Source organism: Pinus tabuliformis, chromosome 3_2 (assembly GCF_031772625.1).
Source record: "Pinus tabuliformis cultivar Carrire ecotype Pingquan chromosome 3_2, CPIR1, whole genome shotgun sequence".
Classification (NCBI taxonomy): Eukaryota; Viridiplantae; Streptophyta; class Pinopsida; order Pinales; family Pinaceae; genus Pinus; species Pinus tabuliformis.
The window spans coordinates 701,682,765-701,754,853 of NC_142302.1; the positions used below are offsets into that span (position 1 = coordinate 701,682,765).

Consider the following 72,089-nt stretch of genomic DNA (forward strand, 5'->3'; position numbering starts at 1 on the left):
TCTTGGTCCACTTGATCCTTGTTTTTTTTTTGCTTCTGCCTGAGTCAAAGGTAAATCCTTCACAAGATAGCGATGTTCATGGCATTGACGGAATTTGAATGGAACATGCTCATAATCCAGCATTTGAAGCCAAATTGAATCATGGTACTCTGACTCTATGGACTCCAGAAGAGGTTGGGATATGTTTATATAGACACAGATGTGAGCATAGGAGGCATGTCATCATTTCTTGGTGATTTATGAAACCTTCACAAATGTTTTGATAGTGTTTTCAATATCTCTCTAGCAAATTTAGCTTCGAAACTTATTCTCGTAAGCAGAAGAGCCTAATCCAGACTGTTACAGCCAAAAATTATTCTTTTTCAGGTTATAACACTCCTCCCAAAACCTCATAAAATTCTTGTGTTATTCATAAAGTACAACCCATTCTCAAAAACCCTTTTGCGGCCCTCTAGATCTACAAATATGTCCGTAAAAAAATCCTTTCTCTCTCAGCATCAATTCCATCGATCTCTTCTAATTCCATTTGAGTTGGATCCGCCTCACAATGTCTTGCTCTTTCGGCCAAATGCCCAAAAACTTGTTGTAGATTTTTACTGTAGATTCAAACTGCTTATGTGATATGCTAAAACAAAAAACATGGATCTACTCTACTCATTAGCGAAAATAAAAATTGATCGATGAAATCACGAAGAAGAAAATGAAAATTTTCAATTGCAGGTAACACAATATTTTTCTCGGGAAAGCAACTGCTAAAAACCTCAACTATCTATATTGCATTAACGAGAAGATTTGAGAATAAAATACAATTCGTGTTCAACTCGAACAAGCTCTGTACAGGTACAAACTATCTCACTGCTTCACAAACCAACTCAAGCCAATACTTAACCAAATTTTCTACCTTCCAAGGCCCTACTTCCTTGCACAATCCCTAAGGGAATTAGCCCATATTTGATTGGGAAAATCCCTCACCATAATTGCGCGATCCATCTTTGGCCTTCTATTGATTGCATGCGCCATCTTTACAACTCGGAAAATTATACAACTAATAGTACATTGTCCCTGAACTCTAATCTCAACTGGGTCTTCCTCTGAACTGACATGCATGAGTCATTTTTGAGTGAATTATCAGTTATATGATTGATCATTGCATGTGAATTAAATCCAATTTAATTCACTTGACCTCTCACTAGTTCCTCCAACAATTAGAACTAGTTTAACTGAATTTAACTAAGTTAAATGAATTAGATAACTACAACTCAATCTGGACCCCTAAAATTTAGGGATCTCTCTACATGACTCTAGATAGACTTCCAAATCGAATTTACTGAGCCAACTAAGTCAACTTAACTTAGTTAACCGCTGCAAGCTTCTATGAGAATAGAATTACAATTTAATTCCTAATTTAATTGAAGGACAAATTAAATTAGGATTTTCTTATTGTTATTTTTAACACTCCCTCTCTACAACAAAGGGATTATTTCCTACCCCGATCCTGCCTTTGTGAAACTCAAATTTTCATATTGACAATTTCTTTGTCAAAGTATCTGAATTCTGCTCCTTTGTAGGAATGTACTCCAGCAACATGATTCTCCTCTACACACAATCCTTAGATGGCGATAACGAATGTCAATATGCTTGGACCGATCATGCAAAATTGGATTCTCAGAGAGTTTGATACAACTCTAATTGTCACAGTAAATCACTGTTGGATCCATCTTCTGACAAAACAAACCAACAAGAATCTTCCTCATCCAGATAGCCTCTAAAGCTTCTTGACTAGCAGCCATGTCCTCTGCCTCTGCTGAACTGAGTGCAATTGATCTCTACTTCCTCTTGTACCAAGAAATTGTTGCTGACCCATTACTGAAGATTCCCCCTAATGTGCTCTTCATGTCGAATGGAGTCCTTGCCCAATCTGCATCTGCGAAGCCTTGAAACTTCACTCCTTATGTCCGTGTGTACCAAAGACCAAACTGAGTGGTACCTTTGAGGTATCTCAACACATGTTTGGATGCCTTCCAATACAGTTCGGTTGGATTAACCATAGTTTGACTAAGATGGTGAATTTCATAACACATGTTAGGTTGTGTGTTCACCAAATACATAAGTGAATCCACAAGACGTCCATAAATAGTAGCATTCACGTGAAGTAGCATCCTCCTTCCTCCAGTTACCAGCTAAAGGAGTCTCCATGGGCTTACTGCTCTTCATGTGGAACTTCTTTAGTATCTCGTTAGCATACTTTCCCTGGAAAACAAACAGTTCCTCATCTCTTTACCATACTTCCATACCAAAAAAGTAATGCATGAGCCCCAATTCCTTCATTTCAAACTCTCTTGCAAGATCCTCTTTGCAGTAATTGATCAACTTCTCATCACTTATCAGAATCAAATCGTCGACATATAAAACAATAATCAACAATTTACCTTCAACCACAATATGGTAAAGGTTCGCATCTGCTTCACTTTTGGTGAAGCTCAACTCGGTGAAATAACTGTCAATCATGGTGTACCAAGAACGAGGTGCTTGTTTCAGTCCATAAAATGCTCGCTTGAGTCTGAACACATGTGACTCTTTGTTGAAGGTATAAAATCCTTTAGGCTGCTCAATATACACCTCTTCCTCAACATTTCTTTGAGGAATGTTGTCTTTACATCCATCTGATGTATCTTCCATCCCATTTATGCTGACAATGCTAGAATAGATCTCATTGATGAGTACCTTTCTACAGGAGAAAAAATATCATCGCAATCAATTCCTTCCACCTGAAAGAACCCTTTGGCCACATATCTGGCCCTATGTTTCTCCACACTCCCATATGTTGCTTTCTTTACCTTGTAAATCCATTTGGAACTTACCATTGACTTGTTTTTTGGTCTTGGGACCACCTCCCAAACATTATTTCTGAAAATGGAGTCGTACTTCTCAACCATGGCATCAACCCACAATGGTTGTTGCACTGCTTCCTTGAATGAGGATGGCTTATTCTCTACAGTCTCGCTCATCAGAGCCATGTAGCCAGTGTACCTCTTTGGTGATCTCGTATTCCCGTGCTGTGATGTGGGTGCTCCCACATTCTCTTTAGCATCATGTAATAACTTGTCAGCCTATTTGGTGCATTTTCTCCCATCTCTGGAAGTCTTTGCATGATTGGGTGTTTCCACTCCCTGCTCCTCTGCATGTGGCTGCTCCATATCATCTTGAGGTTCTTCTTTTGGAGCTAAAATATCCTCGACTGCATGTAGTTGAAGCTCCCTCTCAAGGGAACATCTCATGACCTTCTCTTTATTGAACTTCACATCTCTGTGAACCATTCTCATCCTGTTGGTTGGCAGGTACACCCGATAGTTGTGAGGTGTATCAGTGTAGCCCACAAATATGCCCAACTCAGTTGTTGGCTCTAGCTTTTTCCGTGAATCTTTGGTAAAATGGAAGTAGATTGATGAACCAAATATCCTGAAGTGCACCACATCTATTTTCTTCCCTAAAAAAGTCTCTTCTAGTGTATTAATCTCGAGGATTCGATGAGGAATTATGTTATGCAAATAAAAAACTAGGTTGCATGCTTCATCCCACAAGTGTAATGGTAGGCCCTAATCATGCAACATCACCCATGCCACTCCCACAATACTTATCTTCTTCCTTTCATCCACCCCATTTTGCTATGGGTTATGAGGTGCTATGAACTCCCGTCGAATGCCCCTTGTTGCACAGAAGTTCTTGAATTCATTCGACACATAATCTCCACCATTATCATTTCTGAGAGATTTAACTTTTATTCCAGTATATTTCTCGACAAGTGTTTTAAATTCAAAAAACTTAGCGAACGTATGATCTTTCTTCTGCATGAAGAAAATCCAACACTTACAAGAAAAATCATCAAAAAATATTACACAATACCTGTGCTTGGTCGTGGATGTTATCAAGAACAGTCCACACACATCTGAGTGAAATCGATCAAGGATCACTTGTGCTCGATTGTCTTTGTCATGAAAGGAAGCTTTGGTGTACTTCCCCAATGTACACCCTTTGCATGTGTCTCTATGCTCTAGTGTACCCTTGGGAAGTCCTGTAGAAATTTGTTGCATGATCTTCAAATCTCCATGGTGCAAGTGACCAAATATTCTATGCCATAACTCACTGATGTCTCAACTATGCACCCTCTCTGCTTTAGTGCCTAAAGCAACATAGTCTTCTACCTCCAATTTGTAGAGGTTCTTCACTCGAACCGCTATCTGCTTCACTTGTCCTATGGCTATGTGACGAAGGAAAGCCTTTCCTTTACTAAATATCACATAGCCTCTATCCTCCAACATGGCAACAAAAATCAAGTTCTTCTTCAAACCCGAAACATAGATGACATCTCTCAAAGTGAGGGGAGAACCAGACTCCCTCTGAAAGGTAATAGTATCGATGCTAGTTGCATTATACCTCCCATCATCACCCATCTCGATATGCATCTGGAGATTTGTCTCCTCCAAGTTACTAAAGAGCTCTTTGTTACCAGTCATGTGGAATGAAGCTCCACTATCCAGGTACCACAACTACCCATCACCGATGACACCATGCAAGCGATGAGGGTAAAATCTAGTTCAAATTGTGAAGCAAGAGCTTTACCTGTCGCTCCTCCTGAGGACTTCTTACCGGCTTTCTTATGCGGACACTTTGTGGCATAGTGTCCTAGCACGTGACAATGAAAACACTTGATTTTCAACATATTCTTGCTGCCTTGACTGGAATCTGATTTGGAACGGGATGACTTACCCTTCCCTTTCTTTGACTTCCAGCTAAAGCACAATTCTCCTCATCATCATGATTTGTTGAGGATCCGTCTCTGGTGTTCCGTTGAATATCTTCCTGTACTAAGTCGAACCACAATCACTCCCACTATGGTAGCTTCTCCCTTCCATTAACTGAGTCCTGGTAGCTATGCCAACTCTTGGGAAGTCCTAGAAGTGTTAGGCTCACCAGATTGTCTTCTACAACAGTAACCCCGACACTTCCAAGCTCATCCTGACAACGGGTGAACTTGGTCAAGTACTTCGGAATTGAGTCGTCGTTCTCCATCTTGATATTTCTGAGCTTGTCCTTCAGTGCCAACTTCCTGTGGTCACTGCTATTTTGAAATAGGTATGTCAATGCCTTCCACATTGCAAATGGAGTTTCCTTACTATGGAGATTAGAGACAATATGATCTTGAACTCCTTCTAGGAAAATTCTTCTCCCCTTTGCCAAACACTTTCTCCATTCAGCCAGATCTTTAGCATAAGATGTTGGAGGCTTCGGGATATCATGATCTATAAATTCCTTCAACCCGTTTTTTCTAACATTGTCTCCATCCTTTCCTTCCAAGCTATGTAATTCGAGCTTCCCTCTAGGGAATACTCAAGTCTCAAACCGTAGAATGAAATCATGCTAACTCTAAAGTATGACACTGCAAATTCGATTTCACCTACACAACAAACTTGTATTCTCTTCTTCTATAGTGACTTCAGCTTTGATACCATGTAGATTTTTACTGTAGATTCAAATTGCTTATGTGACATGCTAAAAAAAATGACATGAATCTACTCTACTCATCAGCGAAAAAAAATTGATCGATGAAATCACGAAGCAGAAAAAGAATAATTTCAATCGTACATAACACAATATTTTTCTTGGGAAAACAACTGCTCAAAACCCCGACTATATATAGTGCATTAAACAGAAGATCTGAGAAGAAAATACAATGTTTTTTCAACCCGAACAATCTCTGCACAAGTACAAACTATCTCATTGCTGCACAAACCAACTCAAGCCGATACTTAGCCAAATTTATTGCCTGCCAAGCCCCTACTTCCTTGCGCAATCCCTAAGGGAATTAGCCCATATCTAATTTGAAAAATCCCTCACCACAATTGTGTAATCCCTAAGGGAATTGGCCCATATTTAATTGGGAAAATCCCTCACCACAACTGCGCAATCCATCATAGGCCTTCTACTGATTGCATGCACCATCTGTATAACTAGGAAAAGTATACAACTCATAGTACACTGTCCCTAAACTCTAATCTCAACTAGGCATTCCTCTAAACTGACATGCATGAGTTATTTTTGAGTGAATTATTAGTTATCAGGTTGATCATTGCATGTAAATTAAATCCAATTCAATTCACTTGACCTCTCACTAGTTCCTCCAACAATTAGAACTAGTTTAACTGAATTTAACTCAGTTAAACTTAATTAAATAATTACAATTCCATAAAAACTCAACCTGTGCCCCTAAAATTTTGGGATCACTCTACATGACTCTAGATATACTTCCAACTCGAATTTACTGAGCCAACTAAGTCAACTTAACTTAGTTAAATGCTACAAGCTACTATGCAAATATAATTACAATTTAATTCCTAATTTAATTCAAGCACAAATTAAATTAGGATTTTCTTGTTGCTATTTTTAACACTTCCAAATTAGGGCACGATCCTTCATAAACTCACGTGTTTTTTCTAATAAGTTATTTGGGATCACAAATATTGGATTGGACATAGCTTTAGGGAGGAAACCCCCCTTCAATTTTGCATGCCAATGTGCTCCTAAGACTGGGGTTTCGTCTCCATTGCCTGTTGAAGACCCCACGTGACCGGTCGTCTATTTTAGTGATCCTTGTCTTGTTGTGGGTTTCTATGAACCCTTCAACACATTATTGTAGGAGGGGGCCTCCCTCCACCCCCTCCTTGCGGGGCCACTCATAAGGTCGCTCAGAATGTCAAGCCTGCAATACTCTGTCTGTCCTCATTAGTAGTGACTATGTCAACTCTTGATTGTTGTGCATAATAGGGTTTGCAGGTGTTGGGTGTGGAGTTTGATTATCTTCTTGATTTTTGAAGGGTATCATCGCGTTGGAGCTGCAATGTCACATGTTTAATTCCCATTAGGGGGTCCAGGGGGGCGACGGTGATTTTATGAGCCCCCCCTTGCGGGGGTTCGGGGGCAGCACCCCGGAAACTAAAATAGATGAAAATTTTCCTCGTAAAATATTGTAATTTCGTAGTCAATCTGGGTCGTTAATTAATAGACCAACTATTTTACAATAGAAGTTATGTTAATTTAGGGTTTTGTTTCCCTGGAGAACAAGCCTCGGTTTATGTGCGGGAATTGTATGTGTATTATCATTCTGTGCAAGAAAGAGAGAGGGCACTCAGCGAGAGTGAAGAGGAAATCACAATGGATCTTTTGTAGGTTGTATCTCTTCATTTCATCAGATAATATAAAAAGAAAGATTAGTTGTTTCTCCGTGGACATAGCCCAAATTGGGTAAACCACGTATATTTATGTCTCTCTTGTTTTATGCATTTTTTGTGTTTGTTCTTCCACAATATTTTATATATTACATTGCTCTTTAATATATAATTTAGATGTTACATTACTCTATAATATATAATTTTCTAACAATAGATAACACCCAAACCCATTTCTGCATGATGACTACTTGTTACTAAAAGTTATTATTCAATATATATCTTTAAAATATTATACAAAATAAAATAATATTTTTTTGATAAATTTATTTTATTCAAATAACATAAGAAAATAAAATTTTAAACATTTAGAAATTGAATTCGGGGAAAATTTTGTGGTTGTAAACATTTTTAAATTTGTAGAAGAATTTCAATAAATTCATTCAACAGAAAATCCTTGCGGTGATCAAACTCAAGTCAGTTTTTCACTCACATTGGACAATGGTTCTTCAAATTTGAACCACTCTTCGATCTGAGGAATATTCTTTGAATTTGAATAATCTTTTAGAATTTCAGAATGATTGGTGTAGCGGTGGTAAACCCTGAACGTGATCACATTCGAGTCAGTTATTCACTCACATTTGAGGATGTATTTTTTTACATAACTCTTAAATTTAGGGAACAATTTGAATATTTTTTATTTATTTATTGTGAAAATAGTTTATTTATATATATATTTTAAATTAATTTTTTTGGTTGGTGAAATTATATCATGATTATGTTTAAGAATAATATTAAATATAGTTGACAATTGAATTCGTGATTTAAGAATAATATTAAATATAGTTGACAATTGAATTCGTGATTTAATATTTAAGAGTATTTTAACAGCGTATCTAATCATTGTTTATCTAAAACTTTTTAGACAAATACATTGAAATTTTTATTAAATTTAAAAATATTAAATTATTTTTAACCTATTTCAGTACATAATAAAAATTAAATTTTATAAAAAGTTTCTGTCGGTGCAATTCCGAAGAAAGATGCTTCGGCTGATTAAATTTTGAAAGTTATTTTCTCAAGTCCGTGGAGGTTAGTTGAATTTCAAAGAGGTTTCTTAAATTTTAGTGATTTTGTGTCTATTATTCCAAAGAAAGATGTCGAGGGTGATTAAATTTAAGTTATATTTGAGGAAGGTTATTGACTTAGATTTTTTTAAAATAAAAATAAGTATTAATATTATAAATTAATTAATTTTAAAGTATTGTTTAGAAAATCTTCGGGCTCCCTCAGTACTATTCGTGGCTCCCTCAGGTCTGTGAAAGACCCAATTGACCCTAAGAACATGAAGGGCGTCTATGTCATTCCCTGTTCCTGTGGGACCCCTTATATTGGTGAGACTGGTCGTTCTATCAATCAGCGGATTAGTGAGCATTCGGCTGACTTAAGACATGGTAGGACCAAGTCCTCGGCCCTGGCTGAGCATGCAGGGAAGACTATGCATCATATATGTATAGAGGAGGCTCAAGTCATTGCCAAAATTGCACAGTTTCACCATCGCAAATTTAGAGAGGCCCTGGAGATTGAGAAAAGGCCGAACAATCTTAATAGGGATGATGGCTGGAAGATTAGCCGTTGCTGGGTCCCAGCCTTGTCTTCCTAGCCTCCTCATTCCCCTCTGGGTTAGGTCTTAGGGTTTCTGTCTTCCCCCTCCTTGTATTTTTCTTTTGGCAGATTTGTCCTATTATTATGGAGTGTTTTATGTTTATGATTCTATTGGGCTTTTTATTAGATTTGATTTTTCCATAAGTTCATCCTTAGAATTGGGTTTCCCTTTAACTATTAAAACCTTTTTAAACCTTATGGATAATTATATATTTACCTATTGACATAGGTAACCTTAATGATTTTATTGGAATAAATAAATTTTGAATAAATATGGATTACTATTAAATATAAAATATTTGACCATTATGGATAAATTATGATATACCCTAAATTATACCTTATAAGTAAATATTTACCTATTGACTTAGTTAAACTTTAAAAATCTTGAATTAATATTGATTATTTGACCATTAGGTTTAAAGGATTTATTATGATGGACTTTAACAACCCTAAATTTACCTAATGTAATTAGATTCTAGGGGTTATTATGTTTGTTTATTTATTTATTTAATTGATTTTATTATTATTATTAGTACGATTATTCTTATCATTTATTTATTTAATAACTTTTATTTGTTTATAAACTATTACTAAATACTATTGTTTAGTAATTTAATAAACAATTTCAGAAAATTTTTTATTATTTGGTAATCGTTTTTACTTTATTATTTTATTTTCTATAACTTAATTCTATTATTATTACTATTATTATGATTATTATTAACAACTTAATTCTATTATTACTTTTATTCTTTTCCTTCTTATTTGTTTATTATAAGGAATGGTCGCTTATTACCTTTAAAAATATTCTTTAATTCTTCATTTATATATTTATATTTTTATAAATAAATAATTTATTATTCTTCTTTATTTAGATATTTATATATTTATTTATCTTAAAAAAAAAAAAAAAAAAAAAAAATTTACCTACTAATGATACCATTTATTTTTATTTTTCATTAAATAAATAATTTATACTATTATATTTATTAATTTATATTTTTTCATTTAATCATTTATTTATTTAGTAGATAAATAATTTATTTATTATTAATTTATATTTTCATTTATATATTTATATATTTATTTAATAAATAAATAATTTATTATTATTATTCTTCATATATTTATTTTTTATCTTACACCCAATATAACTAATTTTTTATATCTATATGTAAATTTATTTATTTATTATTATATTATAATTTATTTATTATTTATAATTTTATAATTAAATAATTTATTATTAATCTATAATTCTTTATCTATCTTACACCTAATATAACTAAATTTATATAAATAAATTTTACCTACTAATGATACCATTTATTTTTATTAAATAAATAATTTATACTTTTATATTCATTAATTTATTATATTTTTTCATTTAGTTATTTAATAGATAAATAAATAATTTATTATTATTTTATATTTCTTCATTTATTTATTTATATAATAAATAAATAATTTATTATTATTTTATAATTCTTCATATATTTATTTTTTATCTCACACCTAATATAACTAATTTTATACATTTATATATAAATTTATATATGTTTATTTATTTATTATTATATTTAATTTATTTTTTATCTATTTTATACCTAATATAACTGAATTTGACCTTGCTCCCTTAGTCAGGTAACCGTTGGTGTCTCTGCTCTACCTATTTAAACAGGCTAAGCTGGATCTGTTTTTCAACTTGTCCTGACGATGAACCACACTAGTTGGTTCGAAACGCGTCGACAAAAGATTGATTATGTGATTTTGCCGAAGATTTTCTAAACAATATTATGGATCAGGATCACAGAAGTCTAAATTCCTTAATAATTTTAAAGTAATAAAAATATATATTAAATTTAAAAATATTGAAATATTAAAATATTTATTTGTTTAAATATTAAATTGAATATATATATAAAAGAATAAAATGTTTTGAAATTTTTTTAATATTATAAAAATAGTAATTTTTTGTAAAATAAGATTTGGAGTTTGGTGTAATACCCTCGGAAAATGTAAATATTTGACTTTACTGTGGTAAAAGACAAACTGAATATGACATTATTAGCTGTTTGAAATTTAATAATATTTTTATTATTTTTTTAAATTAAAAGATAAGAAATGTTTTCTTTGAAGTCTTGGCAACTTCTTGAGAAGGAAGTTGGGAAAAGACAGTTGTTGTGACTGCAACACTAACTACCTCCCCTAATTGGAGAGGCTTCCAGAGAAAAGGAAGACAGAGGAGGCAAAATTTGCGCTGTAAGGACAGGCAGAAGAAAAAGAAAAAGAAATGGCTAAGTCTGGTGATGACCAGATAGCCAAGCACTAGGTGCAAGTATCTTGCCGAGGACAGTGGTCTTGCAAGAGAGCAAGGGGGGAGATTCTGGTCCCGAAAGACGAATCTCAAGGTTGGGTGGCAGATTGGAAGCGAGAGATAAAGAGAAAGCTCAGCGTCTGGAGAACTTCGCGAGTCACAGTAGTACAGGGAAACAGAGGTGAACAGTTATGTTGAAGTAATACTTTGAACATAGAAAAACAGGTACTGAAAGTATAACTGCTGTGTATAATTAAGTTTTGTGTCATTCATAGAAAATGAACGTTGTAGCAGTAACCTCTGCGCAAAAATGACTCTTTAAAAAAAAATATATAGATTGATTAATGATATTTTGCTTTTAGAGGAACAGGAAAAGTGATGGGCACATAGGACCCTCTTAAGTTCTGGAAAACTTGTAAGTAAACGTTAACTATAGTGAATCTGTAGGGTTCCGAAAAGATTCTGGATCATGCAAAATCCTGGCATGAGGACAGAGAACCTTAGGGGTGTGGTAAGTATATAGTATAGCAAAGACATTTCCAACCTATTAACCAAAACCCTAGCTAGGCATGTCAAAACTAAAACTGCAATTATAGATTTTACACCAAGGGAAAACTGAATAAGGTTATACATGTTAATAAAAGTAAATTACCAAAAATGCTGGAAAACTGGAAAGTTGCAGACAACCATGGCACACAGTGTACGGAGGAGCTTCTTCCTCAGTTCGCAAGCCGAGGATGGGCTCCAAGGAATCATAATAGGTGAATACCCTGAATCGTGCGAGTGAGCACGTCAAAGAAAATATTGAAGAACAAACTTTCCAAAACCCTACGAGTAGGAATCCCGCAGCGTTCAAATAACTAAGAAATTTACAAGCAAGATTTAGCTAACCAGACATCAAAACGTAAACAACAAGGAACCAGTACTAAACATTATCATATAGTACAAATGTAGGAATTATTGACAGTTAGTGTTGTTTTTTTAATTCCTGATAAACTATAAAAAGACGAATGGAAAATCCTGACAGAGGCTGTCAAATCATCTGAATAGAAAGCGAGATTTGGGAAAAATCTCATTATATCATACAATAGAATGTAGCATGGAAACGATAACCATCCAACAGTAGACTATAAATCTTAAAAGTTCATGTGAATGGAATATTTGAAAGAATTAATAACCTTAAACAAGACAATGTGAACAGCTTCACTTAGGTTATCCCCTGAAGAATGCTTTCCAGCACATTTCCAATCCACATAGAACAACCAAATAAGCCACGGGAAAAACCATGGCGTAGTTAAAACACATAATTACATCGGAGTAACCACTGTTCAAACCAGATGCTGAAAAGACAAAACCCTTTACACGAGTACAGAACATAGGTCTTACCCACTACAGCTCTCCGTTGTTAAAATATACAACACTTTTAACTTAGAAGGACTTCAAACTAACTGTGTAACAGAAGCAGTAAAACATTTGGAAGTAGAAAACCCCCAGTTCCAGATAACTAGAGGAACCAAGCTCAGCTGAAAAGCAAACAACCGGAGATAAATCCCTTACCCGGGAATCTTGGGCGATGAAGTCTGGCAAGGTGCCTACCACGCAGCTACAACGGATAGCCCCAGACTCTTGAGGAGGACCCTACAAGCAGAGAGCACTGCATCAAACATTAGCCAACAGAGTTTGTGGAAAACGAATAACAAAAACAGAATTTCAGTGGCGAAGAATTCCAAAAATTACATTATAGAGCACTTACCTGGTTTCCACCAAACGATGAGGACGCCATAACCCCACATTTGTAGGCCTTCCAACTCATTCGAGGCCCTGGAACAATACACAGAGCAGGCCCGCGAAAAACAAAGGGGAGAAACGGAGCTGGCACCCAGGAGTGGAAGTGAAAATGCAAGAAGGCAACTGAGAACTAGAAAGACCTAACCTCGGAAAGATCTGGACCGTAGGATCACAACCCAGTCTATCCTTCGTTGATGTGGCCATAAGCTCGAGGAAGGTGACTGCAGAGGGATGGGCCTACTCGTGCCACGTATAGGGAAAAGTAGGAAAATTAACAATGTAAACCAAAAAGAATTAACCAAATGGTACAGCTTATCCAGTTGCATATTTAATGAGGTTGCCAGATGTAACATAAAATAGCCGAGTTTACAGATTGCGAGGAGGTGGGAGTTTCCCAAAGTGCAAGTATAGTTAATGAAAATGGTACTGGTAGTACCAAGCCTTTAACCATCACCGTAAAACAATATTCAGATTGCCAAAACTTTATAATCGACTGGAGTAGTTGGGTACTGTATTAAGATTGTAAAGTTAAGTTGATAGGAAGTCCGTCTTTATATTTTTCATTAGTAAAACCATTAAAAAATAAAAAATAAAAAAATTACTATTGTATTCACCTTACGTGTTAAGTTATGGAGACATGACAAGTGGTATCAGAGCTTAGTAACAAAAACTGTGGCCTCTGGGAAGTCCGTCTTTATATTTTTCATTAGTAATACCTTATATATTTATATATATATATATATATATATATATATATATATATTGTATTCACCTTACATGTTAAGTTATGGAGACATGACAAGTGGTATCAGAGCCAAGTAACAAAAACTATGGCCTCTGGGAATTGAAAACTGATAGACAGATAAAGTACATACAATTTATTTTCGTCTCTATTGAGCAGTTCAAGAAAAACAGTTAATGCGTTGACCCTTTTTTTGTCACTTTTCTTATGTTAAGTATAGGAAAGCAGAAGACTGACAATATGAGAAGAGCAAACAGTGCGTCACACAGGTTTGTGGTGGGTCAGGGACCTGCAACTGGTCCTGAGAATAACCCCGAATTATGGGTACAGCTTGGAGAGGAGGCTTGCAATACAAATATGGCAATTTTGGAGATAGTACAAGAGTTGAAAAATGAAATGGCCCGATTACGGGAGGATAGCGCAAGGTTAACTATGGAACAAGAGAGGATTATAAAAACCCTGTGCGATAAACAGAATCAACATCCAGCGAATCCTAGTGCTGAGCAGCAAAGAATGTCAGAAGAGTAAAATCACCACACAGAACCTAAAGAGTCAGAAGGAAGGGAGGAGGAATGATCTGATAATGCTTCCGAACAATAGACATCAAAAAGGCAACAGATGGAGTTGCAAGGGGAATTCCGTAAGATCAAACCACCACACTTTTATGGAGAACAAGAGGAAGCAGCTAAGGCGTGGTTGATTAATATGAACAAATATTTCCAGCTATATGAATACGATCACAACCTCAAGGCACGGCTAGCCATCTTCCAATTACAGGAAAAAGCCACCCTGTGGTGGGAAGAAGTTAAGATTATAAGAGGAGTAAGCGAACAGAACATAACTTGGGAGAAATTTCAAAGATACTTTAAGGAAAGATACTTGACTGAGCGTTTTTATGATGAAAAGGCAAGAGAATTTGATGACTTGTGGTTGGGACAGCAAACCATGGACAAATTTATCACTCGTTTTACTTCATTACTTCGTTATGTGCCTTATATTAGAGAGGAAAAAGCTAAAGTACAAAGGTTCGTTAGTAGTTTACCTCTGAATATGCGGGAAAGGATTGAGTTTGACAATCCAAAGACAATGGATGAAGTAATACGTAAAGCCAAGATTTGTTACCAACAAGGTAAACAGAAGGGAGAAATTCCAGGTAAAAGATGGAATGATAAGAGAAGTAATAAGTTGGCTGGAAACAATAAAGGGAATCGTGGTAGTGGTAACAAGGGTTTTGGCAAGGGGCAAAACAACAGAAATGTACAGAAAAATTCGCTCAGGTCAAAGCCAACCAATGAGTCCAGAATCGGCAAACAACCTATAAAGTTAGACAGCGAAGGGACAGCAAGGCCTCCAGTGCAGTGTTGGGGTTGCGGTGGGCCTCACTACGTTAAAAACTGTCCTCAACGAAAGGGAACCGAACAGGTTTCCCAGATCCATGAAGCATCGACAGTTGGCGATATAGGACGTAGTCTACCAAGGATTAATGCTACCCTGGACGATCGTCAGGTGGAGTACCAGCCGACCATGGTGGAATTCGAAGGTAAAATTTCAGACCTTACTGTAACTGTTTTAATTGATCCTGGAGCCACATTAAGTTATATTAGCCCTAAGGTTGTAGAGCATTGTAAATTGCAACCTGTTAAATTCAAGAACCCTTGGCTAGTACAACTGGCTATAGGGGCAAAGAGACGAGTGCTTGCAAAATTCAATAACTGCCCTTTAAAGATAGCAGGACAGCCAGTGATGGTAGATTTAAATGTGCTTCCCCTTGGTTCATATGATGTTCTAATTGGTATGGACTGGTTAGAAAAACACTGGTCCATAGTCAACTGTAAAACAAAGACTATTTATTACAAAGATGAGCTTGGAGCAAGGCAAGAGATGCAAGGGATTAAGCGGCCAGTGCAGGTTCGGCCAATAACCGCCTCTCAGTTAGCAAAATGCATTAGGAAGGGATGTCAGATTTATGCCATCCAAGTGGGCTATGCTAACTCAAAAAACAAAACAACCACATTGGAAAACATTCCAGTGATACAAGAATTTGCTGATGTGTTTCCGAAAGAGATTCCCAGGCTACCACCTAAAAGAGATATAGACTTTACTATTGAATTGGTGCTAGGGGCGGCCTCGGTATCCTGAGCACCTTACAAAATGAGCACACTAGAATTGACAGAGCTAAAAATGCAGTTACAGGAGCTGTTAGACAAAAACAACATTTGCCCCAGTGTGTCTCCCTAGGGAGCCCCGGTATTGTTCGTTAAGAAAAAGGACGGGACCCTTCGTATGTGTGTGGATTATCATTAGTTGAATAAATTGACAATCAAGAATAAGTATCCTTTACCCCGGATTGATGAGCTTTTTGATCAAGTAAAAGGAGCAACGGTATTCTCCAAGATTGATTTGCGCTCAGGGTATCACCAAATCATAATTAAGGAGGAAGACATAGCTAAGACTGTTTTTAGAACAAGATATGGACATTATGAGTTTGTGGTGCTACCCTTCGGGTTAACCAATGCACCCGCAAATTTTATGTGTTTAATTAACATCATATTTCATCAGTATTTGGATAGATTTGTGCTGATTTTTATTGATGATATACTAATATATTCCCGAGCTATGGAAGAGCACAGGGAACACCTCAGATTGGTACTGCAAACCCTCCAAGAACATCAGTTATATGCCAAGTTCAGCAAGTGCAATTTCTTTAAGGAACAAATACAATATTTGGGACATATAATCACTAAAGAAGGGATCACGGTGGACCCTGAAAAGATAAGGACCATAATGGAATGGCCGGTACCAAAGGATGTGGCAGACATCAGATCCTTCATGGGTTTAGCGGGCTATTACAGACGGTTTGTAGAGGGATTCTCGAGAGTAGCTTATCCTATCACTTCCTTATAGAAAAAGGGAAGAACTTTTAGGTGGACCCTCGAATGCCAAAAAAGTTTTGAGCAACTTAAGCATCTGCTCACCACCGCACCCATTCTAAGCATAGCTGATCCTAGTAAGGACTATGTGGTGTGCACTGACGCAAGCAAAGAAGGTGTAGGAGGCGTGTTGATGCAAGAAGGGAGGGTAATTGCTTACGAGTCAAGGAAACTAAAAGAACATGAGCAGAAATATTCCGCTTATGATCTAGAGTTGGCAGCCGTCATTCACGCTTTGAAAATGTGGCGACATTATCTTATGGGAAGGAAATTTTTATTATTGACAGACCACCATAGTCTGACCAATTATTTTAGCCAGCCCACTTTAAATGCTAGGCAAGCACGGTGGGTGGATTTCCTAAGTGGTTTTGATTTCGAAATCAAGCATTTGAAGGGGAAAGAGAATCGCGTGGCGGACGCTTTAAGTCAAAAATTACAATGTCTTTATGAGATTTCTTGCAGTGAAGGGAGAAGCACCTTCGAAGGAATGATTAAGAAGGCAGCAGAACAAGATATCGCATATCAGCAAATAAAACAGCAAGTACAGCAGTCAACCAGCAAAGAAAATCAGCAAGGTTATGCTGTGGATGTTGCTGGAATGCTGTATTACAAGAAAAGGTTGTATGTGCCCAATCAAAACAGCATTAAGAACCTGATTCTGGATGAATTTCATAAAAGTCATTATGCTGGACACCCGAGGTATCAGAAAATGATCACTGCACTCCGAAAAGAATATTATTGGCTGGGTATGAAGAGAGATGTGGCTGAGTACTTGGCACGTTGTTTAGAGTGCCAACAAATTAAAGCAGAACACCAACACCCTGCGGGGTTATTACAACCATTACCCATTCCGGAATGGAAGTGGGAAACCATTTCTATGGACTTCATAACAGGTTTGCCCAAGACAAAGAAAAATAATGACTCCATCATGGTGGTGGTGGACAAATTAAGTAAATCAACACATTTTATACTTGTGCAATCTACTTACAGAGCTGTACAAATCGCCCATATTTTTATGCAGAACATATTTAGGTTGCATGGGTTACCAAAACAATAATTTCAGACCGTGATGTAAAATTTACATTGGTCTTTTGGAAAACATTATTTGCAGAATTGGGGACTCAGTTGAATTTCAGTACAACATATCACCCTCAGACTGACGGACAAACAGAACGGGTGAACCAAGTGGTGGAAGACATGTTAAGGGCATATGTAATGCAGCAACCAACCAAGTGGGAATATTACCTGCACTTGGTCGAGTTCGCGTACAATAATGGCTATCATACATCACTACAAATGAGCCCATTTGAAGTACTGTATGGGCGGAAGTGTCGCACACCCTCAAGCTGGGGTGGACCGGAAGACAAATTGATGCTAGGTCCCGAAATGCTTAAGGAAATGGAGGAAATGGTTAAGAAGGTACGGTCCAATTTAAAAGCAGCTCAGGACAGGCAAAAGAACTTTGCTAACCAGAAAAGAAATTTTAAGGAGTACCAAGTCGGTGATCATGTGTATGTAAGAATTCGAGCAAAAAAGAGCACACTACAATGGAGCGGTTGCACTAAGTTGGCACCTCGATTTTGTGGACCATTCCAAGTCTTAGCAAGAATTGGGCTGGTGGCTTACTAGCTCGCTTTGCCAAGTCACATACGAGTCCACAATGTCTTCCATGTTTCTGTGTTGAAAAAATATGTTTATGATCCTAAACATGTAATCAGATGGCAGGATATACAGGTGAGAATTATCTCCGGTAAATCAGTCTAAGTGTTTTTCCTTTAAAATAAAACTGATTTAGGATGTTGCATGTTGCAGGTCGAACCGGAAGGAGAAATCTTGGTCGAACCATTGAACATCCTCGACCAGAGAGAAGTAATGCTGTGGAAGCGAGCTATTACCCAAGTTAAAGTGCAGTGGCAGCACTTTGGGCCTGATGAGGCCACCTGGGAAGATGAAGAGCTCATGAAAAAAGCTTACCCAGGGCTGTTCATGGTCAAAAGACATCGGGACAATGTCCAATTTCAGGAGGGGGAGATGTAATGCCCCGAGAAAATGTAAATATTTGACTTTACTGTGGTAAAAGACAAACTGAATATGACATTATTAGTTGTTTGAAATTTAATAATTTTTTTTTATTAAAAGATAAGAAATGTTTTCTTTGAAGTGCTGGCAACTTCTTGAGGAGGAAGTTGGGAAAAGACGGTTGTTGTGACTGCAACCCTAACTACCTCCCCTAACTGGAGGGGCTTCCAGAGAAAAGGAAGACAGGGGAGGCAAAATCTGCGCTGTAAGGACAGGCAGAAGAAAAAGAAAAAAAATGGCTAAGTCTGGTGATGACCAGATAGCCAAGCACTAGGTGCAAGTATCTTGCTGAGGATAGTGGTCCTGCAAGAGAGCAAGGGGGGAGATTTTGGTCCTGAAAGACGAATCTCAAGGTTGGGTGGCAAATTGGAAGCGGGAGATAAAGAGAAAGCTCAGCTTCTGGAGAACTTCGTGAGTCACAGCAGTACAGGGAAACAGAGGTGAACAGTTCTGTTGAAGTAATACTTTGAACATCGAAAAACAGGTACTGAAATTATAACTGCTGTGTATAATTAAGTTTTGTGTCATTCATAGAAAATGAAAGCTGTAGCGGTAACCTCTGTGCAGAAATGACTCTTTAAAAAAAAAAAAAAAAAAAAAAATATATATATATATATATATATATATATATATATTGATTAATGATACTTTTGCTTTTAGAAGAACAGGAAAAGTGATGGGCACATAGGACCCTCTTAAGTTCTGGAAAACTTGTAAGTAAACGTTAACTATAGTGAATCTGTAGGGTTCCGGAAAGATTTTGGATCATGCAAAATCCTGGCATGAGGACAGAGAAATCCTTTGGGGTGCGATAAGTATATAGTATAGCAGAGACGTTTCCAACCTATTAACCAAAACCCTAGCTGGGCATGTGAAAATTAAAACTGCAATTATAGATTTTACGCCAAGGGAAAAATGAATAAGGTTATACATGTTAATAAAAGCAAATTACCAAAAATGCTGGAAAACTGGAAAGTTGCAGTCAACCATGGCACACAGTGTACAGAGGAACTTCTTCCTTAGTTCGCAAGTCGAGGATGGGCTCCAAGGAGTCATAATAGGTGAATACCCTGAATCGTGCGAGTGAGCACGTCAAAGAAAATATTGAAGAACAAACTTTCCAAAACCCTGCGGGTAGGATTCCCACAGCGTTCGAATAACTAAGAAATTTACAAGAAAGATTTAGCTAACCAGACATCAAAACGTAAACAACAAGGAACCAATACTAAACATTATCATATAGTACAAATGTAGGAATTATTGACAGTCAGTGTTGTTTTTTTTAATCCCCGATAAACTAAAAAGACGAATGGAAAATCTTGATAGAGGCTGTCATGGCCATATGCTCAAATCATTCGAACAGAAAGCAAGATTTGGGAAAAATCTCATTATATCATACAACAGAATGTAGCATGGAAACGATAACCATCCACAGTAGACTATAAATCTTAAAAGATCATGCGAATGGAGTATTTGAAAGAATTAATAAGCTTAAACAAGACAATGTGAACGACTTCACTCAGGTTATCCCCTGAATAATGCTTTCCAGCACATTTCCAATCCACATAGAACAACCAAATAAGCCACAGGAAAAATCATGGCGTAGTTAAAACACATAATTACATCGGAGTAACCATTGTTCAAACCAGATGCTGGAAAGACAAAACCATTTACACGAGTACAGAACATAGGTCTTAACCACTACAACTCTCAGCTGTTAAAATATTACAACACTTCTAACTCAGGAGGACTTCGAACTAACTGTGTAACAGAAGTAGTTAAACATTTGGAAGTCGAAAAACCCCAGCTCCAGATAACCAAAGGAGCCAAGCTCACCCGAAAAGCAAACAACCGAAGATAAATCCCTTACCCGGGAATCACAGGCGATGAAGTCTGGCAAAGTGCCTACCATGCAGCAACGACGGATAGCCCCAGACTCTTAAGGAGGACCATACAAGCAGAGAGCACTGCATCAAACATTAGCCAACAAAGTTTGTGGAAAACGAATAACAAAAACAGAATTTCAGTGGCGAAGAATTCCAAAAATTACATTATAGAGCACTTACATGGTTTCCACCAAATGATGAGGACGCCATAACCCTGCATCTGTAGGCCTTCCAACTCGTTCGAGGCCCTGGAACGACAGACAGAGCAGGCCCGCGAAAAACAAAGGGGAGAAACGAAGCTGGCGCCCAGGAGTGGAAGTGAAAATGCAACAAGGCAACCGAGATCTGGAAAGACCTAACCTCAGAAAGATCTGGACCGTAGGATCACAACCCAGTCTATCCTCCGTTGATGCGGCGATAAGCTCGAGGAAGGTGACTGCGGAGGGATGGGCCTGCTCGTGCCACGTAGAGGGCAGAGCAGGAAAATTAACAATGTAAACCAAAAAGAATTAACCAAACAGTATAGCTTATCCAGTTGCATATTTAATGAGGTTGCTAGATGTAACATAAAATTGTCGAGTTTACAGATTGTGAGGAGGTGGGAGTTTCCCAAAGTGCAAGTATAGTTAATGAAAACGGTACTAGTAGTACCAAGCCTTTAACCATCACCGTAAAACAATATTCAGATTGCCAAAACTTTATAATTGACCGGAGTAGTTAGGTACTGTATTAAGATTGTAAAGTTAAGTTGACAGGAAGTCCGTCTTTATATTTTTCATTAGTAATACCATATAAAAATAATAATAATAATAATAATAAAATAAAATAAATTTACTTTTATATTCACCTTACGTGTTAAGTTATGGAGACATGACATTTGGTTAAGAGTTTGTCTTCCTTAGATGTAAGGAAATAGACTAAAGGTCCAAAACCTAGAGGCATCTTGCATGAATGAAGCCTGACTAGATGACAATTTAAGGTGCCATGGTTTTTCTTGAAAAAAATGATGACCCAGTGAGATAACTATCCTCAGTGCTGGTTTGATAAACAAGTTGTGATCATTTTCCCATTATTTAAAAAATAAATAATGTAAAATAGATAATATAAATTTAGAACTCCCTTGAAAATAAAAAAATAAAGATGCACAAGCAAAAAAAAGTTATATGGTGTTACAAATTTATTTAAGAAATTCCCTCAATTCCATAATTTAAATAATAAAATGTTGTTTTAAAATGCATATATTAAAAAATTTGATTTTACAAATTTATTTAAGAAATTCTCTCAATTCCATAATTTAAATAATAAAATGTTGTTTTAAAATGCATATATTAAAAATTTTGATTTTTCTATAACGAGTAGAAATTCATTTTAGCTTTCAATTTACCAAGGGTGGAGAGGGATCAAATATCTCAAGACACATACCATTTTTTTGAGTGTAGAACTTAAGGAGATGTTTGAGCTTTGAGAAATTTGATTCCCTTCAATACATAGTAGATTTTAGTTAAGATAAATCTACACTAGTTAGTACTAATATTATTTATATTTATATAATTTTCAAATTTCTATATATAAAAATATTCTTATTTTAATTTTATTAGAAGTATAGTAATACATATATTTAGTTATATATGCAACATTTTTCTTTAACATGTTTTTTATATCTATTTTTAATTTGATATCCATAGCATTAATGAAATATAAATATATATATATAGTTGTCACATGTATACTAATGATATGTTTTGTCAAAGGATCTTAGTTTAAATGGTTTGGTGAATAATTTGTTTCCACATTTATGTGGTTCAAGTTTTCAGAGACATGTTGAAACTGGTACATTTGTGACATCTATGAAATAGTTACACCTAATGTTTATTTTTCTTTTTTTTTGTAAGTTTGGCAGGACTACATCTTCATCATGTCCAATATGTCACCACTATCTGGGGGGAATTGAACTGGTGACTTCACACCATGGAGTGCCTTAACAGAGCACCCGGTCATCGTCTATCCAAGACCCCGTGGACTGCACCTGATGTTTACTTATATATATATATATATATATATATATATGTATGTATGTATGTATGTATGTATGTATGTATGTATGTATGTATCATATATATATATATATATATATATATATATATATATATTAAGTTGTCACGCTAACGATATGTTCTGTCAAAGGATCTTAGCTTAAATCGTTTGGTGAATAATTTGTTTCCACATTTATGTGGTTCAAGTTTTCAAAGACATGTTGAGAGACATGTTGAAACTTGTCCATTTGTGACATTTATGAAATAGTTACACCTAATGTTTACTTTTCCTTTTTTTTTGTAAGTTTGGCAGGACTACATCTTCATCATGTCCAATATGTCACCACTATCCGGGGGGAATTGAACTGGTGACTTCACATCATGGAGTGCCTTAATAGAGCACTCGGTCATCGTCTATCCAAGACCCCGTGGACTACACCTGATGTTTACTTATATATGTGTGTGTGTATGTGTTCAGAAATATTGTGGTTACAAATATGAATCATTAATATTTAAATGTATTTTGATGTGATATACATGATATAACTATTTCCTACAAAAAAAGTGTTTGTAATTATTTTAATAAGAACAAAATTACACTATAACAAATTGAATTGAACATACTTATTTTTTTTTTTTATTACATTTTTTAATTGAGCCAAAACTATTATTATTATTATTATTAGTTTATCTCATGCATATGAACACTACATCTCTCCGGTATTGACATGGCATTTAAATATTTACACTCATTTATGAACAATATGACATAACATCTCCCTCAATTAGAATGTCTCTCACATTTATATAATTTTTTAAATAAAAGATATTTTGAAGTGAATTTAATTTTAAAAATTTTATACTTTCATGTTAAATTTAAGAAACCAATTTTCAAATCATAATCTTAATTAATTATATATTTTATTTTAATTTTTTATTTAATTATTATAATAAATAAAAATATTAACAAAATTAAGATAAATAAGATGATGAGAAGATCTCTCCAAAATTTCTTCCAACTCTAATCATAACTATCAAAGACTCAAGTAGGTGATGATGAGAATATCTCTCCAAAATTGCTTCCAACTCTAATGATAACTATGAAAGATTGAAGCAGGTCTTGGTAGCTTGCAAGAATTGCATCAAGATGCCATCCCAAGTAGCTAAATCAATGGATAATATAGGAAGATGTCATCCTCCATGATAAAAAACAATGTTAAAAATATTATTTTATCTAAATATAAAGAGAATTTGTGGTGCAATAAAAAAAAAGAAAATAAAAGGAAGCTAAGATCCTACAAGGAGATGGTCATCCCTATTCTAGAATATCAAAATGATTCTTCAATTTTGATTAGCACAAAGAAAAAAATGGTTGTTGCAATATGAACCAATTCTAATGAGCTAAATAGTGAATTAAGTGACATTGGATAATTCCCAAAACACCATAGGATACTAGAATTTGTCATCTTAGTAACACTCAAAAGAGCACTTGCTCACACTAAAAAAAGGGTTGAACACTAAAGACAACAAATTAAAACTCAATTTCAAAATATTTATTACAATATTATAATTTATAATCTTTTAGGTAATCGTGAAACACTGATTCTAATAGTTTTAAAGAATAAAAAAAACATTTTAAAAAATTGAATTAATATTTAAAGTTTACCTTTTTTCTGAAGCTCTATAGACCAATTGTGATCTTAATAACTATTCATCGTCATCATCATCATAAATTCAATTAATTTGATTTAAAAATTTATGAAAACTATATTATGAAGTATCTCAAAAATATTTAATAATATATCGTATAAATTCATCTTAAATCAACGCTTAAAGTGAGTACAAAACTACAATTTTTTTAGGAGAGCTTCCTTTCTTAGCTCTTGCTCTAGTTTTTTTTGGATGTGGTTCCTACTTTTTAAAGTTCTCCTACTCCTTTGATTTTAGTCATCTTTGTTCAAAAGATCACGTTACTCTTCTCTCTTTGCATTTAATGCTCTTTTGTGTTTTTTTTTTTCCATGTTGGGTTTTCACCTGAAGAAATTTGATCCCTCTTGGTTCTTGATAAATATCGTTTCTCTTCTCTTTAGGGATCTTATTCCTTAATTTATTTTATTTGTGAAAAAGATTTGGTTGATTTGAGTCTCTAGCATGCTTTGAGGATTTCAGATCTGCATGCTCCATGCTTTGATGGCCAGTTTAGGTAGGTCTCTGCTGCTGCCTCTGCCACCTTCTCCTGACATTGCAACTTTCAATTCATTGGTAGAAAATCAGCCAAGATATTAGAAGGCCAAGTCTTCTCACTCCGTAAAGAAGTTGGAAGAGATTCCAAAGATCAAGGTTTTCACACCCTAATCTAAATCTCGAGCCCTGAAACTATAAAAACACAATTTGTTTGGCCAATTCATCGGCCTTTGGCCTTATCCCTGATATGTTATTTTGTGAGTTGAAAAAAAATGGAAACCCGTGATGAAGGGTTCAGTCACCTCAGCCTTCTACGGAAAAGGGTTTTTTTATTTCCTTTTCTTCGAATTCAAGGAAGATCAAGATTTTGTCTTTCGAAGCAGACCTTATTTCATGGGAGCCCAAGGGTTATATACAGATCATTGGAATCTAGATTTTAACCTTGAGAGTGGTGTCCCATCTGCAGTTCCTATTTGGGTGAAACTTCTATTTTTTCTCTTGCACTGTTGGAATGATACTATAGTCAGAAATATTAGCAATGCACTGAGGAAATATATTGATTATCGAACCACACGAAGCAATTTTCTCTTGTGCAAGGATATGTTTAGAGGTTGATCTAGATAAGGGTCTCCCAGCTGTAATAGCCCTTAACCAAGATAGTTGGTCTTCATATCTAGGAGGTTGATTATGATCAACTTCCCTTTAAAGGCAGTGCACCATGAATATGGCCACTTTACAAGAAGTTGCAAAATGTGGCAAGAGGAGCAACATAAAAAGAAAGCAAATGATGGAAAATAATTGAAACAACAAAAAGGAGGAGATATCTAGAAAGGGAGCAAGGTAATCTGCCAAAATAGCTAGATTAAGACAATCACATGGGGAATGCCCCAACCTCTCGCAAGAAACTCACTTTGAGATGAGGAGAAGGAACTAAGAAAGGTTAGATAGAAAAAAAGATAACAACTTTGAGGCCTAAACTCTGTGACAGAAGAAGGGGAAATCCTAGAAACTAATGATGAAATGTAAAATATAGGATCAAGGAATGATCCAAAGAAGCATGATGAAACTATGCCACCTTTAGAAGAAGACCCAATCCAAAAAAATCAATATGTAGATTCCTCTTTTGATAAGGAGAAGTTCCTCTCCCATAAGAGCTCTAAATTGGGGTCTTCCATTACAAGCTTTGTGGATGAGAAGTTGGAGATTGATAAGGAGAAAGATCTAGAAAGGCTTGATTAGAAGGTTGTTTGATGACAAAATCGTGAAGTTAGGCACAAAAAAAAAAAGAGAAAAAATACAAGGAAATGGGAAACCATAAGATCCTGGATCCAAAACTCAAAGTATTTCGAAATACTAGAAAATGAGGTAACTTAGCCCCTTAACAAGGGGAAACCCACACAACAAGTAAGTATTGTGCGTCCTCTCTTGGAATTGCAAGGGATTGGGGCTGACTAAAATAATGGGGGAAGTGAAATTGTTGATTACGAAACAAAGGCCCATAATTCTCTTGCTCTAGTAGACAAAGATGGGAGAGAAAGAGATCCTCCAAAATTAGTACAAGATTTGGAATGGAAGAAAATTTCTTTTTGTTAGCGCAATCACTGCCTCCAATGAGATTTCCACATTATGGTCAAAATCTATAATCTTCACCCCATTGGTTGAACACTCATTTTCTACATGTCTTGTTAAATCATGTATGTTCCTTAGTTAATATTTACGTGCTTGTTTAGTATAAAGAAAAAATAGAGTGTTGGAATTCCTTAGAGGCCCTTGGAAACATGATTTATAGATCAAAATGTATATGGGGGGGTGATTTCAACACAATCTTGTACCAATGGGAAAAAAAAGGAGGGTTCCATGTCATAAATCAATTTCAAGAACACCTAGAAGATATTATTCACAAATTAAATATGTTAGACATAAAGCCTTAGCTAATCACTTGGAGCAACAAGAGATCAATACCATTCCACATTGTGGATAGGTTAGATTGATTTTTAATTTTAGATTGTTTCCTCTCCCAAAAAATATTGTTTAGTTCCATAATCCTCCCATGGAACAACTTGGATCATAGGACAATTGCCTTGAACATATAAGAAGAATTTTCCTTTGGTCCCTTTCCCTTTCGCCACTGCTCGATTTGGGAAAATTTACCAAGTTTCAAATATCTGGTAAAGAATGTTTGGATAATTTGGGTGTTGGGAAGCCCTATTACAATTTTGGAAACAAAGATCGAGTGTTTGAAGCGGGCCATAAATCAATGGGCTAAGGATTTGCATTCAGAAAAACAAGGGAAGCTACAATAACATGATAAACAAGTGATGATTATGAACGAGAAAATAGAAAATGGGCCAGTAACACTTGAAATGTTATAAGAAGAAAGGGAAGAATTTGTAGCCTATCACAAATCTCTTAAAGAAGAAAAAGAGATATGGAATTTGACATATTAAAGGACTTGGTTAAAGGCAAGAGATATAAAGACACATTTTTTTTCACAAGCAAGGTAAAAATTATGTTTGGAAAAACAATATCAAAGAGATAACTATAAGAGGGACCAAAGTCGCGGATTTCACATACTTTAAAGAAGAGGTGGTCCACTATATCAAGGATTTGTATAGTGATATTGTCTTGGTAGTCGTGAAGCAGAATATTCACTATTAGATTTTTTCCCAATCGAAATTATGGTAGAAGATAATGAGGTCCTGACAAAAGCACCCACTGAGGAGGAAATCTACCATGATGTATTCTCCTTTAATCATGATAAAGCTCCAGGGCCAAATGAATTCTTTGCCCATTTTTACTAGCAGTTTTGGGAGGTTATAAAATTTGATTTTTGGAGAATGGTTGGACATACTTTTAAAAATAATTCTATTGGGGGGGGGGAATCAATTCCTCTTTTTTGTCACTTATCGCAAAATATCTCAACCCAACCTCATTCACAAGATTTCAACCGATTTCATTCTGTAATGTCTCTTATAAGGTATTTCAAATATTTTGGCTAAAAGGCTTAATCCTATTCTACCAAGAACCATTTCATAAAATCAGGGAGGCTTTTTACACTAGAGACAAATATTAGATAATATAAATTTTGTGCAAGAAGGAATCAACTCTAGCCAAATTTGGGAGGATAAATGCATGATCATAATACTAGATATGGAAAACAACTTTGATAGGGTAAGCCATGATTTCCTCCTCAAAGTGATGGCTAAATTTGGATTTGACCCTAAATTCCTATACTGGGTTTCTTTGTGTATAAAAGCACCATGGCTTGCTCCTTTAGTAAATGAAAGAGTGGTTGGTCTTTTCAAGCCTCTCGAGGTCTTCATCAAGTTTTCTCACTTCCCCCTTCATGTATATTATCATGGAAGACTCTCTTAGTTGTAAGCTAGAGCATGTAATCAGAACTAGGAACCTTCATGGACTCAAATTTTCTAGAGGTATCAAAAGCACCAACCATTGTTAATTTGAAAATGATATGCTTTTGTTGGGAGGAGCGTCCACCATAATAGCCCGTTGATTCAAAAATGTATTGAATCTCTTTGTGGAGGCCTCTACAGGCCAAACAAATTTAGGAAAATCACAGATGCATGGAACGTATTAATAAGAAAGAAAAGATATTTCGAAGAATATTTAGTTTTCAAATAGCAAAAACATGGGAGGAATTCAATTATCTTGGAATTCCTATATGTCTAAAGTCACATTCTCCTCATGTATGGGAAGGAGTCCTAGAAAAATTTAAAGGGAAATTTTCCTTTGGGGCTTCAATGGCTCAATCTCGTTGGGTGCATTGTCCTTATTAAAGAATTTATGTCTCCTCTTCCTATATATCAATTTTTAGCTCTCTTGGATCCCCAAACCATAATCAATGTTATATCAAAATAAATCCGCAAATTATTGTGGGAAGGTGCCAAAAAAAACTCTAAAAATCCAATTTTATTAATTGGAAGTTGGTGAAGGCCCCTAAAAATCATAGGGGGTGGGAATACAAGATCCACTGCTAATGAACAAGGCGATATAAGAAAAACTCATTTGGATATGTGTTACATAAGAAGAGGATTAATGAACATTTGTCCTGAATGCAAAATACGTTTAGGGAGACAAAGCTAGGTATTTGAATGCCATCCAGATGGTTAAAGGATGATCCCCAATATGGAAACTCTTTGTTTCAGCTTCTCCCCTCATCCACTCAGAGTTGTATTTGAAGCTTGATAATGGCACCAAAATCAACTTGTGGTTCAATAAAATCATGGATCAACAACCACTTGAGTGATTCCATGAGTTTCTTGGGCTCTACATGAATATCTCTGTGCACAAATAAAATTCACATTGGTCAATATCTCCATATGGGATGAGGATGGAAACTATATGGATTGGAATTTGAGGTATGTCCCCCCAAACCTCAACCACACCTCAACCACATGGCTACCAAGTTTCATGAAAGGTTCATTGGATGTGCGCCTTGGGGAAAGGACGTGGAAGATCATCTCAGGTGGAAAGCCTCACAATACACTATAATGGATGGCTACACTAATTTCCTCTTCCAATCCAACATGCCTCCAAAACTCAATATTTGGAAAAAAAAAATATGGAAGCTAAATGAAAATCCAAAGATTAGCTCATTTTATTGGCTTCTTGTACATAGGAAAATCTTAACATATGAGAATCTCAGGAAGAGAGGAATCCATGGTCCCTCAGGATGCTCACTTTGCAAGAATCAAACATAGGACATCTCTCATATTTCATTGAAATGTGAGTATATAAGAGAGGTATGGATTGAATCAATCTCCCTTATGCAAAGCAAGCTCAAATGACCCTGAGATATGGAAGGAATATTCTCCTTTTGGGAAAAATTTACAAAGGCATCCTTACTCGAAAATCTCTTCTTAAAATGTGTTGGGAAGCCTTCCCTAAATTTTTATGTTGGAAGTTATGACTTGCCAGAAATAATAGAATTTTCAATAACAAACTTACTCCTCCCCAAAGCCTGCAAGTAAAGCAACAAAATTGTGTGTAGAGTTTGTAGCTGAAAAGTAAGATCGAATCTCTCCACCGAAATAATTAGACCAACTAGAGAAAGAATGGCATGAAAAATTGACCATGGTGAAGTTCAACCAATCACTCACTGATTAGAATTAAGAAAATTTAGGAGCATGCTAGAAACTTAGAAGGACATAGGTAGAATTCAAAGCCTCGAAGAACAATCAGCAAGGTTGGATCTTCTTCTCTGATGGAGCATCTAAACAAAATCGAGGGGTGGCAGGAGAGAGAGGGGCTCTTTATAGCTCCGAGTATGAAAAAGTATTCAAATATGCATAGAGACTTGATCACATGACAAACAAATAGGTAGAGATTCATGTCCTTTATCAAGGTCTTTTGATGGCCAAAGAAAAGAAGGAGCATCTAAACAAAATCGAGGGGTGGTAGGAGAGAGGGGGGCTATTTATAGCTCCGAGTATGAAAAAGTATTCAATTATGCATAGAGACTTGATCACATGACAAACAAATAGGTGGAGGTTCATGTCCTTTATCAAGGTCTTTTGATGGCCAAAGAAAAGAAGGTGCAAGGGCTCACTATGCTGGGAGATTCAATCCTCATTTTGCAACATCTAATCAGAGACACACTACCTAAGGAAAAATCTCTCAAGCATATTATGAAAAGAGTTTAGGAATCAATAAAAACCATCCCATCAAAAGCCTTCTTCCATGTCCTATGGACCACAACCATAAGAAGATGACAATATTGCCAATGCGGGATGTCAATTGAAGGTGGGATACTTATATATTAATGGCCAAATTAGGCCATAAATTCTTCCCTGATGATGGTTAATAACTACAATGTTTGTATATATTATCGTATTAAAAAATATTGGAAAATGGGGTGATTTAGGAGCATCGTGGCAATCAACAGTGACCTTGGTCCTACAAGTTAATCACAAACATTTACATTAACTCAACATTCCATCTGAGTCAAGAGGGTGGTAAATAAAAACAGAAAGCAATCAATTCAATTCCTTTAGCCACCGTATGTGGTACTGAGAATACGAGTGATGATAATGATGAATGTATTTAGCCTTCTGCATTGGCGAGGATGTGGGATTAATTTATGGTGGAAACAGAAGTTGTCATCCTCATGTTGCTACTGATTATAAATTGGAGGGAGAGATTATAAACAAAACGAGGTCTAGGAAACTTGCCAAAGCCTTTTGGAATAAGCAACAAGCCTTCCCAATATTCTAGGGCAACCATTAGCCAATAATTTCATCCTCCCTCTTATCCATCCTTGCATGGATTTGGTTCTTAGATTAGTCTCGAATGGCTCAAGCCAAATAATCAAAGAGTTTGGTTTCAAGTTATAGTGTTGGTGAATTATCATAATTATTGGTGTGAACTTTGTGATGGAAAGGTTTTGGTTTACACGATTTCAGTGCAAGTTGATTGTGAGTCGAGCCATACCAGAGCCTTGTTAGATAACTATAGGGTGGGAGTGTTTTATGGCATTTTCTTGCGTCTTAATCATTCTAAAAAATCAGTGGGGTTGGTGGTCTTCTTTGGGTTTGTTTCCTCTCCTATTAATTCCCCCGGGTCCTTGTTTTCTTCCATAGAATCTGTGTGTTGTCTTTTGACTCTGTAAAAGTGTTATGTTCACATTCAATCCTATGCTTTTCATCAAGCTAATTGAGCTAGGCCAATGAACTACGTAGTGCTAAGGAATTTTAAAAAAGGTTGGGGTAATAACCGTCTTTGAAAGAGTTGGGTTCAATTTAATTATATGCAAGTTAATTTGGGTTCAAAAGACTACTTTGGGCATGTGTTCCCTCTTTCACATGCCTCTAGTCCCGACATTAAATGTTGTATGAACATTGGATGGGATTTGGTTGGTGTGGATATAGCTCTAGACATCCCTCCTTCGCATGCCTTTGAACTCATTGTGTCTGGACAGGTTTGTCCATCATCATAATTCTCAGAAATATAATTCCAAGTTTTTTCTTTGCAAAAGAGATAGACCTTGTAATTGGTGCATTTTTCAACTCTTGAAATAGTGGAACTTAGAAGGGGCATACAATTCTAGAGTTCGGTCTTGTTGCTCGGTGGTATAGTTATAATGATAGATCTCCGGTGGTATAGTTCTGCGTATAAAATCGCATTTTTAGAGATTTTTAGAGACTCTCCGCGGCTCTCCGCGGCTCTACAGCCTCCGCGACTCTCCGCGGCTCTCCTCAACTAAACTATTACGGCCTCCGCGGCTCTCCTCAACTAAACTATTACGACTCTCCGCGGCTTTAACAACAGGAGCGAAGAAGTCTCGGTTTTCAGAGCCGGCATCCACAAATCGAACTTGACGGTGATAGCAACGTGGATTGATGCTGTGCCGGCTCCTGATTCATATTAAGATCTCCAAAGGAACGGATAACTCGTAGATGCTCTGCAGGTTTGACTCGAATGTGATTCGGTAACATCTTGCGCTGTGCTTCGATACTCTCAGTCGATATCTCTCTTCTCCGGATCTCAGAATCTCCTCTTCCGCGGAGATAAAAAAGATTTACGTGATTCATCTTGCAGTCATCTTGAAGTCAGATCTCAGATCTCAGATCTGCGGATCAGATCTCAGAAGTCTCAAAAGTCTCGGTTCTCCTCTTCTGCGGATCAGATCTCAGAAGTCTTCGGTGGCTCAGATCTCAGAAGTCTCGGTGGTGGATCTATCTTCTGCGGATCTCAGAAGTCCCGGTTCTCCTCTTCTGCGGATCTCAGAAGTCTCGGTGGCTCAGATCTCGGCATTTTGAGACAGGTATATATTCCTGACTCCTCTCCAGCAGCGCTCCTCTTCTCCTCTCTTGAGAAGTCTCGGTTCTCCTGAGCAAGTAAAATATGGCTCCGAGCTTCGCAAAAATAACTGGTGGCTCATCCGCCTCTGAAGGGCAATCTCCTGCCCATATCGTGAGTGAAGCCCCAGCTCCCACTATCCAAGTGGTCCAGGACTCACTCGATGAAGCTTTGAAGTTCTCCGAAAGTGCCCTAATTTGTCGGTTCAATGGTTTTTGGCCGCGGCTGATAGCACTCCACAATTGGATCTCGGAGGTATGGAAGCCTATCATTTCTGATGAAATTAATATCTACCCCTGTGCTAGAGGTTTCTTTATAGTAGATTTTGAAAATCCTGAAAGCAGACAATGTATTCTAGACTCCGGCCCTTGGTTTTGGGAAAAATCAGGCCTATTCATGAAGCCATGGAATCCATCATTCGATCCCTCTACAGCAGTGATAACCTCAGCACCAGTTTGGGTGAGATTGCCAAGCCTACCCTTGCATCTCTGGAATCTCTCCTCGCTAAAAGCCATCGGAAATGCAATTGGGAAATTTTACTGCAGGTGCCCAGAAACAGAGGAATATGCCAGAACCACCTATGCACGCATCTGTGTGGAAATGGATTTCAGCGCTGGATTCCCAGCTGAAATAAACCTAACAAGTAAAGACTATGTGTGGAACCAGAAGCTTGATTATGAAAGTGTCCTCTTCAGATGTCGATCGTGCTTTGAGACGGGGCATCTAGCCAAAAATTGCCCAAAAGCCTCTGAGAAAAATTTTGCTAGAAAAAACCACCACAGATCTACATGGTGGGAAGGAGCTCAAAAAGAACACTACACTGTCATCAAAGAAGAAGAATATTCTAGAGAAAATGAGTCACAAGAAATCAAGGAAGAAGGAAGCAACTCTCAAAACAAGCAAGGAGAAAGCCCGCCCCAACAAATCAACAGTTATGAGGATTTGAATACCGCAGAAAATAAATCTTCATTTAACAGCAAAGCAGATCTCCTAAACCAAACTTCTTCTCCGACTATTTTCAAAAGAACGAACACAATAGATCGCGAAGCTAAGACACCAATGTCCCAAGAACCAGAAGAGAAGAAGGAGATGCAAGACAAAGGAAGTTGGAAGACCGTAGAGAAAAGAAAGAAAGCTACAACACCAATCTCGCCAAGAAAGACGAGGAGCCAGACAAGTAAAAATTAAGAAAATTGTAGGTCCGATAGACCAATTTGGTCTGAGTGGACGTTAACCATCATCATCATCATCATCATATATATATATATATATATATACACAAATTTCCAAATTTTCCATATATATACAAATTTTTCTTCACCAGAAAATAAATAAATAAATTGAAAAAATGAAAACAATTATATATATATACCAAATAAATTTGAAAGCTTAAAAATCCACGATATAAGATAATTCATAAATTCATTTTTATTTATATTTTATTTTAATGGTATAAAAATATAATTTTTATTTTATAATAAAATGAAAAAATATTAAAGTTTATTGGATTTTAAAAGAAAGATAATTGAATATCCTGTTAATCACATTTATATTAAAATTACTATTCAAAATCAACGGATAGTTTCATTCATTTACTTAAAAATATGGAAAACAAAAAATATCGTATAAACAATTAATACTAATACCAATGACATATATACGAACACAGAAAATGCATATATACAAATAAGGCTAACGCTAACGGCATATATCTTAACCCTAATGCTAATGACATCCGTACCATAGTTACGAAGCTCGCAAATTCACCAATACGATTTGATTCGAAAAATAATACGTCGATAATTTTTGGTTTGCGAAAATTTTTATATTACAATTATTCAAAAAAAAGAGAAAATTAACGGTTTTTTTAAATGTAATTTTTTCCCGTACTAGATTTGTCTTAATATGTGCAATGTAATTTTTTTAATCTAAAAAACAATATATTTTTTTTATATTGAAAATAGAAGTTTTTTATTAACAGAGAAGGGTAAGTTTTATCTTTTAAACAAAATAAAAATTTTAAAATATATATTTTTTTCATTTTTATAATTTTTTTGAATGATAGTAGGTTGGATTATGGTTACTAAGGTTTACAGAAAACAAAATATCATTATTGTGGAATTTAATTAGAAGGATTTATTTTTTGTGTTTATTATAAAGAATAATCTGTAAAGGTACTTAATAAATTTGGATGATTGAAGTATAAATTCGGATGATTGAAGCATAAATTCCTTCGTATCTAGAAATTATTCTAAACCTAGTTTTAATATCTAATATCTTATTCTTTACATTGAATTTCAATTTAAAGTTTTTTTATTCATGTTATTAGATTTTACTTACATGTTTTCTCACACTACAAAATTAATAAATTTGATACATTTTGTCTCATTAATTTTGGATTATCTTATATAAATTTGATAAATTAATATTAGAGATAATTAAGCAAAAATATCCTTGTGATTTAATGAATTTTGTTGGTAGTTTTGAAAATAATCATCATTTATTTAAAATTTTTGAATAAATAAGTAAGTAATAGCATAATCTTTTAAGATGTATATTCTGGAATTGTGATTAATGAATTTTGTTTGTAGTTTTGAAAATAATGATTATTTATTTAAAAATTTTAAATAAATAAATAAGTAATAACTTAATCTTTTAATATATATATTTTGGAATTGTGATTTAATGAATTTTATTGGTAGTTTTGCAATAATGATTATTCATTTAAATTTTTTAAATAAATAATAATGTAATCTTTCAAAATGTATATTCTAGACTGGAAATTTTCAGTATTAAATTTTACAATGTCTAATTTTTTTGGTATAAAATCAAATCCCAATAAAAATTTGGTAACTATGATCTATACTAAAAAGATATATACACAAATAATGAAAATTTGGTAACTATGATCTATACTAAAAAGACATATACACAAATAACAATAATGACATTATATATATACTCACAAAGAAAAAAACATATACATAGATAACACCAAATACAAGGTTTCTGAGTAACTCAGAGTCCAGACAGCAAAAAGCTTGCACATTTGAATCCCTGAAATACATTTCGATCAGATTATTAGATTTATTAATCATTTCAGATTTAAGATTTCTGAGATAATTGACTTGTTAAGTAATAATTTTTCCAGATTCATCCCATCCATATTAATCATAATATATTTAGAAGTAAGAATATGGAATTCAAGACATGTATTTATCGTACTCATCCTCGTACATCTTGATGGGACTATATTTACCCTTCCCAATAGAAGTCTGGAAGTAAATCATCCCACTTGCAGGATTATCAATTCTCATCTCACTCAGCGTCAACCAGATGCGCATCACCCTCACCTTCACTCCACTTATTCTCTTCATCTTCCCCTTCTCAAAGTAACCGCTTATCTCTGGCCCATATGAACACAGGTTTCCAGTTGCTTTGAAAAGATACTCGTATTTCTTCGGCCGTTTCAACCACACGAACCCACTCTCCTTCACGTACCCGTACTCCTCTATTCCCTCCGGAGGCAGTAATCCTCTGGGAAGACCCATTTCGCCAAAGAGCTCCAACACCTTCTGCTTGCACATCTCGCTGCCATGATAGACCTCTGCATTAGCTTTTGCATCCGCCTTGGCTCCTTCGGTAGCCATGATTTCTGCAGCCCCAGCAACTCTCAGAGGCGGCCCACTTATTTCATGAGTGTCTCGAGCAAAGCATGTGGGACTATTTATTGGATTGGATTGAGTATTAAAGAGGGAAGATGGTCCATGTTACCTACTTTTTGAAACTTGGCGATTCAATTAGTTGGACTTTTAATTGAAATTAAATTTAGGGATTTTATTTTTTTAAAGAGTGAGATAGGAGGTGCAGTGTCACTTTTACTAGTTTTAGTTTTTGTTAAAAAAAATAAAAAATTATAAGTGATTTTTTTTGGTTTAATATGTATTTTAAAATGCATAAATTATTTTAATATTCATAAAAACATATCAAAATTATTTTTTGGTTTCTTTAAGTTTTTAAATAATATTATATAGTTGAAAAATATTTAACATATTTAAATATTATTGTAGTTATTTAAATTAATTGGTTGGGTATGTCTTAAAATTGTTGTTTAATAGTTTTACAATTTAAGAAGCATATGTTTTTAGTGAAAGCATGTTTCCTTACTGACCATCAACGGGTTATTCTAAGTGGGGCGAGAGATGGATGTCTTCACTGTTGGTTTGACCATTGAATTATGATAGATTTTTCCACCTAGTGAAAATGATTAAATAACTAGTAAATATAAATTATAAACATCAATTTATAGGACAGACCAAAATACATACTTCATAATACAACTCACACTATTAAATTAAAAAATTCATAAAAATTAACAAAATTAAAACTTATTAATAATTAATATTAAACCTATATAAATATGAAAATTCACCTATATTTTATCATAAATATTCTTAATTTCATACTTTTAAATTTTGGGTTCGATGAAGTCACTCTGATTTGTTATTGCAAGCGTTAAATACGAAAACTTAGTCTCCACTTCTGCAGTTGTGCAGCCATTTCATTTTTAATTGCAGTTATATTAAAGACAAGCTTTTCTTCTCAATTTATTGGAACAGTTTGGTAAATTAAGTAAATTCAAATATGAAGTTTTGATTGAAAAGTCGGTATTCCCATTAAATTCGATTCGGTCATTAATTGAAGTTGTAGAGCTTTTGGATTGGTATGTACGTGGCATTGTCCGTGACACTTATTTATCACATTCCAGGATGGGGCATTCAGATCGCCTTGTTTTCATCACATCATAATTGTTAAAAAATAAAATTAAAAATATTTATTTATTTATGGTTAATGGAAAATGGAAAATATTGATATATCAAAAAAAAATCTTGAACAGCCCGCTCAAATGAGTTCAAGCTATATTCACTATTTAGAATATACCAAAAATCTTGAACAAGCAGCTCAAATGAATTCAAGCTATCAGTAATTGCTTGGATAAATTTTTAGTAAGATGGATGAGGTGTTTAAAATTTTAATTATCACAATTATTACAAAGATTTTGATAACCCACATATTATCATAATGATAAAATAATATTACATATATATGAAGTGTTGTTTTAAGATAGGGAAATTTTTTTGGATACACAATCACTTGATTGAGAGAATATCTCAACCACACACCAATTTAGGAAACAACTAGATCTAAACAACTAGAGAATAGGAACACACTTCGTTACATAGAAAAAAATCACAACAAAGACAAGTAGGAATTATATTTTCAAGTCACCCCCTTAATGATTACTTGCATTCATCTCAATCAACAAGATCTACATCTTGTCCAACTTGGCAATTACACCTTGTACCTTGTTCGCGCGGACACCATCAAATTGTCGACGTCCATATAAAGGACCAACCATCTACCGAAATTCATGAGTACCAACCACTAAAACCGTGAGTCTACTAGCATGTCCTTTGTGTACATGGTTCAGTGAACCATTATCTGCATACCTGTACTTGTACCAATGAATCCCACTCCATCATCGTCATCATGGGTTTTCTCAGATTACCCATAACCATGCTCTGGGTTTTATCAGTTTAACCTAAACCATGCCTAGGGGTTTGTCAGCTAACCCTAAGCCATGCCTACAAGAATCCCTATCCACTTCGCTCTCACACGTGGATTTTGGCTTACCATAAACCTACACTGCAAAGTGGTTTCTAGCTTACCACAAACCCACACTTCCAAAGTGATTTTAAGATTACCCCAAACTTTATGGGGGTACACATGCCTCATAAGGGTTACATTACACACTCCAACTCATGGAGTTACCAGGTACATACTTTCCAAAGACCGTTACAAAACATCATACTTGCTTACTAATACATGTGTGATTCACATTACAACATAATATTGAGTCTACTTTATTTCAACATACAATCATTTACCTCATGTGTCCATCTATTGCTGCTTCAACCAATTAATATCCATTGCCACCATCGCATTTCACCAGCTTCTTCTAAAATCATATACAAACTTAATGTATTGAATCTTTCTAACTCCAATTTGTAGTTGTTAGAATGATCAATTCTAACAAATTACATTTACATGTTAAGTTGATTAGGATCAACTTGTTTTAGTTAAAAAACCCAAAAGAATTCAAGAAGATAATTCATTTCATCAAAGCATATACTAATTTGCGGCATAGTGGAAGTTTTGGTTTCATCTTCACCCATGTGGGATGATTGTTCCTCGTGTTTCTTTACCTCTCATAAAACAAAAAAAATTGCTAATGTTGTAGCTTGTCTTATGGGCTTTGATGTGGCACATTGTTGCTCCTCAACGCAGCTCCTTAACAGGTCCACAAGTTTCTCCTCAATGCAACTCCTTAACTCTGATCCTTCCTCAATCAGCTCTTCAACACTTCGACCCTCCATCTCGATCATCGCCAATTTCTCAGTGAGACGTGAACCTCGACCATTTGCTAGATGCTGCTCCACACCCACAACACGACTCCATAGTGTTTACTTGTTAGGCTCGGGTTCTGTAACACTCCCTCCCAGGTCTATGCAAATATCACATACCTCCTTGATATAATACTAACAACCACATACTATGCTTCAATCACTCATATTACCTTCAAATAAATTTATGTTTAGCAGTTGTCACATGCAATTATATTCATATGCTTAAATAATCAATGACATGAAGTGTAAGGAGACAAAAACATCCAAAACATCATATGCAATTGAATCAAACCAGATTAGCTAGAAGAGAGTCATTTGGAAAATCGAGCACCGCCACCCAACCTAGCACTGACTTCCTTCAATGGGTATTTAATTCCCTCTTTCATGATATGGTTTCCTTTAGCGGTGTCCCACTTTTGTGAATATTTTTATTCATTTGCCTAGGCTTTTCCCATAAAAGCTAATCTTTCTCTCCTGCGAGGCTTTTATGTTTTTCCTAAACTTAACATCTTTCTCTAGCTAAGAAAATTAATGGATATTTATCTCCCATCCATTAAGCTTATCTAGAATTTGATCTAGAATTCTTATCATGAAAGAATTATCCATTCCCATTCACCAATGGGATTTCATTTGGCAAGAATCTCATCTCTAGGTGTCTCGTTTTCCAAGAATTTAAATTATCTTTATTTATTTGGTAATAAAGTATTTACTCCCATTTTTACCCCTTAGACCTAGATTTTATGTTATAAATCAGTCTAGCTTTGGTCCGACATAATAGCAACGAAGGGGTATTACATACTCCCCCCCTTAAATTCACATCATCCTCGGTGTATTTCTGCATCTTACAATTTATTTCCTCATTCTCATGTAGCCGTCTTTAAAATTACGGGTTCCCATGGCCTTGCCACCTGAATCAGATCTCCTGAGATATAGGTTACCAAAGAGTTATTCCCGCAACTCTCCTTCAATTGCTACATAATAGGAAGAATTTCATGTTCTTCCAATGCATTTGTATTCTTGTCAAATACTTGCTTCCTGTAGTCTCCCTGCATTAGTCACATTATCCACATGTTTTCAAACGATGTTAGTATTATTAACATAACATCAAGTCAATGCCAAAAGTTCCTTTAATTATTTATTCACAACTACATTTAGGCAAGTCCAATCAAACCAAGCTCGGTTTGTCAATTGGAGAATAGAGAATTAATGGACTTGTTCAACTTCTGAAACTAGAGCCTAACTGAAGAAATTCATGTCAAAGTATTTAAGTGCTTCTATTGAGCTAATCCTGTTCATATATCTTGTGTTTGCAGGAAAATTCAACACAATGAGAGAAAATGATAACATAGAGGTAATCATGCATAATACAACTTTACAATACCAATTAATTTGGGTTTTGAGATTGAATCTGTCACCAGACAAGGTCTTAATGACACCAGAAATATGACCTCTGCCCAATCATAGAGTAGGCTATTGACCATGACAATTAATCTAGTATGGATTTCAATGTTATATTTGAAGTTTAATAACAACCTTAACCTTGTCCTTAACCGAGAAAATAATTGATTGGTACTCAAAAGTACCTCACCCATAGTTGAGTTATGCCAGATGATTTCATCCCCTTGCAATGGTTTCTTTTCATGAATTCATGTTTTCTCTTTCTAATCCTACTCCAACACCTGGTTGGGCCATGAACAAATCAAACAATCAGTATGCATGTACATACACCTATACATGAATCATAAGTGAAGGTTACAATGTTCTCAACTCCACACCCACTTAATTTTCAGGCACTATGTGTACCAGGGTGTGAACGTAGGTCATTAACATGCTAACACCCCACCTTAAACACTAGATCACGACGTGGTAGACTATAATTCATTTCTTGGAGACAAAATAAATTATCAAATTCATTAAAATAAATTCCAGGGTAGTTTATGCAACAATTGTTATGTTTCCATATTCAAAACCAAATAGCACTATCAATGCAATCTGGCAAGAAAACTTCTCAAATATTGCTTGGTAGGAATATGCATCCCACATTGTATGATTGTGAATTAATTTGAATAGATTGCTAGATATCATTTTATCGAAACCACTTATCCTTGTGCACAACAATCTCGATTACAAGTACCACTTAGCCATCCAATATGGTTGAAGCATCCTATCGATTTAACAACTAGCTGTTGAATGGTTTGTTATCCTCTCTCTACATTGCCTAAAAACATTTTATATGTCACATACCCTTTATACTATCCATCAGTACTGTACTCCAATTTGACACCCATTTTTTTTCCATCTCCATACATGAAATTGCAACTATACCATCCCTTATGGCATTCTTTTACAAAAATTCAATGAGATATATTCTTCTTACATATGTACTACACGTTATCTAATTGGATAAAACATTATCACTGTGGATATAACATCCTGCTTAATGACATGTAATTCCTAACCTTCGATATATGCTTATGTAAAGTAAATCTTGTACCTTATAACAATGTCACACATTTTACCTAACTTTAAAAATCACTCATTCTACCACAATATTATTTATTCATAACTTCCATTGTATAATATATTTAGTTCTCAATGACAATTATTCTTCCTAAAGCTGGTTATACGTTTTCTAACATTTACTGCTCTTATATCCAGACATTTAGTATTTGATCCTTCTCTTACCTTTATCACGGATTTCTCAAGCCACATGGTCATACCTTACTTGATGCATGCATTATTTTACTAGCAGTATAAGATCCTTAGACTATCATGAGTTCATTCTTTTAACTTCTTGGGTTTTTCTCATGGTCAATCCATTCACTTATAACATTAATCTCATTCACGTATTATGTTTTAATCATAGGATTTTTTATTTTTATTTTTTTAATTTCTGCAATTCTAATTGCTTGTAGGGAATTTTCTACAAGTTTCTCTTATATATTCATTTTCCTTTAGTTTAGGCACTATGGTGGCTTGGAAATATCACATAGAACATAAATTGAAATAGAAGACTGACATTTAGACTACATTTGATCATTAAGGGAGACACCGTAATGTATAAATATCACTTGGTTATAAGATTCCATACGTCTGACTTTTTATATAGATGGGTACATTCACTTTAATTTGAATTAAATCAAAAGGATAAGAAAACAAAAATCCCTGAAGTATCGATAGATTTTCAGTTGTGAGTTGTTCAAAATGCAATCTGTATTCTATCCCCATTGCTAATCATTATAATTCTCTTTAATCAGTTTACCAAAAAGCTATTAATTTCATCAAAGATTTGGTAACAAACTTGCGGCCTTGGAACGGATTTCCAGTCGCTTCATTGCACATTTGAATGTGTGAGATGACGAGGTGGTCTCCTTTAGTTCATGCTTCTTTCTTGGTATAAGCCTTCTTTTACCAGGAAGATCTCCCATCTTCACAGGGAAAATGAAAAATGCTCAGGATTTAGGTTAGGGACAAGAATCATATGTGATTAACTTTTCTAATGTTTTCAGAACAAACACAATATGTGATTCAGCCCTTTCTTTCATTCTAATTTCAAAAAAAAAATGTTACGATTTTTTTTTAGAATTCCAGCGTTGATACCACACTAAGGGCCTATGTTCCAACAACGTTAGGGAGATGTCAACGGAGGAACCATTGTACCTCTGCCTTGCCACACCTCGACAGGAGCCTAGAGGAAATTAAGCACTCGGTATAGACCTGTGAGGTAAATCAGTGAGGCAGCCATGGATTGTTGAATCTTAATCCTACCCCTGCCCCTAGATCAATATTATTCGTAGATACTATATTTTCCATGGCTTTTTTTGCCACTATTCTATCTAACAAACAATACATTGCAATAGTTATAGTCAATGAGGTATATTACAAGAGTTATTGTGAATGAAAATACAAGTTACAGAGAGCAAGAAACACTCTGATAAAAATAATACACCATGAAGGTGGCTCACCAAACGCATTCCATCGAACTAGTCATTATGTTATTTTATACAGAGAAAATCGATCTTAATACACCAAATGAAAGGAGAACCTAGCCAAGCTCGAAGATGAAAGATGCATTTGCAGATCATTCAAAAACTACTTCACAAATGTTAAAACAAATATTCAAGGCTTTATTTTCAGCTTTATCACATGGTATGAGGAGTAGAAACAATTTAGAAAAAATAAAATGATTCAACCACCATATATTAGAAGTTGACACCATAATTTAAGCAACATTACTGATAATCCCCTTCACTACCCAAAGAAACTTCCTACGCTTGCCCTCGTCATGCATTAATAAGTTCCTTTCGACGTGGCGCAACGTGTTTGACATCTAAAGAATGGAAGAAGAGACTTAACTTTGACATCTAAATACTGTTGTTGAACCTTAGCATTACAGGTCCTCCAAAAAGAATTTATAATTGTTCGCAGACCATAAAGGTTGCATGCACAAAGCAGAGTAAATACCATACTTAATTGAAGAGATTAATGGAATAAAAGCTTATACCAATGACTAAAATTGTGTCACGGGCTACCAAGGAAAGATAACCAAAAAAATCTCGAAAGATAATCTAGAATTACTAATTTCCACAAAGAGACAGCGCACGAGTTTCAATCAAGGAGCATTGGCATTCACAATCCACATCAACTCATACCTAAGCTGCCATATAGGACAATAGCCTTCATTCCACTGCTTCATGGACTTAAAATTTCTTGGGCTAGAAAGTCACTTGATTCTAATTATTTTCTATAAATACCAACCATGACGATTGAGACGATGATAATACTGGAAAACTCCAGACTCGAACTCCAACAATTATTGGGTTTAGGGCCTGATAAAACTGGACATCGACAACTTGATTACGTTTTGATAGTTCACAACTATGGGCAGGGAATATTTTTGGACGGTGGATAATTCCTATGGAATACGACATCTAACTAATCATAATTTGTCAAATATTGATAGAATTTCTTGATTGGTCATTGTTATGTATAAAGTCATATAACATTATTTTTTATCGGTTACTTTTTGAGGGGTTCACTCATTAAATCCAAGAACACACAACTGATCCACCCACAAACCACGACCACGACTATCATAGGCATGTCTTATGGTGTGATTGATACAGACATATCGAGAGTTTGTTTACAGAAAAATCTGCCTTTGGTGACATGACTGATCATCACAATTTGTGGGAGAAATTCAAGTCTGAAATAGTTGGCATACCCACCTAAGTGTGGATGCATGTGATGGGACGCTATCAAGCCACAATTAAAAAATATACTAGAGTCGTTTTGCTATTGATAGAGCTTATAATTTTACCCAAAACCACCTTGACCAAAAACAAAGAAGGGTTTTCAGTGATAAAAAGATGCAACAACAGAGAGAAAAAGTCACAGATGGTTTGGAGAGAAAAAGTCACAGATGGTTTGGAGATGGGTTGGTCAAGAATCTCAACGTACGGACCTCCCACAGCATGCCCAGGTTGATCATTGCATATATCTCATACCAATTTTGGCAACGTCTTTACAATTGGGAAACTTTAAATTAATTTAATCTCTTATTTTATTAGGATTCTAATTCCTTGAATTGACTCAAAAGCTTGATTTTTTTATTATAAAATACCATTTTCCTTAATCGAGATTGATTTTGTGAATCTGATAATTTTGGGAATGAATATTTTTTTATTATAAAATACCATTTTCCTTAATCGAGATTGATTTTGTGAATCTGATAATTTTGGGAATGAATATTTTATTTTATAAAAGAAATATAAATTGCCCCATTCAATAAATGTGGCAGTTTATAAATTTTATGATTTTGGAAAATATTTTTTCTCAAATCCTTATCTTTTTAGATTTAGCATCCTCAACGATTTTTAAATCCACCATTAACATAACTTTCCAAAATTTCATATATGTTTCCGTTAACAAAAAAATATTATATATAATTTTTCAACGAAAGATCCAAAGCCTTTTTAGTTACTCTATTATCAACCAAAAGAAAAATAATTACTTTTGTTGCCCATCCCATTTTCGAATCCAATATCCGTGTGGAGTATGAGAGACACCCTCATTCCATTTACCAACATATGAAATTTACTATATTGTAACATATACATGGAAAAAAAATAGATTAGTATGGACCTTTCATATTTATTTTGTATTTTAACTGCAATTAAATCTTTGTTTAATTGAGTTTGCTTGAAAATAATTCAGTATAGGTATGTAAACTAATAAATAATAACTTATAAAACTGATTCTACCCTTCTATTTTCAATATTGACTAGTCCACATCATGACTATTCCTATATATATATATATATATATATAGGGTAGAACCACTTACGCCTTCATAGGTTTGGAGTTGCTTTTCTCAAGCTCATCATCAAGATCATGGTTGGGGTCAAGAGACTTCTTAAAGGAGTGCTTGCTTTTGTTTATGCTTGGTTTGAAATCAAGTTACATGGTCAACCAGCCCAAGGCTATTTCCGCCATAATGAATACGAAAGAAGGAACTGCACAACCAACCTCGATCTATTGTCATAATTCATCACGAAACAACATCGTACTCATTTAGGGTTTAATTATATGGTTGTGCAACAATGCACTTATAACCATCGCTTCAATCTGCTCAACATAATAAAACTCTTGTTATGAATTTATAATTGATGGTTGGGTTTCATATCTGAATTAATACTTTGATGATTGGGTCACTTGTGTGCTTATTCTATAACATATTGGCGTTAATTTCTTCCCTAATAACTAGTTGAGGGAATTTTTTCCCTTTTGAATTAAGTCGTGGAATTTCTTGGTCCAAACTTGGAAAATTAACCACCACCACCCAACCTAGAACTAACTTCTTCCAGTTCACCCCTGAACCAAGAGTTATCTCCCATTGATCAATTGCTCCTTGTTGATATCTTCAATTGGCATTTAATTCCCTCTTTCATGATATGGTTTCCTTTAGCGACATCTTGCTTTTGTTGATCTTTTTATCCACTTCCCTAGGCTTTTCCCATAAAATCTCACCTTTCTCTCCCGCAAGGCTTTTATGTTTTTCCTAAACTTAACATATTTCTCCAGCTAGGCAACTTAATGGATATTTATCTCTCATCCATTAAGCTTATCTAGAATTTTATCTAGAATTCTTATGATGAAAGAATTATCCATTCCCATTCAGTAATAAGATTTCATTTAGAAAGAATCTCATCTCTAGGAGTCTCATTTTCCAAGCATTTAAATTATCTTTACTTATTTGGTAATAAAGTATTTACTCCCATTTTTACCCCTTAGACCTAACTTTTCTGTTATAACTTAGTCTAGCTTTGGTCCGGCATGATAGCAACGGAGGGGTATTACACCAAAGTAACCATGAAAACCGGGGTAAACATGAGGAGAGATGCTACTACAAGCATATTTGACCTCCTATGTCACCTTAAGGAAGTGGAATCGATGGGAGGATGTTAGAGAATTACGAGGACGCACTGCGGCTAGGGTTCTGACAGAAATCTGAGCCATAGAAGCCGAGCTCGGCTCTGCAGACTAAGAAGGTCTGACAACCAGCACCAGCAAAAAACTTCTGAACGTAGCAGACGCTCATGGAAATACCCCAGGGGGGGGGCCCAACGCCCTCCCCTCAGGCAACAGACGCACCGCCACAACATCCTGGATCCATCGTATTTGGATCGATAAGCGCGGATAAGGAAGCAGAATCGGCAATGCAACAGAACAGGAAAAAAGACAAAACTGTACCCAATGACAAGAAGGCTGAAAACCCAGAAGGAGGAGACAAGACAGAGAATCAAACCAAGGTTACTTCAAAAACCTGCAGGCCAATAGCAGAGGAAAGACCCAAGATAGAACTGCCCAGTCAGAAGATCAATGAGAGAATACAGTACATGACAGATCATGCTCTCATAGGAAAGTTCATAGGAATGTGGCCAACCGAAAAAGCGCTGCATGGATGGATCTCGGCAAAGTGGAAACCCAAGGGAGACATCACGCTGCAGCTAGGACCGAAGGGCTTTTTTACTGTTATCTTCTATTGCTTAGAAGATAAGTTCAGAATTCTAACCCAAGGCCCTTATTTCTTTAACTCAGCGGGCTTGTACCTGAGAGAATGGATTGCAAGATTCAATCCGGACAAGGAAGACCTCACCTGGGCCCCTGTCTGGATCAGAATGTACTCACTACCAGAAGAATACTGGGATGAAGGAATACTCAAGGATATTGGAAGCGGATTGGGGGAATACATCAAAGTGGCCGAAGAAACCAAGCAACGAAGATACACTTCTTACGCCCGAATATGCGTCTTCATGCGCCTAGACAAAGCGCTCCCTGATTCGGTAAGTCTTTCTCATGACGATTATGAATGGATTCAACCATTAGATTATGAACATGTACCATTTAGATGCCGCAAATGCCATGCTCACGGGCATCTTTTCAGGGATTGCCCGCTAAATATATCTGCCCCTGCATCCAAACCCTTAGATCCTTCTGATAAATCAGCGCAGGATGGATTTACCAAAGTCACTGCCCGAAAACGAGCCTACAAAAAACCTGCTCCTGGGAAAAAACCGCAGCAAAACCCTGGATCCGCTCCTTCCACGAGTAACAGCTATCAAATACTGGCCAATATTCCTGAGGAAATCCCCTCAAGCTCAAAGCCAGATGCGACTCAGCATTCCATCCCCATCAACTCCAATCCATCTAGCTCATCCCAGGCTTTACTAAACCCACCGGACAAAATGGCTCACCCTTTCGGGAATCAAAAAGACAGCTCCGGAACAGAGAATGAAATGGAAGTAGACAGAACTTTGAATCAGATCATCCTCCTAGCAGAAACATCTGCAGAGAAAAGTCATCCGCAAATTATGGATGAAGATACTGAAAATTTTGACATGGAAGGATTGGACCTGCTGGAGCTCGAGCAAGCATGCAAAAAGAAAAACTACGATCAAATTCCAGAGATGCAACTCAAAAAACTGGAAATAGTACTATCGAAGGTATATCAACAGAAACAATTAGGAATCCAACCAAGTAGCACTTGGGATGGGAGCCTCCCTCCAAGAGACTTCAAAAAGAGAGGGAGAAGAACGGATCTCCAGAGAACAATAGAAGTAGGAAAAATCCTGGTGGACTCGGGCAGGTATGCAAAACTGACGAAGTACTACAAACCCTTTAGTACCAGTGAATCATGAAGCTCACCTCATGGAATTTAAGGGGGCTCAATAGCCCAGGGAAACTCAGAACTCTAAAAAACATGATAAAGATGGAGAAACCGCAAATGTGCTTTCTTCAAGAAACTAAATGTAACAACATCACTCTAAGAAGCATCCTCAATAGAGCTTGGCCAGGATGCCAATCAGCAGCAGTCGACGCAGAAGGAGCTTCAGGGGGACTAGCTATAGTCTGGAATCCACAGCTGATTACTCTCCAGAATATTCACGCCTCCCACAACTTTATTCAAGCTACCTTCCACTTCATAGGAACTAACATTCACGGCAACCTCACCAATGTTTATTTCCCTCAGGAGGCTGGAAACAAAATAGCACTGCTCAATACAATAGAGACGCTTAGCTTAAGCAGAACGCATCCGCTATGGATCATCGGAGGGGATTTTAATATGATCACCAAGCTGGAGGAAAAACAGGGAGGACGAATCAGGTTGGACCAGGAAAATGTCCTCTTCAAAAATTTCATTCAAAACAACGCTCTCATCGACTTACAATACTGCAATGGCACACATACATGGAGCAATCGCAGAGCCGGAAAGTATCAAATTGCCTCCAAGTTAGATAGATTCCTCATAACCGAAAATTCGATTCATATGGGAGGAGATATTGCAACTGCGATACTCCCTTACTCTGGATCGGACCACTGGCCTATATCCCTCCAATGGCAACGGCCTGGCAACACAAACAAGCGACCATTCCGTTTTGAGGAGTGTTGGCTCACACATCCTGCTTTCAAGGACTTCGTCAAATCAGTATGGAGAAACTACCACCCTCCGGTCGGATCTAAAATGTTCCAATTTCAACAGAAACTCAAACATCTAAAAATTCAAATCAAGAAATGGAACCAAGAGATATTTGGCAACATCCAAAAGGAGCAACAATCACTCAATAAGGAAATGGCAGAGCTTCAGCAACACATCATAGATAAGGGACACACCAATTGGACCTTAGAACAGGAACAACGAATAAATACTCAACTGGAGGAGCGAAGAAAGCAAGAGGAAATTCAATGGAGACAAAAATCCAGAATAAGATGGTTAAAAGAGGGGGAAAGAAATACCAAATTCTTCCATCGAACTACTGTCCAAAGACGAATGCATAACAATATAACCTTCATTCAGAAACAAGAAGGGACTAGAGTGGAAAAGCATGAAGAAATTGAGGAGGAACTTCTTCAACATTTCAAACAGGTGCTGAGTGAGCCTAAGATAAACAGAAATCCTGCCATTGAAAAAATTACACAACAGATTCCAAAAATAATCACTGAGGAACATAATAAGCTCCTCCTTCGCCCCATTCTTTTTCAGGAGGTCGACACAGCTATGCACCAGCTCAAAGAAGGAAAGGCACCAGGGCCAGACGGATTCTCAACTACCTTCTATCACAAATTCTGGGAGATAATAAAAGATGAGGTATGGCAAGTGGTGGAGGAATCCCGAGCAATGCATTGGATTCTTCCGGCCCTCAACGCAACATTCATAGCGCTAATCCCAAAGGAAGAGATATCTAATACTCCGAACAAATTCCGTCCGATAGCGCTATGTAATGTTATATACAAAATTATCTCCAAAGTTGTTGCAAACAGGCTAAAACCGCTCCTGCCTCTACTAATATCACCGGAACAGTCAGGCTACGTAGAAGGAAGGCAGATCCTCGATGGAATCATCCTCACGCATGAAGTAATACACACCCTCAAGAATCACAAACAGGCAGGTATGCTACTGAAGCTTGATCTCTCAAAAGCATTTGATAAACTAAGTTGGACTTACATGGGAAAAATGTTAACTGCTTTTGGGTTCTCCTCCATGTGGGTGAGGTGGATAATGAGTCTTATTTCCTCCTCCTTTTTCTCCATTCTTGTCAATGGCTTTCCCTCCAAACCCTTCAGTCCTACTAGAGGAATTAGGCAGGGCGATCCTCTGTCCCCTTTCTTATTTGTCCTAATGGCTGAAGGGCTAGGAAGGCTTATCAAATCTGCTCTTGATACTCATCAGCTTAAAGGTCTATCCATCCATGGTACACCAGCTATATCCCACCAGCAATTTGTAGATGACAATATGCTGTTTGGATATCCGTCAGTTCAGGAAGCCTCCCGTTTCAAATCTCTTCTCAATGACTTTTCTGAAGCCTCTGGCACAAGTGTTAACAACGCAAAATCTCAAATCTTTTTCTTTCACACAGCTCCGGTGGTGCAGCGAGCAATAGCACGCATTCTTGGATTCCCCATAGATTCTCTTCCCTCAAAATATCTCGGAGCCCCTCTTATAGCCTCTGCCTTAAAACACTCCTCCTGGCGCTCCTTAATTGAGAGGCTGGACTCACGTCTAAATTTGTGGACGCATCGATCTCTCAACACTGCTAGCAGGGTGGTGCTTATAACAGCTGTGCTTCAGGCAATGCCGCTATACTTGTTCTCAATTCTTGCAGCGCCAAAATGGGTAATAAAAATAATAAAGGATCTACAACGCAACTTCTTATGGGGAAGCACAGCCACCAATCGTAAATGGGCACTGATAAACTGGACAACGGTTTGCACGCCTAAAGATAAAGGGGGCATCGGACTAAGGGATCCAACTCAAAGTAATGCAATAATGGGGGCCAAACTCTGGTGGCAATGGCTCTCCAACAGTGACAAGCCGTGGGCCAAAATCTGGACAGCTAAATACGCAAATCACAGACCTCAACAGGAGCTTATAAGACTTATTCCCAACGCAAAAGGTTCCCTCATCTGGACTGCAGCCAAACAACATTACAAGTTGATACAAGACCACAGTTTTTGGGAAATAAGAAACGGTGAAACAGCTCGCTTTTGGACTGATGCCTGGAATCAAATGCCAAAGCTCAGTAACTCTCTTCACCCCCTACCATCCAACATAAGGGAGGAACACCTGCAGCAAACAGTTCGACAGCACTGGAATCAGGAGAGTCAGCAAGGATACAGGCAATGGATTCAAAGCGAAAGGATACTAAGAAACACAGATTGCCTTCTCAAAGAGAATCTGGAAAGGGAGCTCCAAAAAAGAAGCATAAGACGTTCAGAAGACAAAGATATTCTAAGATGGGGTTATAGGCCAAAAGGTACCTTTACAACTTCAGAAGCTTACAATATAATTAACTCCAATCCATCTCCCAAGGATGAACTTTGGGGAAAAATCTGGGATCCAGGCTTATGGCCAAAAGTTTCTCTCTTTCTCTGGATTACTGGACATAAAAAAATCCTAACATGGGATAGGCTAAGAAAAAGAAACTATCACGGTCCATCAATATGTGTCAATTGTAAGGCCCAGGAGGAAACCCTGCAGCACTTGTTTGACTCCTGTACTCTAGCCAATCAACTATGGGAGAAGATAAGCTTCAGATGTCAGAGAAGAGGTCGAGTACCTGAGGATATCATAAACACTCTTCGCCTATGGAATAAGAACCCTTACAAAAGCGGTATTCTCAATCATATCTGGAAAATAATACCAGGTTTGGTAGTTTGGGGAATCTGGAAAGAAAGGAACAAACGAATCTTCAAAGATCAAAGCTCTCCCTTAGAGCACATATGGAGCAGATTTTGTTCAAACATAAAAGAAACTTTACTGCTACAAACCTGGACAAAGGAGGACCTTCCTACACTCGACAACGAGAGAGCCATCCTGGAAAACTGGAACATTCAATTCCCTAGCGCAGCACTCAGCAATGCCCCACGAAACGTCAATTCAAACAAAGTTTCTTGGATTGCTCCACCAGAGAACACATTCAAGCTAAACTTTGATGGTGCCTCAAAGGGCAACCCGGGAAAGGCAGGTTTTGGGGGAATATTCAGGAATCATACAGGAGAGCCCAAACTGATTTACTTTGGAAACATTGGATGGGATACCAATAACTCAGCGGAAATGGAAGGCTTATGGCAAGGACTCCTTTTAGCAAGAACACACAACTATCTTCCTCTGGAAGTAGAAGGAGACTCTCAGATCCTCATCAAAATGGTCAAACAACTCCTTAATGGTTCTCATGCGAGCAAGATAGCGAAGAGTTGGAGATTGGAAGCCAGATTAGAAGCAATTGAACTTGAGCTTCTTAACATCAGAGCAATAATCTTTAATCACGTAAAAAGGGATGGCAACAAAGTAGCCGACATCCTAGCCAATGTGGGGGTTGAAAGCAATCACACCTTACACACAGGACCAATAAACATAATACCAAATAATGAAAAAATACAGGAATGCAATCAACTGGTCCGAGAAGAAGCCACTACCCCGGATGCGGGTGCCAGGGACGCTAACAATGATGGGACTGTCCAGGGACCTGCATGACTGGCACATGGCCAGCATGCGCGCCGGACAGGAACGCAGGTGGTGTAATAAGGACAGGCAGATGAACGTCTGCGCGAAGGTAAATGAGGCAGGACGTTGCGCGGTGAGCATTAAAGAGCAGCCCGTCTCCGCTCGCTTGAAAGGATTCTGGTCTGATATGACTTGGTTGGACAGAGTAATGGAGGGGGAGTCTCGAGGGTTCGGATTTCAGTTAATAAATATCCACAATGCCGACTCGCTGAACCAGAGACAAATTCTGTTTGGTATATCCGGGAGATGGGAGAAAGACTGGCTCTGGGGTTGCTCTGTGGCCGAAGAGGGGTGTCTTTCTGCGTCTGAGGCCAACATCATTTCGTGTGGAAGCATAAAGGGTAAAGCTCCATCAACCGTTGGTGACATTGTTATCGCAGTTAATGTTGCCACAAGATGACGAGACCTCGACAACGTTTATTGAGCTGCAGAGGCTCTAGTCGCGGCAATCCGGCGAGGCCACCTACAGAGACGGAGTCCATTCAGTCTCCAGCGCATCTAAGGGGATCAACACGCCTGCTTATCCCAAGCCAATTCCTGGATTCGAACACTCAGGAATCAGACAATTCCTCGGCTTTTGGCTCAGCAACTTTTTCTTTCAACTGCTCACTCCTGCACCCTCGTATTACGGCCCATTTGTCTGTTCTTTTCACAGAGGAAGCTCAGAACGAGGGCGAGTCTAGTGCTCCTATCCCCCAATCTGAGGAAATCCACAATCTCAGTTTTACTCAGCCTACTTCCGAAACTAATCAGGGGCAGCCCCAGCCAGCCAATGCCATCAATTTCATGCCAGAGGCGTATGCTCAGCCAGATTTGTAGGAACCAGAAGAGGGCTGGTGTAGAATTGTAGAGGAAAAGCTGCCCGAGTAATCCAAGTTCCAGTCCTCCACTTTTTTGAAGGCTCACTGCAACGACGGAATAGCGTACCAATGGTTCGGTCTGCAAATCTTTGGTCAAGTTTTTCTGTACCTATCATAATGTCTATTGTCTGGTCTGTTGTTTGTCTAATGTGTGGCGATAATGCCTGTGTCTGGTCTGTTGTGTGTCTAATGTGTGGCGATAATGACTGTGTCGTGCAATACTCTGTTTCCGGCTACCTGCACCATACTGTTCTCCCCTGCGTGGGATATAAGTTTCATGCTCTCCATTTTAGAAACTGTCATGAACAATCAGCCTTTCTCAAAGGCCTGAAGGATTTCTGCTCGGCAAAGTTGTAACAGTGCTCTTTTTGTACATAATAGATTAATCTTATTTAGCAAAAAAAAAAAGGAAGTGGAATCGATGGAACATCACATACAGTCACCCAACATCATCAATAGACCCCCCAGGAGATAAGTTAGCCACTCAGACAATCTGTCCCTAGGTCCCACTACTTTTCTGCATATCTTAGGCCTTAGTTTCTCTAATGCTATGGGCAAAGGAGAGACCAGCAACCTAAAGTCACTCTCACTTCCCTACCTACCAGTGACTGCGGTCCAGAATTGGCATTTTTGTGTCAGCGACTTTGGGATTTGAGCCACTTTTCTAGCCCAGAATCCTAGCCTTTGCCCAAAACTTGTTGTAACTTTTAGAAATCATTAAAACCAATATAACCATGATGGTCAATCAAAAATTACCCTCAGGACTAGGCCTGAGCATCCCCAACCAGGATTGACATTCTGTCAAACACTTGGCATTAATGCAACCTACAGGTCTAGGATACAAGACAAATCATAAATGACTGAAACAACTTATCAAACATAACCAAAAGGATCACCTCCTTCTCCATTGAACTACTACATCATCAATTAGGTCTTTCATCCATACATTTAATAGTTACAAGTAAATATATGAAATAACCATGACATGACCCAGTCATTCAACCATGCTTATAACCAACAGAAAACCATATAAATATTAGAGATATGACAACCATTAAATCCACATATAAATAAGTGCAAAAGTAATAAAAATTAGTTTTTATTAATCATGGGAAAATCTGACTAGGTTTGAGACTTCCACGTACCACCCAACCATAGACAAGGTTGAACAAAATCTATCTTTCAATCAGTCACCCCCGTGCCATATTGCAAGCATGAATGTGGGATCTCATAGAACAACCAATCCAAGAACAACCAAGGGAATCTATAGGTTAAACCACTTCCACTCTCATCCAACCATGATCACGCCAAAACCAATGCTCCGATCACAACTGAACATAACTTGTAATGCCATTCGGAATCCATCACTATCCTTGAGTAATTTTTCTCCTCCTTGTCTCTCAAGATTTACCGCAATCCAAACCCGAATCACTAGGCCCTAAAACGAGACTACTCCCTCAGGCTTTACCGTGTATCCTGCCAAAACCAGTCAAGGGATTTCTAGGCTTTTGGGAATGAACCTTGAGACCACCTCCACCCTAGATTTTGAAATCCATCCGGCAATTCCAAAGTTCCAAAACTGAAATAAACATCCCAACATACCATGACATCTGGAAAAAGGCTAGGCTAGACTTAAAATCACTGTCATAACCTGGCAAGACCATGCCACCGACAACAAGAGAACCATATGCTAGCATGCAAAGCCATGCATGTCCAAACCAGCTAGGAAATCACACATGAAAAAGGTTACCTACAAGTATTCCTGTTGAAGCTGCTTGATCCTGCTTTCCTTTCCTTGATCCTTTCTTGCTTTTCCTTTCCTTTTCTTTCTTTCCTTTCCTTGCTCCAAACTAGAGTGCTCCAAGAAAACTCTAAGTGACCAAGAGAGTGAGAGAGAGAGAGAATAATGAGAGAGCTCCAAACTTTAACTGAAAAAAGCCATGAACTGATCCTCATAAGCCTTTTTATGCATGAGGCCTCTAATTTCTTCATTTTCCATTATTTTCCTTCAATTTCCTCCTCACATTCAACCTGTGACCTTTTACCTTCCTTTTCTCCTAATTTCCTTTATTTTCATAAATAAACGTGCCAAAAAATGGCTTTTGGAATTTTAATGCCTTTGCCTTAGCATTTGCAAATTTTCCTTAGCCAAGAACATACATCTAATGATTCCCGCTAGGATACCTTTGCCCAAAATTCATCTTGGAATATGTGTCCCTTAACCGTGATTTTATTTTGCCTTTATTAATTTTTATTACATGAACTTTTCACTAGGGTTGTTACAAAACCCTCCCCCTTGGGGAAGACCATCCTCGGCATTAAACCACTCCAAGACCTTAGCAAAACCGCTGAAAATAAAACATATTGCCTCTAGAGCTTTATAAATTAGCTCACTGCAAATGAAGAACCTGCTCAAAAGAAAAACATCACGACAACATGACAATATACCAACCATAATAACATGACACCCATACCGCTTATTAGAGCTTTATAACTTAGCTCATGGCGGTATTTACATCCATATACATATACAAATATCAAAACATCAGCAAAACATATGCCAAACATAAACCAACATCAAGCCAAAACTGCTTTGCCTCAACCAACAAACAATGAAGGATATATGGCCCACATCTGATCCACCATCTCCTATGCAGCTTCTTCAAGCCCAAAGTGCTTCCACTGCACTTTAACTTTCTCTATGGCTCTGTTCATGAGCATGAGATGTTTCCGCTGAAATATGCACTGAGGCTCTGGCTGGAACTCTCCTTCTTGCTCCACCTATAATACAAACCAATCAATAAGATGATCAACATCCTTTATATATTTATTAAGGAATGAAATATGGAAAACATCATGGAATTTCATTGTTGGAGGTAGTGCAAGTTGATATTCCATTGGTCCAATCCCCTTAAGGATTTTGAAAGGCCTGCAATACCGTGGTGCCAGCTTGGCACATGAACCAATCCTCAAAGAGATTTTATTGGGCTTGATGCGCAAATACACATGCTCCCCAACCTGAAACTCTTTTAACACCCTTTGTTGATCTACATAACTCTTTTGTCTATCATGTGTTACCTTTAGATTCTTCTTTATAACCTGCATTTCTTGTTCCATGTCCACCAACATGTCCGATCCAATAAGTACCATGTTCACAAGATCACTCCAGTTGATGGGAGTGTTACAACTCTGCCCATACAATGCCTCGAAAGGACTCATCCTAAATGACTCCTGATAACCATTTTTGTATGTGAACTCAACCAATGGTAGATACTCTTCCCATTTCCTCTACTGGTGTATCACATACATCCTCAACATATCTGCCAAGATCTTGTTGACCCTCTTTGTCTAACCATATGTTTGCGGATGATAAGTTGTGCTGAAGACCAACTTTGTACCCAAGCCTACAAATATCTCCTTCTAAAACTTGGAAGTGAAATTTGCATCCATGTTTGACACAATCTTCCTTGGAACACCATGTAGTATCACTATCTCTATGATGAACACTTGTGCTACCTCACTAGCTGAATATGTAGTCTTTACCGAATGAAGTGAGCTACTTTTCTTAACCTATCGACCACAACCATAATATAATCATGCTACTTCACTGTCCTCGGAAGACCTGTGATGAAATCCATGGAAATGACCTCTCATTTCCATTCCAAAATCGTTATAGGTTGTAGCAGACCGCCTGGATTCTTGCACTTCGCCTTTACCAACTAACAATCTAAGCATCTATCCACGAACTCAACCACTTATTTCTTCAGATTGGGACAATAATATAACTTCTTTACCACCATCAATGTCTTCTGATATCGTAGATGACCTGAATATGGATTCACTCTCCCTCAAGATAAGCTTCTTGATCTCACTGCAATTCGGCACATAAATCATGTCTTGAAACCTCACCAAGCCATCTACCATGAGATGATAACTTGCATCCTAATCCCCTGTGCCTATACCTACACCTGTACCTGCACATGTACCTATACCTGTACCTACACCTATACTTGTACCTATACCTATGCTCTGTTGTAATCTATGCATGATCTCCATGTATTTTTCATCCTGCTGACTTGCCTGCAAAATCCTATCTTGTAACCTTGTCCCATAAGAGTTTATAGTTGTTATATGATTTACCTTTACCTTCCTGCTAAGAGCATCTACAACCCGGTTCTCCTTCCCTTTGTTGTATCTGATCTCGAAGTCAAACTCACTAAGGGTGGCCAACCATCTAGATTTCCTGGAATTTAGATTTTGTTGGTCAAACAAATACCTTAGCCCACTATGATCGCTCATCAATTTGAACTTCCTTCCCAGAAGATAATGTCTCCACATCTTCAATGCATGTATAATCGCTGCTAGCTCAAGATCATGTGTCAAATAGTTCTGCTCATGCTCATTCAATTTTCGTGACTCATAGCACACTACTTATCCTTCTTACATGAGAACTCCACCAAGTCCCCTTTTGCAAGCATATGTAGACACAAGAAACTCTTGGTTCGGATCTGTGATCTATAGCACCAGTGCATGTGTCAACAACTGCTTAAGTTGTTCAAAACTATCTTCGCATTCTGCCATCCCTTCAAACTTCTTACCTTTCCCCTGCAATGATGTGATAGGATATGCAATGTGTCAGAAGTTCTTGATGAACCTCTTGTAGTAACCTGCCAACCCCATAAATGATCTCGCCTCATCTACATTCTTAGGAGCTGCCCACTCCATGACAGCCCTTATCTTCTCTAGATCTACTGCTATGCCTTCCTTGGAGACAACATGTCCCAAGTAGTGTACCTCAGTCTGAAAGAAGTTGCACTTGTTAAGTTTAGCATACAACTGATGCTCTCTTAGCAACCTCAACATTGTTGCTAAATGTTCGGCATGTTCCTCCTCATTCTTAGAATATACCAGTATGTCATCAATGAATACAATAAATAACTTGTCTAAATAAGGACACAACACGTTATTCATCAAACACTTGAATGTAGCTGGAGCATTAGTCAAATTGAATGGAACAACAACAAACTCATAATGGTCATACCTGGTCCTGAACGCAGTCTTGAAGATATCCTCTTCCTTGATGTGTACCTGATGGTATCCCAATCTCAAGTTGATCTTAGAGAACATTGTTGCTCTCTTTAGCTTATCAAACAAGTCATCAATCCTCGATAAAGGGTACCTATTCTTGATAGTCACTTTATTCAGGTGCCTATATTCAATGCAAAATCTAAGAGTACTATCTTTCTTCTTTACGAACAACAATGGTGTGCCCCAAGGTGATACATTAGGTTTGATGTATCCTTTGTCCAACATTTCCTTTAGATGCAACTTCAACTCTACCAACGCAGGTGTGCTCATCCTGTAAGGTCCTTTCAATGTTGGAGCTACCCATGGCACTAACTCAATAGAAAATTCTACCTCCCTGTAAGGTGGCAACTCTGAAATGTCCTCGGGAAATACATCCTGAAACTGCTGCAATATTGGGTACATGCTCAACACATCAGCATCCTCAACCTCCTTACCCTTGTCACTGGAAATGTGTATTGCAAACATCACACAACCTTTTTTGCAACTGCGCTTATCCTGCATAGCAGTAACCATCCTTACTGATGTAGGCTTCTTCTTTCCTTACAAGGTCCTCTTTTCCCCACTATCATCCACATACTCAATGGCCTTGTCAAATAAATCCACTTTGGTTCTGTGAAGGTATAGCCAATCCATACCCAAAAGCATACTATAAGATATCAATGGTAATACATTTAAATACATTGATGTAGGCATATTATTTAATTCAAATGCACAAGCTCTTACCCAATGGTGAACTCGCTTCTTCATACCTGTAGCCAACAATACCAACCAAGATTATGCATGCACTTCTTTTCTAAAACCACACTTATCCACCAGGTCAGGACTAAGATAACTATAGTTAGATCCAGGATCAATCAAAATAGAAACAAATTGATCACAAATATTACAGTCCATCTCAATGATTGATGCCTAATGATTCGCCTTCCTGGTGTCCATAGCTGCATAAACCTGAGGAATGTTATGACCAACATCACCAACTGTATGCGCCTCTTAGGCACTACAGATATGGGGTCTACCACCACTCTAATTGTCAACTCCTCCGCCCCACCCCGCGGGCTGTCGGGCCACCGGGGTGGGCTGGAGGGCTGGGTAGCCATCCCCACCACCCCTAACCTACGGGCCTGTTTGTCTGCCATGAGCATTATCGGGTCCACCATACCCACTATGGACATAGTGGGTAAATTTGGTCCACAAAAATTTTTAATTAAAAAAAAAATAAACTTCATTAAACTTATTTAATTTTAAAATTTGCAAAGCAGAAAAATTAACTAACCTTTCAAATGCGAGAATCCTCCGTTGAAAATGTTGTTGATAACAATGTAGCTACTCCACAAATTCACTCCAAGTCTTTTAACGAACCTCGGAAAACCTTGATGTGATGTGAGTAATAATGATAATGAACTTTATTATATAGGTGAAATTATGGAAATGTTTTACTGTACGGTTAATGTGGAATTAATTTGTTTTTAAAAAAATTTAACATGTTAATTTTGTTATGGCGATATCGGAAACTATGATAAAGCAAGTATTATGGAATTGTTTTACAACATGGTGAATGTGGGATTAATTTGTTTTAGAAGGTATTATAAAAATAAAATAAAAAATCAATTGTTTAGTAAATATTATATAGTTTAACTATTAAAATAATTTAGGCAAAAGTTTTAGTTTACAATTTTAATTTAAATATTTATTTCATAAAAAAATTAGTTAAAATTTTTCAATAGATTGTAGAATAAAATAATGAAGAGAAATACATGAAACGAAATTTTTGGAGAGAAACATTTTGACGAAAATTTTTGGAGGGAAAATTTCATTCTCTAAGCTATATAATATCTTTAGGAGAGTCTGCATTTGTATCATTCAACCTCTTCTATTTGAAAGGGATGGATTCTTCTGATAGTGAAGTTTCGCTTTGTGAAGCATCAACATCTTCATCGTGTAACAACTCTATTCATATTGATGAATATAACGGAAATTCTTCCACTATGAATAGAAAGTCAATTCTTCCACTTAGTCCTAATCCTAAGGACTATGAGAGCAGCACTGATGAAAGAGGGGATGAATAATTTCAAATAAATAAAGAGTCACAGTTTCCACTTAGTCCTAATCCTAAGGATTATGAGAGCAACAATGATGAGGAGCATGATGAAGAATTTCAAAAGAATGGAGTGTCACGATGTCCACTTAGTCCTAATCCTATGGACTATGAGAGCAATAGTGATGAAGAGCATGATGACGAATTTCAAAAGAATGGAGTGTCACAGTGTCCTCTTAGTCCCAATCCTGTGGACTATGAGAGCAACAGTGATGAAGAGCATGATGTCGAATTTCAAAAGAATGGAATGTCACGGTGTCCACTTAGTCCTAATCCTAAGGACTATGACAACAACAACGATGAAGAGCATGATGAAAAATTTCAAAAGAATGGAGTGTCACGGTGTCCACTTAGTTCTAATCCTATGGACTATGAGAGAAGCAGTGATGAAGAGCATGACCACGAATTTCAAAAGAATGGAGTGTCATAGTGTCCACTTAGTCCTAATCCTAAGGACCATGAGAGCAACAGCGATGAAGAGCATGATGAAAAATTTCAAAAGAATGGAGTGTCACGGTTTCCTCTTAGTCCTAATCGTATGGACTATGAGAGCAGCAGTGATGAAGATCATGATGACAAATTTCAAAAGAATGGAGTGTCACGGTGTCCACTTAGTCCTAATCCTATGGACTATGAGAGTAGCAGTGAGAAGAGCATGATGGCGAATTTCAAAAGAATGGAGTGTCACGGTGTCCACTTAGTCCTAATCATAAGGACTATGAGAGAAATAATGACGAAGAGCATGATGAAAAATTTCAAAAGAATGAAGTGCCACGGTGTCCTCTTAGTCCTAATCCTATGGAATATGAGAGCAATAGTGATGAAGAGCATGATGATGAATTTCAAAAGAATGGAGTGTCATGGTGTCCACTTAGTCCTAATCCTATGGACAATGAGAGTAGTAGTGATGAAGAGAATGATGAAAAATTTCAAAAGAATGGAGTGTCATGCTGTCCTCTTAGTCCTAATCCAATGGACTTTAAGAGTAGCAGTGATGAAGAATTTCAACTGAATAGAGTATCACAATGTCCACTTAGTTCTCATCCTATGGACTATGAAAGCAGCAGTGATGAAGAACATAATGAATAATTTCAAAATAATGAAGTGTCATGGTGTCCACTTAGTCCTAATCCTATGGACTATGAGAGCAGCAGTGATGAAGAGCATGGTGAAAAATTTCAAAAGAATAGAGTGTCACAGTGTCCTCGTATTCCTAATCCAATGGACTATGAGAGCAGCAGTGATGGAGAGCATGATGAAAAATTTCAAAAGAATGGAGTGTCACGGTGTCCACTTAGTCCTAATCCTATGGACTATGAGAGCAATAGTGATGAAGAGCATGATGAAAAATTTCAAAAGAATGGAGTGTCACGGTGTCCTCTTAGTCCTAATCCTATGGACTATAAGAGCAGTAGTGATGAAGGACAAGATGAAGCACTTAGTCCTAATCCTAAGGACTATAAGAGTAGCAGTGACAAAGAACAAGATGTAGCATTTTCAGTAAGTAAACTGTCACATTTTCGACATAGCCCTAATTCTATGGACTATGAGAGCAACACTGACAATGCACATGAGAAAGAATATCCTATAAACATCAAGTCAAATTTTCCATTTAGTCCCAATTCTAAGGACTATGACAGTAGCACTGAAGAAGGGGAAGATGAAGAATATCCTCCAAGTCAGTATTTGAAAAGCATAGCTGATCATAGTGTGGATAACATTCCTCGTAATGATGATGAAAATGCTTATACAAATGATGATCCAATGATGAAGATGTTGCCAAGAAATATTGTATTGAGGAGTAGGAGCAAACCTTTTCATATTAATGCAAGATGTTCTAGTTATACAAGGGGTAGAGCAGAATATCTGATGAGAAGAAGTTCTATCAGTGCTCTCATTTCAAGTGAATGTTGTCAAAAAGATTTCTTGAAACATATGGATTTCAAATTTGCATTAGAGAAAAGGAAGAGATATTTGTCAATGAATAAAAGCATGCAAATTCATATTTAGTTGGGTGCATGCAATCTACATTATCAAGTTATGAATATCATATTGGGTCTTTCTTTATCTGTAGAAAGGATTTCAAAATGTTTCATTCAATGGGGAATTTTTGTCTCTCGAGAATCCAAGAAAATTTAGAAAAGGATCCCACATTTTATTCAGAAGTACGTCATAAATGACAATTTGGGCCATTATCAAATACTGTAATGTCATGGATGAAATATTTCTTTTCAAAGCATGGAGAGTCTATGCCAAATAGAGAGACAATACATATTCCAAATAATTTTTCAAGACGAGAAATCTACAACTTATACAAAGAATATGTAGAAGGTGCTGAGCGACATGGTCGGTTTATTACATATCAATATTTTGTGAAGGTATGGAAGAAAGAATTCAACAATGTCCATATTCCTAAGAAGACAAGGATGGGGATTTGCAGTACATTTGATTCTCTTAAATAAAAAAGGGACAAATGTGAAGGGTCAGAAAGAGGTAAGTATTCATAAGTTTAACTTTTAAAATTGTATAGTCACTAACTATGAAAACATATTTCTTAATGTATTTCTTTTATGTTGTGTAGATTCAATTGTCAAATAACTTTAGGAGCATCGCAAACAACAAACAAGTGAAAGGAAAAAGTTGTAAAAGCATTGAAAGAAGTGTTATGATAATCCGAATAAATATTTTGGTTTGATAATTGATGGTATGGACCAGAAGAAAACACTTTTACCACATTTTGTTCAAACACCCAAAAATTTACAGGAGGAAAATTTTATTTAGTATCACTTGGTCGGTTGTATGGTCTTCAATGGGAAAATGTTGCCAAGGGTGTACTTCATAGCTCCAAATATTCATAATGATGCAAATATGGCAATAACCATAATTCATGATGTGCTTTCTCATTGATCTGGTAATCTTCCTGAAGTTTTGTATCTGCAATTGGACAACACTTGCCGTGAAAACAAAAATCAGGTTGTTTTTGGATATCTAAACATGCTTGTTGAATTGAGAATTTTTCAGAAGGTAAAGGTTGGTTTCCTTCTTGTTGGGCACAATCATGACCATATTGATCAAATGTTTAGTCATTTTTCAGTCATATTGAGGATGAAGGAAGTTGGAAGCTTGTCATCATTAATTGAATGTATTAAGAAATCATACATGCCAGAGCCTACTTTTGATGTGTTGGAAGAAATTGTTGACATGCGAAGGTTTATTCTCGGATCTCATGGTGGGGAGAAATGCATTGAACAACTTAATGACATTAGCTTCCAACATCAATTTCGTATCAAAAAAATTGATGGGAAAACACTAATATGGGGCAAGAAGTATTCAGCAACTGCAGAATGGGCACCATCATCAGGTTTGAAATTTTTGAAGTTCATTCTAGATCATCCAATATTTGCATCAAAAATATTGTTATTACAATCAGTTGGTGAAGTTCATAATGCACGTAGATAGAATAGAGATATAAATTATTCTGATTGCTTATTTAGTTTGGTGGGAGTCATTTTTCAATAATCAAAGTGATATCATTTCTACAACAAGAAATGAAGATATACCTCTGAAAAATCCATTTATTTGACCACAAAATGTGTCAAATTAACATGAGTAAATAAACATTGTTGAACAACAACAATCTCAAGGTATTATTAATTCTTCACAGGCAGAGGAAAGAGAGATGTATATTGGTTCCAGAAGATCTCATGCACAACATGAAGCCATGGAAGACCTTTACAGGGGTTCAGTACAAGATATTAAGGAGCGTTGCATGATCGCAGTGCTAGCAGATGGAGATCCCAATGGCTATCCATTCTGGGTTGCTAAGGTTATAAAGGTCTTTACAAAAATGGAGGATGTTACAGGTGTTGAAGTACATTGGTATGCCACAAATACACACCTATTGAATGGTGTGTATAAGCCAGAGATGGTAGTTGACAAAAAAAATGGCGGAAAGAAAAAAAGAAAGGGTACAAATATAAATCGTCGCCGCACAGACCTCCTAAAATTGGAGGATATTGACATACTTGTTTATGAATTCAATTTAACAAAGAGAGGAACTCTTCGCTTCAAGACGATAGAGATTCTGAAAAGGTTGTTACTAGAAGGAACAATGTTGAGATGGGAGTCTGCTAAAACCAGTCGTAGATCTAGAAGAATTTTGAAACCTAAAATGGTGGGCATGCATGTGGACTCAGATGGGGCACTAGTTGATGAAAGAGAAGAATATGGAACATCTTCGTTAGCATCCAGTCATTCATCTGAAGATGTGAATTCTGATGGTGTGCAAGAAAATATGAGTGATTTAAAATAATTTTCTAAGATAGTTTATATAACTGAGGTTTGCATTGTATCTTGAAATAAAAATTTTGATTTCCATATGGTGTTAAATTAGAAGTTATGAGTCATTTTTATGTTGTTGGATTATATGTCTTAATTATGATAATTTTTATTGTTTAGAATATCTACAATGCAACATTAAATTAGAGATATAATGTATGTTTCATTCAATATACAAATAATGACATTTTGATTAATTTAGTCATGTAATTTGTTCATAATGTCATGGTTTTTTAATTTTATGGTTGAAAAATTTGCAATTTTTTTTGTATCTAGAATGTTATGGTTGAAAACATGTTGAATTTATACTTAGGAAAGAAAAATGTTATTCTACCAAAAACATTAGAGTGCTTTTTTCCTCATAAACATCTGTTTTTTTGCACATAAAAATTCGGTTTTAATAGCATTTTTTAAAAATGTTGAAAATTGACCCTTAAGAAAAACCATCGTTCCAGTATCAACACTTTCATTTTGAGGGTGTTTTTTGCATGCAAATTTCGTTTTCACTGTCGTTTTTAAAACATGTTCAAAATTGACCCTAAAAAAAACCATCGTTCCAGTATACACACTTTTCGTTTTTAGCAATGTTTTTGATGTTTTTTCAGGGATTTTTGGCCAGAGTTCCTGTTTTGAGTTTATAGTTTCCATTTCAAAGTTTACATTGTTACATATCCAACACTACAATTTATCACTACCACTGCCTCTAGCCTGCTCATCTCCATGTCTCTTCTCAGCTGCATTGAATATATTGTAATGAACTGCATTATCTTTCTCACTTGCATCTTGAGGTATTCCTCTCTTTAGTGGCCATTTTCCTTTAGCTTTGTCGTTTCTTTTCAAGTCATGTTTAGGCTCATCTTTGCACTTCGACTGCTCATAAAAATGCTTGAACTTTTCGATGGACTCCTCAAATGATCTAGGCTCATCGAAATCAATCTGGTCTCTGTATGCAACTGGAAATCCATTGATGAATCTCTGAACCTTGGCCTTCTCCTCTCTGAGGTAAGGCACATATCTCAACAACTCCAAAAATATGCTAGTATACTCCTCATCTGTCATAGAACCCATCCACGACTCATAAAACTCCTTAACTCTGTCATCATAATACCTCTTAGGCAAGTACTTCTTCTTGAATAGCTTTTCAAATGCATGCGAATTCAATTCATCCTCATGTATGTCATTGACATTCTTCATGTATTCCCACCAAATATCTGCTTTACCTTTAGAGACTGAAAAGGGCTATCCTTGCTTTCATGTTTTTTTAGTAATCATGCAATCTAAAGAATTTTTTCATGCCAAGAAACCAAGCCTCCACATCCTACAATTTCTTCATCTCTCCATCAAAGGTAGGTGGCTTTACCTTATTGAACTCATCCAACAAGTATTCCCTATCATTCCTCCTGTATGGATGATAATGATGACAATCATGATGTCTATCAGAACCACAACTAGAGTAATACCTGTGTCCAGTACCTCTCCTATTTGGAGTGTCCAACAACTTGTCATCTCTGATAGTGTCAGATCTCTCTGACCTGTGCCTACTATGAGACCTTCTGCCATATTCCCCTTATTTTTGTCCTCATGTCCATGGCTGATCCGAAGAGGTCCTTGTCATTGCAAATCTGACAAACTCTGAAGTAATATTGCATTCACCTCTGCTTATTTCTCTTGTGCTTGCATGATTTTGTCATTTTCTGCTTTACAACTTATTTCTTCCTTCAGGCTTCTCAAGGTGTCTTCCAAATCAAAAGAGTGCCCCACACCACGATGCCCATATGATTCGTAGGGAGATTCTATGTAGTTTACCACCTTTCCAGCCATTTGATCTCTTTCCTACAAGGCATACTATGTCGATTTCTTCTTTAGGTGAGTTAAACAAGGGGTTTTTGGAGACATCATTATTATCAAATAGTTTTTCCAATGGAACTAATCCTTTGGGAATAAAATTATTAGATAATTGAAAGATATCATGATTAAGAATTTTAGGATTAAATGAAGTTTTTGGGCTTTGTTGATTTGATTCTTGAGCATCTTTTTGATCTTATTCAATTTTCATATTTGAGAATTCATCAATGACTTGTTCATCATCCTCAAAAATCTACCAATGTTTAAGGTTATCAAGAATTGATGGTCTATACTTGACTTGAATCTAGTATTCCAAAATACTGGCTCAGCGAATTTGAAAGAGCTTGTTGAAACAACAAGTGAATCAACATGCATATTTTCATCTCGGGGTATAGAAGTTATGTTAAATCCTTGGAAGAAATTTTCAATTGTATCCCAAACTTCATTTGTATAGGATCTAAGTCTTGGGTGCTTTGTTTGACACATGTTTCTAACCTGCTTCACGATTAGATCAGAATAAAAAAAAGACACTCAAGTTTTGAACCTTTAGACTCTTAGCTAGTTCAAGACCAAGAAGAAAATCCTCATACTTAGCCACATTATTGGTGACTTCAAATTCAAGTTTACATGACTGAGTTATATTTCTTTATTTGGTGAAATTAAAACAATTCCTGTACCTGCTCCTTCTTTTGAGCAAGATCCATCAAAATAAAGTTTCCAAATATCTGATTCTATAATTTTAGGTTGGGAAATTGTGTTCTCAATGGCAAGTTGAGTATTTGATGAATTTTGCAAGGACAATTGAAAGCAACCAAAATATTGATCTACTGCATAGATGGAGTGATTTTTTGCTTGATCATACCTACAAACAGTATGGAGAAATATGACTTCCCTATATAACCTTAAATGTTCACCTCCATAGATTGGAATAGTAGCAAAATACATGTCTATCTGAAGTGATCCTCTAAGTTTAGCACATCATGATCTAGATAGGAGCATGCCAAACTTAGCAGGAATATCAGTGACGACTATGTCTAAAACTACACTCTTGATAGGTATTTGGGCTAAGGTCACAACTAGGTCTTTGATCAGTCCTAAGCATGGTACTTTCTTTGAATCAAAGGTGTAGAGGTCATGATAAGAATGAGTAACTTGTAACTGGAGCTGGTCCATAATTACCTTTGGCATAAGGTTATGATAATATCCAGAGTCCAACATGCAATTATACAAAAGAAATTCATGGACCTTTAAAGTTACATAAAAGGGTGGAACAATCTCACGAATCATATCAGAACTGGGGCCAAAAACTACTATTGGTTTTTCATCTTGAAGGCTGATAATATCTCCCTCAGCATCTACACTAGAGGATTGTATCCATTTAGACACTTGATTTTTATAACCAGGGTTTTTGGAAAGTTCAACTAAAGGGATAGGGATCTTTACCCTTTCCAATTCCTTTTCAATATTAAAAGTTTTCAAAATGGTCATATCAGATGAAAATGTTCCAGTAGATGACTCTACAGTTTGAGGTGTTGGAGTTTATGTTTGAATAGATTTTATTGCACGTTCAATAATAGTGGTAGATTTTGAAGGTCTACCTGGGCCTGATCTAGGTCTTAGATCATATCTCTTATTTATCTCTACAATTATAAATTCATAAAATGCTTGATATTTTGAAAGTTGAGCATCTCCTTGTTCTTGTTCAAAATACTGAGGGGAAGATGAAGGAACTATTTCCATTTATACTGCTGAAGAATCAACATTATTGATATCTTCAGTGATTAAAGGACCTGTATCCTGTGGCTATTGATCATCAATCAACAAAGGTGGTTGAATTTTTTGGCTAGATCCTGGTCTCTGAAGGATCTGCATTTGAGGAGCTCTTTGAAATTGAGTTTGAGCTTGAGGTCTGACAACAGTTTGCTGAGTAGTTCTAGGTTGTGATTCAATTTTAGAAATCCTATTAGAAAGGTTTCTAAGTAAAGATGTAATTTCATCAATTTTATGATCTTCAAGTTTAGATTTGGAAGAAGATGAATCATCAACCCTAGCTTTTAATTTTCTTTCTTCTTTCTTTGCTTTAGCTTTAAGTTTTCCAGAAGCAGACCTATTAGCTTCTACCTCTATAGCATTTGTCTGCATGTCTTCTAATGTATTAGATACCCTTTCTCTCAACATGACTGCAAATTCATCTTCAAACACTTTGGAAAATATGACTTTTGCAGCTGCTACTGGTGGTCTACAATCAGCAGGCATTTTATGATAGAGTTTATTAAATCTCTTGATGAGTTCAGCAACTGGTTCACCGAGGTTTCTCTTTAATTCTTCAAATTCAGTGAGAAAGTAGACATGATCCTTCTTTACCCCCAATTGATTTTTAAAGATATTTATGAGCTCATTCCATATTCTAATAATCTTATATAAACATTTTCCTGTTCTATGTTCATATTGTTAGCAAAATCTAGGAAAGTTGATACACGATATTCTGTTGAAGGGCCAATTTCTCCATTGAATCTTGGTAAATGCTTTAGATATCCATCAGGAAAATTTGCTAAGTTTTGAGTGAGAACTAGAGCAGCATACCTTGCTTGCACAATGGGCTGAAAAGCCATGATAGCAGGAGGAGTCTAGGGTGACTTAGTGGATGATAATGAGGAAGAGGAAGATGATGAAGATGAAGGTAATGAAGAAGAATTGGTAGGGGTATTAGTATCTGGAGGAGAGAAAGAGGGAGGAAACCCCCTTTAATATTTCAAATGGATTTTAATAACCAACTTCTAAACTCCTGATGGAAAGTATTCCTTGTTATCAAACACAGGATTCGAATAGACAAAGAATGTCTCTTCAAGATTAGTAGAAGTTGATGGAACATACTAAGGAGTTGGGGAGATGAAGTCTGTAGGTTTGAATTTAGGTAAATGTAAACCCAATTCTTCCTTAGATTAAGGTTATTTTATAGGAATAGATGGCACTTGATATGACTCAAGTGATTGTATTAAAAAGGTTGATGGAAGATCTACTCCTCTTGGATGAAGTTTAGAAACCCTAGGAGGTAGTTCAGTACAATCAGGATTGGATGACACAAATGAAAAAGGATCTATAGATGATATATCTTCAGGGTGTAAAGTTGAAGAAGAAGAAGAGGTTCTACGTCTTCTCCTTGAAGAGGCTCCCCTAATAATTCTTTTTGGGTTTGTTATAGGGTTAACAATCTCAGAATCAGAACGTGATCAAGTATGCTTAAAAGGAGCTAGCTTGGAACATTGGAATCACCAGGTGAAAGTTTTTGACCTATATCATATCCTTTATTCACCTTAAAGGAAAAGGGAAAATATTTGTCCCGGGGAAAATCTAACTTTAAATCCTTCGCTCCCCAGCAACGACACCAATTTGATGTTGTCCTTTGAGATAACCTAAGGTCAATTAGTTATGCCAAAGCATCTATAATGTTTTGTTGTTTTAAATGACTAGATGACCAGTGAAAAATTCTATAAATAGGTGCTTTAAACTTAGATAGATTCTTAAGTATAATAAAAGGCTTTTCTTTAAGTACACATGGTTAATTTGATTTTAATGGGATGGAGAAGTAGAGCATGAGAGGTATAATTGATTTGATATTCAAACTGAATATTTAACCATTTATAAGAAGAAATTAAGAAAATAGTGCTTTCTTAATCAACAAAATATAATCAAACTGTTACAAAAATATGGTGTAATTTATATTTAAAGAGGAACTTACAATAACAAATAGTTCTGTAAATTATTCTCTTATTTAAAATCACAACTTCATAGAGGATTCAAAATGAGACTGAAACTCAGTTAAATTTTAAATCGGATAACTGCAAAAGACTTAATTTATATGAAGAAAACATAATGAATAAACAAGATGAAATACAACTCACTGAGAAACAGACCATATGAGCTAAATCCAAAATATTTTATTATTTCAAAAAATCTTCAGCTTAGTACAAATCTACTTGATAGCGTATTCAAGGGTTCAACCCATGATAACTCAAGGAGGAGTTATTTATATAAAATTTTGCAAAAGATCTACAATCTGTTTGGAATGGAATACCAAAATAGTACAAAATTACAAAAATAGAACAATATAATAGGAACCGAGAAACTGCTGAAGAGGTGGCTCTATCCTTTGGGAATTTGTTGATGATCTAGCCTAAAAACACTGGCGAGCTTTCATGCTGTTAGATTGAGAAATTACTCAATTGTTTCACACAATTGATCCCATCTTTGGTCACTTGGGATATCTACATTTACCATCTTTCTAAATTTTTCATCCACCTGTGTGTTTCTCTCGGAATTAGGCTTGGTGAGAAATAAATGTTTTATTTCATGCAAGATGGTTAAATCAAAATCCAAGGCTTCTAGAAAAGCCCTCCCTGTTATCTGTCCTTTAACTCCTGCAAATTTGGTTTTGTCTACTGCAATAGCATATAAGTCCTTATAATAATATTCTAATTTGATCAATTTATCATTCAAACTTACTATTCATGGGAACCCTTTCTAATCTAAAACATTAAACTTTGAATGAAATCTTTTGACATAAATACCCATGGTTTGGCATTTAGTTCCTAATTGATTGATCAAATTCCTTTTTTGTAATACCTTCTTAATCTCTAAGATGCTAGTTGTTTTGTCAGAGATGTTTATTTCTTCTAATTCTTCTCTACTCTTTGAATTTAAAACCTTGATCATATATGTGGCTTCTGCTAGAATGGCCTTCAAGGCTGCTTTATGTTCTTCAGTCACTGCTTAGCATCTAGTAATGAGTTCTTGTTGCTCAAAAATAATTTATATGGATGGCCATACCTTTGTCATGGATTGACTGATTTTTGTCCATATATTTTCCTTGGCATGAGCCAAAGTGTTTTCCATCAAGGACTCACTCTCCAACTTCTGGATTTTAAGTTCCAATTTGTGAGTCTTCTGCATTTCTTGCAGATATAAAGTATCATTTTGTGTTTTCTACAACTCTAGATTTTGGAATTTTTGCAGTAATTTCTCATTTTCATGCCTTTGTATGAACAATTCCTATGATAATCTAGCTAGATCAGCTGCTATTGATGTAGACTCAGTGGATGTTGATGATGAACTAAGCTATGTACCTACAACTGATATTGGGACTGTTGTGAGTGGAACCATGGCA

At 36.4% G+C, this 72,089-nt stretch overlaps 2 protein-coding genes across 2 annotated transcripts; one reads left to right on the top strand and one right to left on the bottom strand.

Annotated features, from left to right (window-relative positions):
• Nucleotides 1–35,604: 35,604 nt before the first annotated feature.
• LOC149182560 (uncharacterized) lies at nt 35,605–36,367 on the bottom strand. Its single transcript, XM_089418605.1, has one exon. The coding sequence runs from the start codon at nt 36,316–36,318 to the stop codon at nt 35,872–35,874; it is 447 nt and encodes a 148-aa protein (XP_089274731.1). The 5' UTR covers nt 36,319–36,367; the 3' UTR covers nt 35,605–35,871.
• A 12,039-nt stretch (nt 36,368–48,406) lies between these two features.
• LOC149182561 (uncharacterized) lies at nt 48,407–52,669 on the top strand. The gene is made up of 2 exons (XM_089414597.1): nt 48,407–49,123; nt 49,493–52,669. The coding sequence occupies exons 1-2, from the start codon at nt 48,407–48,409 to the stop codon at nt 52,667–52,669; spliced, it is 3,894 nt and encodes a 1,297-aa protein (XP_089270723.1).
• Nucleotides 52,670–72,089: the final 19,420 nt, after the last annotated feature.

Coding starts and splice junctions, on each gene's coding strand:
- LOC149182560 (XM_089418605.1), bottom strand. CDS start 36,318: ATGGCTACCGAAGGAGCCAAGGCGGATGCAAAAGCTAATGCAGAGGTC.
- LOC149182561 (XM_089414597.1), top strand. CDS start 48,407: ATGGAGAAACCGCAAATGTGCTTTCTTCAAGAAACTAAATGTAACAAC. Junction 49,124..49,492: donor TCAAGGACTTCGTCAAATCA/GTATGGAGAAAC, acceptor ACCTTCATTCAG/AAACAAGAAGGGACTAGAGT.